At 31.9% G+C, this 61,332-nt stretch overlaps 3 protein-coding genes across 6 annotated transcripts; 2 read left to right on the plus strand and 1 right to left on the minus strand.

Moving 5' to 3' along the window:
- The first annotated feature begins 11,806 nt into the window (after nucleotides 1–11,806).
- On the plus strand, nucleotides 11,807–20,875 carry LOC130805160 (F-box protein SKIP23-like). Of its 4 annotated transcripts, XR_009040147.1 has the most exons (3): nucleotides 11,807–13,125; nucleotides 18,342–19,679; nucleotides 20,817–20,875. XR_009040147.1 is itself a non-coding variant. In XM_057669826.1 (2 exons), the coding sequence occupies exon 1, from the start codon at nucleotides 11,980–11,982 to the stop codon at nucleotides 13,120–13,122; it is 1,143 nt and encodes a 380-aa protein (XP_057525809.1). In that variant the 5' UTR covers nucleotides 11,807–11,979; the 3' UTR covers nucleotides 13,123–13,125; nucleotides 16,710–17,776. The 4 variants fall into 4 exon arrangements, 3 of the variants coding, with proteins under 3 accessions (XP_057525809.1, XP_057525811.1, XP_057525810.1); XM_057669826.1 differs by lacking the exons at nucleotides 18,342–19,679; nucleotides 20,817–20,875 and adding an exon at nucleotides 16,710–17,776; XM_057669828.1 differs by lacking the exons at nucleotides 18,342–19,679; nucleotides 20,817–20,875 and adding an exon at nucleotides 17,418–17,776.
- A 10,970-nt stretch (nucleotides 20,876–31,845) lies between these two features.
- On the plus strand, nucleotides 31,846–41,691 carry LOC130805720 (alpha-amylase-like). The gene is made up of 8 exons (XM_057670505.1): nucleotides 31,846–31,982; nucleotides 32,271–32,415; nucleotides 32,754–32,838; nucleotides 34,274–34,332; nucleotides 34,747–34,839; nucleotides 35,377–35,509; nucleotides 39,889–40,694; nucleotides 41,333–41,691. Exons 1-8 carry the CDS (start codon nucleotides 31,846–31,848, stop codon nucleotides 41,585–41,587), a joined length of 1,713 nt encoding a protein of 570 aa, XP_057526488.1. The 3' UTR covers nucleotides 41,588–41,691.
- A 2,847-nt stretch (nucleotides 41,692–44,538) lies between these two features.
- Nucleotides 44,539–49,156, minus strand: LOC130805153 (rop guanine nucleotide exchange factor 1-like). Its single transcript, XM_057669818.1, has 5 exons — nucleotides 48,626–49,156; nucleotides 47,869–47,985; nucleotides 47,198–47,721; nucleotides 46,090–46,443; nucleotides 44,539–45,263 (listed from the first exon to the last, which is right to left on the minus strand). Exons 1-5 carry the CDS (start codon nucleotides 48,924–48,926, stop codon nucleotides 44,838–44,840), a joined length of 1,722 nt encoding a protein of 573 aa, XP_057525801.1. The 5' UTR covers nucleotides 48,927–49,156; the 3' UTR covers nucleotides 44,539–44,837.
- Nucleotides 49,157–61,332: the final 12,176 nt, after the last annotated feature.

Here is a 61,332-nt window from a genome sequence, read left to right on the forward strand (position 1 = left end):
TTTATTATACAATAATAAACTTGAGTATACTTATAAAAAATATTTGTCACTTTAATTTAATGTCTCATTTTATAATATATTTAACAAAAGTCAATTAATACATTAATACTTATTGTTAGATGTATGTTTCTATATAGTATAGTTACATAGAACATTAAGAACTGTTTCATATAGAACAGCTGAAAACAATTGCACAGAATGTAAAAGAAGTGTTTGTATTATTTTCTGATTTTTTTAATTATTTTACAATGAATACAGAAGAGTCCTAAACAATTAATTAAACATAATAAAATTTCTTTCACACCCCCGTCAAGCATAGGACTGCAAAAAAGGTACCAAGCTTGTATAATAATTTCTTGAAATAAGCTTATAGGGGATCTTAGTAAAAAGTTCAGCAAGTTGGGACTTGGTGGGTAAGTAAGTTAGTAAGCTGGAAGTGCCTTTCTAGAACTTTGTCACGTGTAAAGTGGCAATCCACCTCTATATGTTTAGTTCTTTTATGAAAGACATGGTTATGAGCAATCTGAAGATCAGATTGATTGTCACAATGAAGAAAAATAAGCATAAGGTTAGAAAGCCCTAATCCAATAGTCTAACAATCCATGTGATTATTGAAAATATAATGCAAATACAAATAAAACAAACCGATTTGTATTTCTTTTGTGTGGATGGCAACGGAACTACTTACTTTGTAAATCACCAAACGGATACCATGAAGATAAGGTTGCGACAATCAAAGAACTCGCTCGGAAACTTGAAATGAGTCGAAGGCGTTCATTCACTTTCCTATTGTGATATTTCTAGCACAAAGGTGCTTGGAATGATAAATGAAATTTACAACGAGATACAATCTACACAATGAGATACAATCTATACAACAAAATCCTAGCCCAAGAAAATTACAATAGTAAATACAAGTGTTGTAGTGAATTATGAACTTTGATGATATTAAGAGTTAATTACTCTCTCAATATTATTTCATGAAAGTAAAAACAAGAATGAGAGTATTCTTAAAATAGAAATCATAAATGATATGAAATTCGGATTAAATGTCGGCATGCAAACTCTATTTATAGAGTTATCACTAATGGAAAAAACCTCATTTACTGCGGTTTTTTGGCCATAATATGCTATGGTTTTGGCCGCAAACATTAGTGATAGAAACAAATAGCCTATTTTAAATGCTACGATTGAACACCGCAGCAGAAAAGTGAACCATATATTGCGGGCCTCTCTAAAACAACAGCATAAAGTTTAATCTATATGCTGCGGGCCTCCCCAAAACCACAGCATATATATATATATATATATATATATATATATATATATATATATATATATATATATATATATATATATATATATATATATATATATACATATATATATATATATATACATATATATATATATATACATATATATATCTATATATACATATATATATCTATATATACATATATATATATATATACATATATATATATATATATACATATATATATATATATATACATATATATATATATATACATATATATATATATATATGTATATATATATATATATATATATGTATATATATACATATATATATATATATATATATATATATATATATATATATATATACATATATATATATATACATATATATATATGTATATATATATATATATGTATATATATATATATATATATATATATATATATATATATATATATATGTATATATATATATATATGTATGTATATATATATATGTATATATATATATATATATATATATATATTTATATATATATATATATATATATATATATATATATATATATATATATATATATATATATATATGTATGTGTGTGTGTGTGTGTGTGTGTATATATATATATGTGTGTGTGTGTGTGTGTGTGTGTGTATGTGTGTGTGTGTGTGTGTATATATATATATATGTATATATGTATATATATATATATATATATATATATATATATATATATGTATATATAAATATATATATATATATGTATGTATATATATATATATATATGTATATATATATATATATATGTATATATATATATATGTATATATATATATATATATATATATATGTATATATATATATATATATGTATATATATATATATATGTATATATATATATATATATGTATATATATATATATATATATGTATATATATATATATGTATATATATATATATATATATATATATGTATATATATATATATATGTATATATATATATATATATATATATATATATATATATATATATATATATATATATATATATATATATATATATATATATATATATATATACATATACATGTTGAGAACTAAGATTGCCAAATGGGTTCATTCTATCCGTATACAGTCCGAACTTTAAATTAAAAACCTCATCCGCAAAAGTCTTATGCAACCTATCAATACTCTTCCACTCCAGAGAATCAAATGGATGTGTGAGCAAATGACCTTTCTTCACCCTATCTGTATGCCACCTCAAATTTAACGCATCTTTCTTTATAGAAAACAAGCGCTTGAATCTAGATATTATTGGAAGATACCACAATACCTTAGCCGGGGGCTCTTTAGCATCCCAAGCCCCTTTCACGCTTGTAGCGCGATAACCCACACCTAGGACACTCTTCTATGTTCTCGTTTTCATTCCAATACAATACAAAATCATTCGGACACGCATGAATCTTCTAGTACTCTAAGCCGAAAGGACATATGAGCTTTTTGGCATAATATGTCGACTTTGGAAGTTCATTTCCCTCAGAAAGCATCTCATCTAATGCTTCTAATAACATTGTGAAACTAGCGTCACTCCAATTGATCTTTGACTTAATGTTGAAAATTGTCAACACTGCGGTTAGTTTGGTGAGCTTTGCACATCTAGGGTACAAAGGCTTTTGAGAAGACTCTGTCAACTAGTCAAATACACGAGGACGTTTTTCTAACTCATCCTCGACTTCCTCCATCATCTCATCAACACGATCCACATCCTCATCGATAATCTCTTCATCTGTCTCATACCATCAATATGATCTACTGCATCCTCATTGACATCAGCCACATTATTGACGTCTACAACAACACTTTTCTCTTTGTAAACTCCCTCCTCACCATGCCAAACCCAAACATGATATTGAGGCCTAAACCCACGTCGAAGTATGTGCTCACTAAGGATATCTACACTATCTACCTTTGATACATTGTCACAAAGTGACACATGGGCAATAAAAACCAACTCCCCCGTCATAACTTGATCTTCAACCGCAATACTACAAAATTCTAATACGCCATCAATAAATTCTGACGATTCAATGCTTCCATACATCCAAGAACGATCTTTTGTCATCCTAATTAGTGTGATTAATTAATTCAAAACAAAATTAATACACAATTTTTAACATATATACTTATTTATAACAAACATATTTAACCCTAAAAATATATACTTATTTATACCAAATCTTTTTAACCCTAAATATACATAATTCATATTCTAGTTCTATACTTCTTACTTCAATATTAAGCACTACATAGTAAATAAAATCATATTCTAATTCTATTAGTTAAAGACATAAGTATAACAACAAACCACATTTTTAACAAATTACACAAATATTTAATAAACTAATAACATAAACTTAAATAGTTGCCCTAATGTTATCTACAACGAAAAACAGAGAAACAATATTAGTATACAAATAGTTGCCCTAATTTTCGAGTGTTTTCATGAATTTCTTGCAAAACTTAAATGTTTAACAAATTAAAAAGAGAAAAAAATACCACGTGAGTTTTGATGATGAACAAGACCAAAGTCTTAAATTTCGAGTTTATGAACAGTTACAGCTGTGGGTTTATGAATAAGAAATAGCAGTGAACAAGAAGTAGCAGTGAACAAGAAAATTCCGTGGGTTTCAATGGGTTTTTCAAGTGTTTTTCGAGTGAACAAGAAGTAACAGTTATGTCGTGGGTTTATGAAACAAGAAGTAGGAGCGTGAAGAAGAAGATAAAATAGTTGCAGCCATTTTCGAGTGTTTTATGAAAATTCTTCGTGTGGGTTTAAGGGTATAACGTTAAAAGGCGGGATTTTTTAATGCTTATTTGCTGCGGGCTAAGAGGAAACCGCAGCATATACTAATTAATTGCTGCGGGCAAGAGGAAACCGCAACATATGCTTGTGAATCTTCAATTAATTGTTGCGGGCAACGGAAAAACCGCAGCATATATTTAATTTTTTTTTTCAAAACTAATTTTATGCTGCTTTTTTGTATAACTGCAGCATATGTTGCGCAAAAAATGTAATTTTTCCACTAGTGTACGGATTGAATTAACGCCGAGTATAAAACACTTCACAAGCGATCGAACTAGAATGATGTCTCTACGGATTGAATCAACTAGCCCATCCAACCACTTGAAGGTTAAATACACACAAAACCAATAACACATTGTCATTTACCTTGACACATTATATAAGGCCGTGTGCATATCTATTCATAAGTTTATCACAGTCGGATACACAAATCTTGACTACTTGAAGCGGCCATATAGATACGTTCTCACTATGTAAAACATATCCCCGTGATAGGATACCACTAAGAGCTCTTCAACCCTTGACCTTGAGAGCTTAAGCGACTACCTTGTCATCACGGTCTAAAGCAACTATGGGTCATTCATCCTTGTTGCTTTCAAAGACTTTAAAGGACTTTACCACATGAATTCAAGACACAATGCTACTTGTGTGTGAATTAGGACTTTCCCTTAAACTTTATTGACATAAACCGATCTCAATTGACGCTTGTTAAATTGAAATCTTACTCATGGCTTTAGTAAAAAAAATCAGCCAAATCGAACTTGGTGTTCACATAATAAGATCTTGCACTAGACTGTGTTTAAGAGCAATGTGTATCGGTTTACCATTATACACTTGACTATAAGTTCTTCCCAAAGCCGTTGTGCAATCTGTATGAATTGCCACCGGCGAAATTGGCTTTGGCAACAAAAGCATCTCAAACATGAGATTTCTTAACCACTCCGCATCATTTGCCGCCGAGGCGAGTGCAATGAATTCCGCAGACATAGTGAAATCTGCTATTACCGTTTGTTTCTGGGAAGCCCATGAAATGGAACTTTCACCATAAACAAACACCCAACCACTAGTTGAAGAATTATCCTCTTCAATAGTGATCCAACTAGTATCGGAATAACCTTCCAAAATAGGAGGTTGACCACTATAAGTTACCACTATAAGTTAAACCATAATTTATGGTTTCTTTCAAGTATTGTAATACTCTCCTTATCGCCAACCAATATTGGGGACCTCGGTTACTAGTAAATCTACTCAATTTACCAACCGTAAATGTTATGTCTGGCCTTGTACATGTCATTGCATACATCAAAGATCCAATGATCTTTGCATACTCTAATTGAGAAATTGGTTTTCCGGTATGCTTGGTAATTTCATACCTTGTTACATGGGGCTTGAGATTGGTGTCGAATCTTGCAATTTAAACCTATTAAGCACTTTCTCAATGTAATGAGATTGACTAAGCTAAATACGACCACCATCTCTTTTGATCTTTTTGCTTAAGATCACATCGGCCTCCCGCATATCCTTCATTTGGAAGGATTTTTACACAAAAAATCCCTTGTCTCTTGGATATGTACTAAACTAGTACCAAAGATGAGCATGTCATTCACGAATAAGCAAATGATAACTCCATTGCCATGGATATCAAATTTGCTATTAACGCATTTATCCGCTTGATTCAACTTATCCAAAAGACAAAAACCGTCTCAGCAAACTTTTGATGCCATGGTTTCGGTGCTTGTTTTAGTTTGTATAATGACTTTACAAGTTTGCACACCTTATTTTCATGTCCTTTCAGAACAAACCCTTTCGATTAATAAATTAATTTTTGAACATTATGGAATTTATTTATCATAATACACATTTTATACTTAAGGTATAAAATACATTATCATACCAATTGATGATTTAAATGTCTTAAAGGATAAAACTTTATAAGTAGATACTTATAAATTATAATCAGTTTATAGTTATCAAAATAAATCAACTTGTCACATATAATTTATTAATAAATTATATACCATCCATTTACTTATATGGATCAAATAAACATACAAAAAATAATAATAATTTGATCTATAAACATTATGGAATTTTAATCACCATAAAACATAATTTGCAAAATGTATGCAAATTAATTTATTCTCTTATATAGAACAACATTTATTTCATAACTATTTTCATAAGTAATGATAAAAACAACCACTTACTTATGATTTCAACATTGTTAAATTATACATAATAATTTAAATGTACTTATTATAATAATGGTCCAACGGTCCAACCATATTATTAGATTTAATATGTTTCATATACACAAATATGTATATCCATATGACATAAAAATTTTACCCCTTAATCTTAGTTATAATATAACTAGATTGACTTGGGATTATAAATAGTTATTACAAAATAACCACCATAACTAACCAAAAACATGGTTAATTACACCAAAAAAAGTTATCATGCAATTTAATCCAGTTTTATCACATAAGCACAAAAACACATTATATATTAGATAGTACCTTACGGCATACGCCTAATGCAAAACAATGTCTAATGTAATTTAATATGACAAATAACAAGAGTACTTATACGTAATAAAGATCATGCACATTGCTTAGATATCTTAATCAAATATCATAAAAATAAAGAAGAACAAAGTTACTTCATATAAGATAGGACCACCGAAAATGATAACTACTTCTACCATAAACATGAAATTATTTATTTATTTATTTATTTTTTATCATGAAATAAATAACCACCTTATCATCAATATATTACACTTTGCTCGGTCAACACATGATTAAGCATATATACCATGCATATTAGCAAATTTATAGTAAATCTTAAACATTCTCTTTTCTTAAGTAAATTATTAAGAATAATAACTTTTGATTTCCATCATAAACTTTCATCACCAAAGTTATAATAACACATACCCACTTCTCTAGATATTTATAAAATACTATTGCCCACATGCTGTACATCAAATTAAAATTTGAACACATGTATATGTTCATCCAAAAGAAGATTTAATTGTATGTAAATACTTTCTCATTATTTTAAACATAAAAATATCAAACATAATTTATGATTAATAAATCACAAGAAAAACTTATTTTTCATGATACTTCTTCTTACTAAAGATACCCATGAAAATGAGTATTTTATTTGCCATCATCAAAATTTCATATCGAAATAATTGTCCAACTTGATGAATAAACTTAACGAGATCCTTAATGCTTGCCATCTTTGAAAAAAATATCATAATAGATTATTGGAAATATAATGCAAATACAAATAAAACAAACCGATTTATATTTCCCTTGTGTGGATGGCAATGGAACTCCTTACTTTGTAAATCACCAAATGGACACCATGAATATAAGGTTGCGACAATCAAAGAAGTCGCTCGGAAACTTGATATGAATCGAAGGCGTTCATGCACTTTCCTATCGTGATATTTCTCGCACAAAGGTGCTTGGGATGATAAATGAAATTCAAAATGAGATACAATCTACACAAAAAAAATCCTAGGACAAGGAAATTGCAATAGTAAATACAAGTGTTGTACTGAATTATGAACTTTGATGATATTAAGAGTTAATTACTCTCTCAATATTATCTCATGAAAGGAAAAACAAGAATGAGAGTATTCTTAAGAGAGAAATCATAAATGATATGAAATTGGGATTGAATGTCCCTTGGCATGCAAACTCTATTTATAGAGCTATACATCATACAATACCTCCTTTTGAAACAAAAGTGTTTCACTAAGCAAAACTTATGAATCAAAGTAATGTTTCACCAAGCAAAGCTTACGAACCAAAGTAATGTTTTACCAAGCAAAGCTTATGAATCAAAGTAATGTTTCACCAAGCAAAGCTTATGAATCAAAGTAATGATTCATTAAACAAAACTTATGAATCAAAGTAATGATTCATCAAATTCTTTGAGGCATTTAATTAGACTTATAATATATTTATTTTAGTCCCAGTACTATACTAAGTATGTAGTATATACAAATCTAGGTCTATATACTCTAAATGTTCAATAGTGATTTATCATGATACAATGGTAAGAGCTCTATACTCAGCTTCAGAAGATAAGGATAAATAATAGCTTGTTGTTTAGACTTCCAACTGATAGGAGAATTTCCTGAAAGTAATAAGTAGCTTATTACAAATCTTCTTGAGTTGGGATAAGAACCCCAATTAGAATCAAAGAATGCTTGCGGAGAAAGTTGGTTAGATGCTCAAAGTAAAATTCCTTGTCCAGTTGTGAAATAGACATAATTGAAAGTATGCAAAAGAGCATTATAATGGTTAGACCTGTTCAGAAAAATTCAAACCATTTGACCCGACCCATTGACCCACCGTGTAACACCCCTGAATTTTCAACCTCTTAAACGAAACCGAAATCGTGAAGGACGGGAGGAAATTCGAGTGTTACATAAAAAGAAAAGAAAATACGTATACGTTAAAGACTAACTTTAAAAGGTGAGTGAGTGGAAATTTCAACGACATCTCTGCTAAAAACTGAGGATGTGACAAGTATATGCAGATAATTAACAAAATTAAACTTATCTGAGGCCTTCAATGCCTTTCAAAAATATGTCACGACGGAATTCTTAAAACTTTTTCCACAAAATAGCACTCAATTCTAGGAAAATTAACTAGAGTAACGTTATGGAGGCAAAAACGTTTAATTTCCGTTAAGTTTTGGCAAAAGTCATAAATGTCCTTAATGTTACCGAGTTAATTTTTCAAGGGTTGAGTGCTATTTTATGGAAAAAATTTTAGATTTATTAGGAGCATTTATGACTTTTACTAAAATTTAACGGAAACTAAACGTTTTTACCTCCCTAATGTTACTGTAGTTAATTTTCTAAAAGTTAAGTGCTATTTTGTAGAAAAAATTTTAATTGCTGCCAATTGCTTTTTAACATAGTTGGTACTTGCCATACAAAATATCCTTTTTATATCTTCGATCTCTAAACACATTCCAATTGTAATCAGCTTCTTCACTAACGTCGTGCAACCAAATCAAAGAAACTAAACACATCATTTTGAGTCCATCAAGAATGAATTAATGTAAAGTTGAAATATAAGGACGATAATCATTTTAGATGGACAATATTTTCTTTGTGGGTATGTATAATGTTCGTTAATGGACCAACTACATTACTACTAACTACAATCATATATAGACCTAATGGGCTAGTGCCTCGCTAAATCCTAATTACGCATTAAAACTTTAGTTGTCATTGTAGTAATAGATTATTAGTGAACTTTTGAATGGAAAACTTCTTAAAACTAATGGTTGTACTTGTTTAGATAAATAGTCGTGTAAAATACAGATGCTATAAATATTTACTGATATAAACAATGATATTATTTTATAAAATTAATTTACTTACAATATAAATTTAACTATTAAATATTTGTATTTATTATGATATTATCACTATCAAAGTGAATAAATAATTTATTATACAATAATATCAAAACATAAACTCATAGTAATTATTGATGATTGAGACATATAAAATTTGAAAAGTCTTCAGCTATGATAGATATGTAGGAGAATTTAGTTGAAAAAAATAGTCAAATTAGTTAGCCTATTCATTATCTGATGATGATTTATTATCTAAATTAAAATAAAGATTTATATTTATATTATTTTTTTTGTTTATATAAGGAAATATAGTATTTTAATATATCATCGCATCTATCTATCCATCTATACAACATACTAATGAAGAAACAATTAGGGCACATGTCGACTTCACAATAAAAATCTTTCCGCTCTTTTCATGTTCTTATTAGGCAAATATATCTTAGCATATCGTGTATTATCTTTCTGATTAGATTGTTTAGTAGATTAGTTACAAAAGATTTTAAAATTATATCTTATTTACTGATTTTTACCATATACAATCAATTAAGATAAGTAATATCTTTTAATTACAACGGATAATTATCAGATAACATATTAATTAATTATGTAAAAAATTTATTTTCATTAAAATATTTTATAATAAATTAAGAAAAGAAAACAATTTTAAAATAATTTTTTTTATAGATAATCATATACACTACTCACATGGCTATATTAAAAAAACTACACAAATCAAACATATTATACATTAATTATTTAAGTAAATAGTAAGCAAAAAATATTGGTGAAATAAATTTCAAATAATAATTCTATCACTTATGTTTGAAAAAGTTATAACACATAAATAAATAAATAAATTAGGTTATATGTTGATTATTATAGTAAAAAAATACTCCCTCCATTTCTTAATAAAGTTCCCACAAGTAATGTTCACGGGAATTAAAAATAATACTCCCTCCGATCTTATGAATTAGTCCCATTTTCTTATTTGGCAAAACCTTTGAATTAGTCCCATTTCTATTTTTGGCAATCCTTTTTTACTTAAATACCCTTAGTTCACACAAGTAATTACGAATATACCCCCATATACCTTACTTACCCAACTACCCTTCACTACTTATCCTTCACTACTTACCCTTTACTATTTACCCTTTTTAATGGACCCCACACAATCCTTAATATCCGTGCCCAAGCAAATGGGACTAATTCATAAGATCGGAGGGAGTAAAATATTTTAAATAATAGACATATTATTTTATTAAATAATAAATTTAATGGAGAAAAGTAGACATCATAAACATTGAAAAATATTAAATACTAAAAGTTAATGAAAAAAAATATAAGGACCACAACTAATAAAAATATTTTTATAAAGTTAGTGGAAAATATATAAGGGTATAAAGAATATAAAAATGTTAAAATAAAGTTAGTTTAAGATATGTGGGACTATAAGTATTATTAAAATATTAAATCGGGATGAATAAGGTTATTTTATTCAAAATTTGTGACATAAGCAAAAAGATTATTTATGAGAACAACAAATGTAGCATCCAAAAATGACAAATAGAAACTTCTTTAAGGAATGGTGGGAGTATGTTCTGTAGGCTGAAAACTTTTTTAAGGTTTTACAAAGATGTTTTATATATTATTATTATTTATATTATTTTTTATATATTGAAATATTCTATTATTTTAATTACTTATAATCTATATTGTTTAGTGCATGATTTTATGATTATGTTTTATATATATTACTAATATATATCTCAATCTAATAGTAATACTTTTGCAGCTTTTAAAACAAATAAATTTATAATTTCAATATGATTTATAATAACTTAATTACATATATAAAATTAATAATTTTTTATTTGAATAATTTATAAAACGTGCTTGGCACGGTAATCTATCTAGTATAGTTATAGTCAATCAACAAATATTACATGTTTTAATGAGTTTATTGTTGCCTAAATATCAAGTCAAATATCAAAAGTTTCCCTGTCAATAATAGAAAAAAGACGGAAAAATTTTTAATGACAGTGTGATACGTGTTTCAAGTCGTTTCTTCTTTAACATATTTTATTAAATTGATTATTGATTTTCAATTATTTTATTTTCTATAAAAATATTAATCTAATATATTATTATTTGAAAATATATTATTACCATATTAAATATAATGAACGATTGTAAACAATTTTCTAAAATCTATATGTAAATGGTACACACAAATTTTCATTAGAAAATAATTTCAATTTCGATATTGTAGTGTTAACAACAAAACGGACGATTAAGTAACAAACCCACGCGCCCACGCCCGATGAACTCGGCTAGCCAAGGCTGAAAACGGAAATCAATTTTCAGAGAAATATTGGTTCAAATTACTTCCATTTCTCTTCAAATTTGTTCAGTTTTCTCCCCATAATCACTAATTTGTGCATCAATGGCGGATTGGTCTGAATTACCCAGAGAACTCCTCGAAGAAATCCTAACCCATTTCAATTCCTCAATTGATGCTTCACGATTTACCTCTGTATGTTCATCATGGCGCCATTTATCACCTTCAGAATTCAATTTTAATGGAGAAAAAAACTTCCCTCTTTGTTTCAATGGCATCTCTGTCTGTAAGCGATCAATCTTGCTTCTATCTCCTCCCCAAATCCCCATTCCTGATTCACCTCACAATCCTACTTCATGGATTATCAAAGTTGAAGAAAAAGGACCCAAAAGATTTCGAATTTATTTCCCACTTTCATGGTCTCAGTTACCTTTACCCTTTAATTTTCCTAGAGTAATGGATCTTTCTAATATTCGAATTCGTGATATAGCTTCTGAGTATTTTCTTTGTTATACTGATAACACGTCTGAATTTCTCAATTTACTTATGGAAAAGGTTGCATACTTATCTAGGTCAAATAATAGTGATGATTTCTATCTTTTGACTATTTATGTTTCTGGAAAATTAGCTTTGTTTAACAATCTGCGTAATCGATGGCATGTTATTTCTGATAAAGTTGATTTACCTTATGATGATGTTATTGCCTTTAATGGGGAGTTCTATTCTGTTGATTATACTGGAAGAACCGTTTTAGTTGGAGTTGATGATGTTGATACATTAAAATTAGTGGCAAAACCTGTTTGCGGAGGCGATAAGAAACGTTTAGTCGAAATCGATGGTGAATTAATGTTGGTGGATGTATATTTTGGTCTTCCTCCATGGGAGAACTTTAGCAATAGACGTAAAATGGAAGATTTAGATGAATGTGTTGCTTCGAGGTCGTTTTGGTTTAAGGTTTATAGGTTGGAGTGGGAAGGAATGAATTGGGTCGAGGTTAAGGATTTGGGAAACTATGTTTTGTTTCTTGGAATGTATTCTTCATTTTCTGTTCTTGCTGCTGATATATTGATGGAGAAGGGAAATTGCATTTATTTTGCATTTACAGATAATTTTTACCCATCACATTTCAATGAAGCTAATGATGTCTTCAAGTTTCATTGTGGTGGTGTGTTTAATTTGGAGGATTCTAGCATCACTTATTCCAATTCATTTTGGCCTCCTCCCCATTGGATAAAGCCATGTTTTTAGGAGGTATGTGAATCATTTTCATCTCTTTTATTGAAAGTTGTTGTTTTTGTGGCTTTCTGCATCGTGTGATATGTTTGAATTACTATTACAGCTTTGAATTGATGCTAGTTTACAATCTTCAAGTTTTGCTTTTCATCCCTTGATAGTGAATAATGATGCAAGCGGAAACGTAAACTATGTGCATTTTGTTCGGTTTGGAATGTCACTTACTTTTGATGTAGCACCGGATTTGACAAATTGGGTAGTACACGTTATACTCCAATATCCACGTTAGGGCTTAGAAGTGGATGGTTCAGTTCGTGTGATCCCTTGAGAATAGGTTTGCAAATGTTTGTGCATTTGAACTTCATATGACTTAATTTGGCCGCTTATTTGGAAGATTTGGACGTCCAATATGGACTATTATTTTTGCTCCTACTTTCATGCCTTGCGGCCAGACCTTTCTTATTTGAGTTCAAACTTTTAAACTTGGGCCAACTTTAGGGTTTTCAGACTTAGGTTTAGGAAAGGAGAATTTCTCAAACCCATGGTGACATATTCGGTTCTTGCCATGTTGGACCCATCTTAGCTTCAATCTAGACGTAGACTTTCATTCTTTCAGACCTCCACTTATTTTCACATGGACAGATGGACTTAAGTTCTAGCTCAACATTTAAATCCTAGAAGTTTGGCCACCAAAAAACCTTTAACTCTAATGGCTTATGGCTATACAAAACTAGTAATGATTGACATTATATTTGAAGCTTGGCCAAACACCCCCTAACTCTTATGAAATCTCTATATTGTCTATCATTGTTTATGGGTATCTAGATAGATTCAAAGATTGGATTGTGAAGTTACCAGAAAACAAGACTTTGTAATATATACACTCGTAGAAGATCTATATTTAGTGCAATCGTTCAATGTCATCCTTTTCTTGCTCGTAAATGACTTTTTTATGTAATTACTGGCGCTTAGGTTTGAAGAAAGTTCAATTGTTCAATGTCATCCTAGTGAGTCTACGATTGGATCCTTGCTTGTGGGGGGGGTGGTTGGACTTAGGCTTGATGAAAGTTTTTGGATATGTTCTATTTACACAGAAAATTACTTCTTTATGTAAGCAAACGAGATCTTACTGGAACCTTTCTAGTAGATCTATAATTTAGTTCTTCTGGATTTAACTTCACTCATAACAATTTCGTCTTAGGTTTAGCGAAATTACTGGCTTAATATACTTCAGCTATGCTGGCTTTAGCAGAAGAGATATATTTAGATTGGAGAAGAACATCTCTCTTTGAATTTAAGAGAACAGGATCACTCCGATATTAACCTCCTGGCAGTTATTTATGTTAGAGACTTAAAGAATCTATTAGTCTAATCTTATGCATAAGAAATTTAAAATGCTGTAAAGAAATACTTGCAGTTATGATTTTCTGCCAAAGATTAGGTCGAGTGCTTCTTTTAGTTCTTTTTGATTCCTCTGTGTCTATGATGATCTTAAGCCTTCACATGCTGCAGTCGGCTTCCTATCTTTGTTTCTACCAATGCCACATTTCTGAAAAATGAATCTTCGTTGCTTGTTTAGGCAATACAAGTTTCTGACAGGTGACATTGCCCTTCCTCTCTCTAAATTCTGCCAAAGAGCAAGACATCCTGCAATTTAGTTGACGTCCTTAGGCAGACTAATTTCATGGATTTAGAGTTAATCCAGAATGCCTTTTGAAGATTCTATACCCCATCTTATAATCATCTCATGTCCTTTTTTCTTCATCCTTTAATCAGACTTAAACCACCTGCTGAAGCAAGGCTGAGCATTCATGTCACTTATGTGCCTTTGTTATGAATTGAGTTAGCTATTCATGTGTAATAGTAAGTAAAGCTAGCAGAACATGAAAATAAGTATATTAGTAGCAAAATGTAAAAAAAATGTATTACAAGCTATTCGAGAGGCTTGTTCTCTCATTAGTCTAAAACTCAGTACAGTATTTCTCAGATGCCTTTCGTCCCCCATTCCCCTTATATTTAGAGGCTTCTCTCCACTCTTCTTACAAACTCAAACAACCTATTTGACAATGCTAATCATCTGTTAGAACATCATTGCTCTATTTACAAAAATTCCCTAAGCCATTTGTGTAGACTCAGGGACATAGACTCGAATGGGTGGTTTTACGAGTTGGGTTATGATTGCTCCACAAAACAGCAAAGCTGTCTGTGGTTGGGCTCAAAAAATGATGTGACATAAAGTGATGGATATTGGGTTTAATAGAAAAGGTGGAATGAATTCGTGAATCAAAGTGGGTTATGATATACTAAGACTGGTCCATAAGTTGGAGTCTCATCAAGGAAAATGAATCACCACATTCGCCCTTTGAGAGAATACTGTCATTGGGCGTAAAAAGAAAAGAAAATTTAGAAGGGGTTAGTGGTCTTGGTTTGCTGATGACCCATTCTCATTGAAGTTTGTCTTGATAAAAGGATTTGGAGGCTGGTATAGGAATCACAAAGCGCCAAAATATGGGCTAACCTCATTCCCATAGGCTATTGCAGTGTTGGGCTTAGAGAAAACTCATGACTTTTCAGAAATTGAGGTGGGCTGTAAGTCCTTTTCACAGAGAGTCATTCTACAGCATCATTTTGTGTCCAGTTACTAAATGCCCTAAGCCGTTTGTGTAGACTCCAGGGAAGGCCTAATTTCATGCATAACAGGCGTTCCCTTGCTGAAATTCTCTTTTTTTGTTAGATGCGATTCCTTGTTTGAAAATTCATTCCCTTTCTCCTAAGCTTGAATGTGAGTGATTAATGCTCGAGGACCCTGCAAACGTATAAAAAACCCCTAATTTCTGCTACTACTTAGGCTCTTTTTCCTCATCGCCTTCAACAAAACCTGCGTAGAAATCAAGTAGATGTGTACTTCCCTCAAACTTGTTAACTAAAGATAGACTACATTTCAACTGTTTTTGGAAGTGATGCCATCTAGGAGATGCGTTCAGATGTACGGAATCATAAGCAAAAAAACAAAATACTGTCAAGGAACCAACTCAGTAAAAACTTAAGCTAATGGTTGAGGCCCCAGGATATGTTATATACTCTAACACGCCCCCTCACACGAAAGCCCTTTAAGCTAGAAGTGTGGATGTAGCATAGACCCTCCTCATACCTGGCGCTAAATGTTCTACTTTAAACGAGGGGTGCTTGAGATTCGAACCCGTAACCTCTTGTCAAGCTGGCTCTTGATACCATGTCAAGGAACCAACTCAACCAAAAGCTTAAGCTGATGGTTGCGGCCCCGGGATATGTTATGTATTCTAACAAATACTAATAACCAGGAATTGTGAAAACCATAACTAAAAATTGGAAATAAAATATCTGAAGCAATATGTTGTCACACAAAAAAATCCAAAAGTTGTCTGCTCCCAAACTAGGTGGATTTCTTTTGTCATAGAATCATTGTTGATAATTGATTTCTAGAGTAATATTGCCAAATTTTGGAGAAGTTTTATATACTGCAAAAGTAAACTTAATTTTTTTCCCTGGGAGTTGATGTGCATGCTAGTGTTTAACTAGGGTGTCTAGCAACTGAAAGAGAGGGAATTGAATTTTTTTTGCAGTTTTAGGGTTGGATGATACTATCTAGTTCTTGTCGCTTACCCTTATGGACATGTGACTGAAGCTGGGCATATCAAGTCAACAAACATCTACTTGGATGGCATATAGCTCATTCTGCAATTTATGTCGCAAACATTTGGAACCAAATCTTGTGTACCTTGCATTTCAAAAGAAAAATAAGCTTGTGTACCCTGTGGTGTGTCGCTGTAAGGAGCATATGGTAAACTGGCATTACCAACTTATTTAGGCATGTTAATTTGTGATAGTATAACAACGAACTTAAGTTGTTCCCGCTACCAGTATCAGACCTTAGTTACAGCTCGCGGGGGCCGGGCCACCCCAAATAATCTGTTAATGTTTTTAATATATATTCGGTCTCCCTTATCTTTTTATTCATTTGGTTTTATGTGGAGTTGGTCACTGTATAAAAACTGTTCAAGATCTACCACTGCGTGCTACCATTTTGCCTGCTATCTGCTGATAATGCCTGACACTTTGTTCTTGAATGATCGTTTGAATTTTTATTGAACTGCCTGCATCATATGAAGAATGTTCGGTGATACTACCACTTTTTTTGTATTAAATTCAAGCAACTAATAGCGAGTTGCGCACAAACAAAATCGTTAAGTGAATACTTCATGATCTTTCTTATTCCTTTTGATCCATTGATGAAAAATTTGAAGCATTGGAGTGTTATTTTTTCAACTCAGTAGAAATATCTGAAAGAGAGCTAGGATCCAATATGGTCATCTTCCGAAGGGCTTAAACATCTGTCGAGCAGGACATTGAAGTGCTATTCGTTTATATCGATAAACGATAAATGTTCTTCTTCAAGTTTCAAGTACAGGAAAAACTACTGCCCACCCGACGGAAGTATATTAACTAAGATCTAGTTTCATGTACAAAGCTCTTGTTTCCTTTTCTTTTTGGCCCTTTTAAGTGCATTTCTCTGTCAATTTTGGCTGGATAACTGCTGGGCTGTAGTAAATTTGTATTTTGATGTGTATAGATACTACTTGAATTACTGTTCAATAAAATTTCGGAAACATTTTTACCAGGCCTTTGTTAATACTGTCTACTAGATTTTATTTATTGGGCTTTTGGTGAATAATTCCTCTCTAAATCTTAGTAGACTATATTTGTTTGACTTTTTTCTCTACACTTTTGAGACTCAAATTTGAACTATAAACCCTTTTGCATTTATTTTATTCACAATTATTGTCCCATTTTCTTATTGGGTAATTTCACCTTAAATGTCCCATTTTAATTTTTAGTCATGATTTTTTTACCATTTTACCCTTAAAATTACAAAAATACCCTCATTTATTTTATTAACCCTCTAAACTAAAAATTAAAACCTTATAATCAAGGAAAAATTGTTTCCAAAAAGTCAACCTTTTGGCCATCTGTAAATAAAGGGCCGACGTTTTATTTATTCTTTAAAAATCTAACCTTTTACTTATTTTGCAAAGAAAAAGTTTTCAGATAATGCTTACCTACTGTAATCGTTTAACATTGGTAATTCAAAAAAGTAAAAGAAATTAATATTATAGCCTAAACTCTTCACTTTTCGTGAAAATCTTCATTTAATGTCTTTATCTATTTTTTCTCACACTCTTTATTCTCCCTGTTAGTTGAAGCTGCAAATGAGTGGGTGCAGATTTTCTTCTTGTGGACGCAGTGTAAACTCAGGTAATGTTAAGATGTTATCACAACTTAAAGGAGAAATTAAGAACTGTCCGTAGGGAAGCAAACATAGGAGAGAAATTATACTCTTGCCCAAATTGGCCAATAAGTTGATAAAGTTCCTTTGTATTTTAGTTATTATTGTATAACAGTGTTAATTTTGTTTTTATTTTTTTTTAAAGAATGGTGATTGTGTCCTTTGAGTGAAAAAAACAATTCAAATTTTCAGAAAATTTAGATGTAATATTTTGGAAAATTGATAGAGTTAGAGGCACAATGTAGTCTGTTGGATGAGAAGATAAGGCACAACCTAAAGAGTGAAATCTAATTTATAAGCAAAATTCAAACAATTATTAGTCAAACAATAAAGTATCAATTGAGAATTTAAAGTTAATAATCTACTTTTGTTGTGATGTTTTTCTCGAAATCTCCTTTGTAATACCCAAGAAATAAAAGTCACCTTAAAATTGTGCTTGAACCTCCACTACGGGAATGCTAAAGGTTAGATTATTTTTGGTTAAAGAAGGTAATAGCATGTGTGAAGAAGAAGAAGATGATAAATAAGTCAAACTAACATCTATGACTTGGTTGATATAGAAATTTAATAATTATACCGATGACTAGTAAAATTACTCTTTTTTTGCAAAAATAAAAAAGATTACATTTTTATAGAATAAATAAAACATTGACCTTTTATTTACAGATGACTAAAATATTGCCTTTTTAAAAATAATTTTTCCAATAATTAACCCCCCTAATACCCACCTAATTAACTACATCCTCCTTTTTATTATAGCCCCTCACCTTCTGATTTATCTAAACCTAAGTCCTTATTTGCCGTATGTTCTTCATTCCTGTTCTTCACTCCACTTGTGTTCTTCATCTTCTTCTTGTTGTCTGAGGCTTTGAATTTTCATCTTCTTCTTTCTCACTGAGGCTATGTTCTTCATCTTCTTCATTCCTCATCCTTCATCTACTCTCTCTATCTTCTCTTGATCTCATAAACCCTATATCTACAAAATATTATGTTCATCTTATATAAAAGCCCTAATTTTTTCCTAGATCTACTTTCTTTTCTGGCGATTTTGGTGTAAAAGCCCTAGTTTTTGGGTTTGAAGTAAAAGCCCTAATTTCTGACGAATTGCTGCGTTTTGTTACCTTTGCTGATGATGGTGTTGATGATTTGCTGCGGATGAAGATGAGGTAAATAAGGATACAAATACTGTGCATGTTGAAGAAAAAGGAAAAAAATGGGGAAAAAGATGAAGATGCCTATGAAGTTGCAGGTCCATTTTCTCGTATATGTGTTTACGGTTTTCTCTCTGACTTGTGATAATTTGCTGCGTTTTTTTTGTACATTTGGATGATTTTTTAATGGTCTATGATAATTTATTTTGAGACCATTTTAGACCACAAGATTTCCATATTGCCACCAAATTTATTTAGGAGGCATTAAATTGCCACCAAATTTATTTTAGGAGGCTATGAAAACCTTGTGAGTATTGATGATGAGAACAATTTCATGTTCCTGAAACTTGCACCACTTTGTATGAATGTATGTATGTGTGTTTGATTTGAAACTTATATTTTGGAAATTGAGGATTTAGAAATTGTTACTCTATTGATTTATGTAATTTGAAATCTACTCATTATATTTGTAGTATGAAAACGAAAGGGAGTTACTAAATTTCGCCACTCTTCTTCATTTTATCGTTATTCTTTCGAAATTACGTTTTTGTTCCTGAAGTTTAAAAAATTATAAAATTGCTAGTGGATTTAAAACTTAATTAATAAATGTAAATCATACCTAATAACACTATTTAACACTTTAATCCGAAAGATTTGTCTATATATATCAAATTCTTAGAAGTGTATGAAGTACAAATTCAAATATGGTACTATCTCTCAAAAAATTCTTAAACAAGCTCTTACCTGTAACCGGTTAACTATGGTTAACGAAAACAACTATGAATCGGATGCGAAACGTAAATTTTTCGATTTGAATCGTTGGAAATTTAAAAAAAAAAATTTAAATCGCACAAAACTGAGCGACTGGACCATGGTTCAGTCGCCCAGTTTTGTGCGATTTAATTTTTTTTTAAATTATTTATTTATTTATTTATGTAATTTATTATTATTATTATTATTATTGTTGTCGTCATTATTAATTTTACTTTTCGTAATTTTTTTATTATTCTTATTATTATTATTATTATTATTATTATTATTATTATTATTATTATTATTATTATTGTTGTTGTTGTTATTATTATTATTATTAGTATTGTTATTATTATTATTATTATTATTATTATTATTAATTTTTTTTAGTATTAGTATTTTTATTAATTTTTGTTATAATTATTATTTATATTTTCGTTATTAATGTAATTAATTAATATTATTTTTATTTAAATTTGCAGGAGTTTAAAAATTTGGAGACTACGTAGACTACTCCGGTAGCTTTGTTACGGATAGAGAATATATTTTCGTAGATGAGTTACATAGTTGGACTGATGCGATAGCAATAACAATTGGTTTTCAATTTACACATACTTCTTATAAAAAGAAAGAAGGACGTTCTAGAGTTAGTGTCTATTTAAGATGTCACCGCTATGGTAATATTAAGGGTGATGTGCATAATCTAGATAATACTGCCCGACCTGGTTCTAAAAGTAGAAGTTGCGGGTGTAAATTTTTGATTGTAGAAAGTAGTCATAAATCAGAAAAAAGATCTTGGACGGTAAGAGTGTGTCCTGGTGAAAAAGGAAAAAACATAATCACTCGTTCTTAGTGTACAGTGATGGTCATATAAGGGCGAATAGGATCAATGTAAATATTCGGAAGCACATACGACAGTTTAGTGTAACCGGAATGCAATCGAGCTTTATTATGAATTCTGTTAGAGATAATTTTTCTGGTCTTTATGCTAGTATAAATCAGATATATAATATTATACAATCAATAAGGAGAGAAGAGATGGAGGGTAGGACTCCCCTTCAACACTGTCTTCATATGATCACAGAACTAATTACGTGGTCTGGACAAACATGGATAGCGAAGGACAATTGAGTAGACTATTAGTTGCAAATCCTACCTCTATCCAAATAATACGTACGTGGCCGTATGTTGTGCTGATAGATACAACGTACAAAACGAACAAACAAAAGTGGCCACTATGTGAAGTGATCGGAATGACGCCAACCAATCACAACTTTTTGGTTGTGTTTTGTTTGATGCGAGATGAGGCGGCTGTGTCGTATTTGTGGGTCTTGCAGGGATCTAGGTAGCATTAAAGCGGACACGAATACAGACAAGACACGGGTACGGGAAAACGCCAACTTAAAAATGGCGGACACAGGGACACGAAAATGGTAATATAATAAAAATATTAAATTAAAGATAATTTTACAATCTTTCATTTGATATATGTAAATAAACACTTTAAAAACATAAAAACTCACATAAAATACAAATAAGTACCAAATAAACAAAATGAGTATTTAAAAATAGTCATACAAACCAAATCAAAGAAAACCAAATAAATAGGTAAAAATAAGTTTGATCATCACACATCATCCATATGACATCCATCATCATTCTACGCTATAAAAGCAGTTTCCAACTCGGGCTCATCGAGAGAAAAATCCGCTACAAAAGTATTTTTTTTTAAAAAAAAAGTGTCCTTGACTCCTTGTCGCGTCCCTTGCCGTGTCCGCGTGTCTGAAAAAATCTTAAAATATTGGACACTTCATTTGACGTGTCGGACACGGATTTTCGTGTGTCCGTCGCGTATCCGTGTTCGACACGCGACATGCAGGTTCAGTGGCGTGTCCGTGTATTCCAGGCAGGGATTGAGAGATTTTTTGGCACTGCTCAGACTCTTAGCGTCATTTTAACCGATCGAGACGAAGGTTTATCTGCAGCTATTCGTGACGTTTTTCCTGATAAAAAGGTTTTTTCTGATTAATTAATGTTGTTCTATCAATTGGATATGTCTTAATAACGTTCAATGTTTTGTTTAATGTAGATGTGCGGCATTTGTTATGCATCTGGCATAATGCCAACGACGTTGAGAACATGGTGGACAAGTTGTGTGGCGGAAAAAAAAAATCAACAAGGGCAGGTATTCAGGAAAAGTAGATGGAATCCCTTGGTTGAAAGTTCTACAATCGGGGAATTTGAATAGAGATGGCAAGCGATCGTGAGTACGTGATCGATTAGGAACAAAAAGGTCGTTCTGTATTTGGCTGGAACATGGATTTCACTTAGAGAGAAATTTGTCCGTGCGTGGACAAATGATTGTTTCCACTTGGGTAACCAGACTACCAGCAGAATTGAAAGCCAACACTCGTCTTTCAAGTATTACCTTGGTAGCGGTAATAGCTCATTCGATACCCTTTTTAAAAGGGCACACGAACAGATTATAAATCAGCAAGCCAGGATCCGACAATCGCTACAGGAATCCATGAATTCTGTAGTAAGGTCATTGCGACAGCATTTTTTAGACCTTTATATTGCCACGTATCTATTTATGCCTTGGAGCAACTCCAGTTTGAGTATAACCGCATGTTAGAACTGGGTGATTTTGTATTAAACAAATGCAGTTGTGTACTTCAACAAACCCATGGAACAGATGCCCGACGAAGTCCCTGCTCAACAAGGCGGGCACTAAAGGGGAACCTACTCTATGCCTCCAAATAAACAACAAAAGAAGCAAAGATCACGGAGTAGGTTCCGTGTGCCGGTCGAAGAGCCTTGGCTGGTCTCATAGGAACAGGGGGAATAGCCTGCATGAACCCGATCTGTCGCAATGTCCGCTCCGGCAAATACAACTCGACGATATTAAAGCACGTGATACTCCCGATGATGGTGGTGCGTGGGTGCTGATTCAGCAACGCATTAGAAGCAGAATTGTACGGAGTCCATTCCACCTGCATGCAGGCCAAGTTAACAAATATGAATAATGTAAAATTTAACACACATGCATAACAAAATGTCATGTAATGTACAATACCTGAGTCTCCGTTATTGAGTCAAGAACCCTGCGGCAATCTCTCAGCCTGTCCACCTCACGACATGGTTTCTTCGTTGACCACATCTACGCCCTAGTCATGTTTGACACATCTTTTCGGCGAGGAAGAGGGCGGAAAGCGGGAAAGTACTCATAGATCCATGTCTGGAGCAATGTGAGGTAGCCCGAAATGGTCTTGTAACCAACCCTAGATGCCATTCCGAGCTGCCTATACAAGTAAGCCAAGGTCACCGCACCTCAGGCCACCTCCTGTTGATCGACGTTCACGGCAAGTATCGGGTGAGGTCGCATGCCAATTCTGGTCTTATCCGCCAGCAAGGTGAAGCCGACGATAGCCATGTGGTACGCTGTCGTCTGGGTATCCATGGCCTGGGACCTATGACACAGCCGCATCAGTTCAGCAACGTTCATGCAGCCACTGGTGAATGCACCTCTACGCCGAAGCTCATACATAGGCTCCCTGAACAAATTGGTGATACTAATCTGACACTCCGCCTCAGAAGGCTCAGCCGGCAGAGAACAAATATGCCAACAACGTTTATTCGGATAAGTTTTGGTTATGCCATTTAGGGTAACAAATATGTCAACAACATTTATGGTTTTGATCTAGAGATACCTTTGTCTTTATTCGGATAAGTTTATAGTTTTTCTATTCATTTATGAAATTTTGGTATATTCGAGAAACATGGAGGAACATAAGAAACATTTGAGGATTATTCTAAGATTTTTGAGAAAAAAAGGTTTAGGGAATTTATTAATGCGAGTTTTGGCTTGAGGAAATTGTTTTTTTGGGTTATATTGTATTTAAGGATGAAATTTCTAAGGATCCGGAGAAGATTAAGACGATAACCAATTGTCGATTCCATGAAGTTCGGAGCTTTTTGGGTTTTATTGGTTACTATATGAAATATGTTGAGAATTTCTCTAAGGTTGCTCGTCCCATGTTTGAGTCGTTGAAGAAAATGATTTGATTTTAATAGAGTGAGAGGTACACGATTGCCTTTGAGGAATTAAAGAACAGACTTACTACCGCTCATGTATTAATAGTGCATGATTGTAACAAACCATTAAAGGTCTATTGCGATGCTTCATTTAAAAGTTTGGGCTGTGTACTTATGCAAGAAGGAAATGTCATAGCTTATGCATTGAGGTAGTTGAGGCCACATAAGGTGAATTACCCAGTGCACGACATTAAACTTGTTGTAGTAATCCTTACTCTGAAGTTGTGGAGACATTATTTGTATGGGTTACCGTGTAAGATCTGCAGCGATCATCAAAACTTAAGGTATGTCTTCAACCAAAAGAAATTTAACATGCGCCAAAGGCGATGGCTTGAGGTTATTAGGATTATGTCTTGAAATTTTATACCACCCTAGAAAGGCTAACAAGTTGTCTTATGTTTTGAGGAGGAGACCGAGAGTGTCAAATCTATACCTTGGGAGTTTTACTATGATATGCATAGTTTGGGATTAGAGATTTGTAGCCAACACGAGGTTAGACGGTATTTGGGAGCAATGACCATACAAACAAACTTTGTTTGATCATATCAATGAAGCACACTATCACATTTTCAATATCAAACCTTAATCAAATTCACACATTATTCTAAAGCATATCCAATTGTATAAAATAGAACAAAAATTTGACGCTAGTGGAAAAAACCTTATTTGCTGCGGTTTTTTGGCCATAATATGCTGCGGTTTTGGCCCCAAGCATTAGTGATAGCAGCAGATGACCTATTTTAAATGCTGCGGTTTAAAACCGCAGTAGAAAAGTGCACTATATGCTGCGGGCATCCCAAAAATCACAGCATATAGTCATACACTATATGCTGCAGGCCTCCTTAAAACCGCAACATATAGTGTATGACTATATGCTGCGGTTTTGAGAGGGCCCGCAGCATTTACATATTTTTTTTTGCTTTTTTCGTTTAATACTACTAAATAATCTAATAATGTACAATGTAATAAACAATCATTAACCCAATGATAATCACCAATTAACACCAATAATCTCTTTGTAAACTCTCGATCGTGTATATAATATAATAATATGTATAATACAAATTAAAGTCCTAAATCTAAACTAATTACATTATTTACCAGGAACAAAAATTAGCAAGATACGCGGCAATTTTGTCTTTCAATTTGCGTTTTTCCCCATCTCTCAAAGGGCGTGTTTCCCTTGTAATGTCGTATAAAACCTATAGTACAATATAAAATTAAAAGATACATAAACATTAGATTTTACCAATAATCGTTAACATATATTATCATTTATGAACGTAACAAATACTTACGTCATTTATGTTTTCGACTCCAACCCCCTTCACGGATTGTAAGATATCGTCCATGTATTTGAGAGTGTAGTAGCCGCAATCAACGGAATTATAAGCTTGTCGAAAGCACTAAGAGAAAATAGATGTTAGTTGCAAAAACGCTTAAAACCCCTTAAAATCGCAACTTAGTACGTAATTTTCAGCATATGACTGTGATTTACAATTCTAACCACTTCAACACAATAACATATACCAAATAGTGTTGTGTGCCAAGTTTCGTGCAAAACAAACCAAGTTTGAGCTACTTTATGCGCGAAAGTGCCAAAAACACTTAAAAACCCATAAAATCGCAACTTAACACGTAATTTCTAGCATATGACTAAGATTTTCAATTCTAACCACTTCAACACAATAATATATACCAAATAGTGTTGTGTGCAAAGTTTCGTGCAAAACAAACCAAGTTTGAGCTACCTTATGCGCGAAAGTGCCAAAATAGCTTAAAAACCCATAAAATCGCAACTTACCAAGTAATATTAAGTATATGACTATGATTTACAATTCTAACCACTTCAACACAATAATATATACCAAATAGTGTTGTGTGCCAAGTTTCGTCCAAAAGAGAAAAAAATACCTTAATTTCGTGGGTTTTGAAGATGAACAAGACCAAAGTATTAAATTTCGAGTTTATGAACAGTTAACAGCCGTGGGTTTATGAATAAGAAGTAGTAGCAGTGAACAAGAAAATATCGTGGATTTCAATGGGTTTTTCGAGTAAACAAGAAGTAACAGTTATGCCGTGGGTTTAGGAAACAAAAAGTATCAACGTGAAGAAGAACTGGGTTTTTTGAAGAAGATGAACGTATGTATGTTTAATGAAACAAAAGGGGGTTTTGCATTTTAACTTTAAAAGGCGCATTTTTGAAAGTATTAAATGCTGCGGGTATGCTAAAAACCGCAGCATTTCGGTTGTCCAAGTAATTATCTGTTGCATTAAATGCTGCGGGCATGCTAAAAACCACAGCATTTAAGTTGTCCAAGTGATTATCTGCTGCGGGCAAGATGAAAATCGCAGCATTTGATTGTTTTTTTTTCTAATTCTTTTTACTATTTATTGTTGCGTATATAAAAAACCGCAACAAATGATTAGCAGCAGATACGTTTTTTTCCACTAGTGTGATGAACTAAAATCCATTTTATTTAACCCCATGATGTTTATCAATTATACAAGGTACTACGATTTTCTTACACAAGTTTACTTTATTCTACACTTCAATCTCTTATACATCCACTTACACACTCCAACTCTTACAAGTTTACTTCCACACTACAACTCTTACACATATACTTACATAATCCAAATCACTTACACATGTTAACCTTTTTCCATACTCCTAACACTCTACAACTTAACTAGAAGTTTCCAAAACCCATTATAAATACCCCTTTGCCATGAGATCACTTTCACCTCCATTATCAAATCTTTTTAACATTCTTTCTTATATCTTCTTTTCATTAAAATCTTACTAATTTAATACCTTTATTATTAGTTGAAGAAATTCAAGAAGATAGAAATTTGAACACTCTTTATTTAGCTTAAATCATCATCATTTTGGAGCATATTGGGTTATTATTTTGGGTACTTAATGTATCATTATTTTTGGAGTTTAAATTTATTTATTTTGTGAGCTTAGAAGATCATCATTATTTGGGAGTTTGGATTAATTATCTTTGGAGCATTATTATCTATCTTAAAGTGTCTTATTTTTAATTATTTTTTTAATTAGTACTTAGTTCTAATCCTTGGTGTTAGTATGGTATAACTTCTTACCCTACTCTTTTTGTGAAATTTTACATAATATATATACTTTATAATATGCAAAGTATGAAATATGTTGATATGTTTTAGTAAAAGTTAGTTTAATGGAATTATGATCAAGATTATATTAAGTACGTTTATGCTAAAAGTATTTTTAGTATGTCAATGTAATAAGTTTGGGGCAAAATTATATTCTAATGATATTAAGTATAATTTATGTTTAAATTAATGTGAGTATGTTTAAGAGTTATTTGTTACATTAGGAATGTTATTACACTTAAGAATCTTTACATTAGAATTTTTGTTAATATGTTTATGATAGCCTTCAAACTAGTTTATAAGGTAGCAAGTTATTTTATGAGTATATTTTTTTTATTAAGTATGGTTATACTAAGAATGTTGTTATTATACTTTATTTTGAGATTAAAGTTTATCCTTAAAGTAATAGTAATTTTCTACGTTATTGCGTAAAATTTTTTATTTTTTTAACTGGTTATGTTAATTATTTAAATATATGATTCAGTACGATCAATTAAATTAAGTCGTTCTTTTATGTGAAAAGACCTCAAAACACTCATAGGCCATTCGACCACTATCATATAAAAAAAAGAGTTTAATTTACTATTTTAAATTATTACAGGCTATTTTTGTGATAATAATAAAATAACAATTTAAAAAGATATTTTTGAGAAATTTTTATAAGTTATTAATTGTTAAAGTGCTTTTCTTGAACATATGAGATTTCATAATAAAAAGTAACTTTTAATCACTATCTAGTACAAAATATTTTATTTGCTAATTATTTGACCAAAATTTATGTAAAATGATGTAAAAGTATTTTAGTAAACTTGCCACTCAAACTATGTGTGAAATATTAATTTTGTGAAATTACAAGTTTTACTTGTTTTATAGTTAGAAATACTGACTTTTGTGAGACTTGTTTTAAAACTAGAAATATTGATTTTGTGAAATTATAAGTTTTATTTGTTTTACAACTAGAATGTTGATTTTTTGCAATAATCCTAATAAGTTTACAAATTTTTCTAAACTTAAAATATTGATTTTTGGTGAACTTGTATAATTTTCAAAATTTATCCAAATAATGCAGTTTTAACTTGAATTTTAATTAGAATATTTGATTTTGAGAAGAGAATAAAGTTTATTAGTTTAAAGTTGGAAATGTTGATTTTGGGAACTAATTTCAAAAGAAATAGATTTTAGTAACTATTTGTGGAAAATACTAATTTGGAGGCTATTAATAGAATATTAAGTTATTAGTGTGAATTTAGTGAGCTATTAAAATAATATTATAAATAAAATTTAATGTGTAATAATTATGTAATGAACATATAAGGACATAAAGGTAAATTGAACGTTATGATTAAAAAATTATATTAAATAAATGAAGTTACTACCTAGGTTGGTCAAAGTGAAATCAAAGTCAACTTGTAGTAATAAAAATGTGATGTACTTTTGTGAATGAATATTGATTGAATGACCCTGATAGTAAGGTAATGTCGAACCATGGACCGACATGTAAAATCCGGTGACGTGTTGGCCGACACTTAAAATGCGGTGTAAGACAAGGGATTCGCTACCTATCCTGTAGAGCTCGAGCATAATTGTATTGGAGGGGTGATGACTCCCACCACGGTTTGGGTTTAGGACTATGGTCCTCACCTAACCAGAGCATTACATGTATCAGATGTCATATTGTTGTGCTTGTTGATCAGTGATAAACTTGATTAGTATTGATGCTATGATGCATGGTACGATTATGAGTATTAAACAAATGAACTTGCTGAAGTATTAAGATTACCGAATTGTATAAATGGCAGTAACGTACTTCTGTCAGGATTGAGAATGGTATCTTAATGACTTAAAAGTATGGAATAGTAAAAGAATATAATAAAAGTATACAGTGGTGTCAATTAATTAAAAGCTTGTACTTAAATTATTATTTTGTAAATGTAGCGTATAACTTTCGTATTTTGAGCTGGATAGGAAGTTATGCTCGGCGTTAAGCGCTGACCGATTCAATCGGCTGTCACCCGTATCATGGATGGCAGCATTTTGCAGGATTTAATTTCAGGTTCCGATCCAGGCTGTAGCAATTACTATTTATCGAGAACTTAGCCTTTTTTTCTACCTTTATTGATGACTTGATGATGATGTATCTTTTTTTTCATTTTGAGCAAACAATACTTCTTATCAGATGTAATATTTTACTTTTATTTTAAACAGTTTCAGTTTCTATGATTTAAAGTTTTTAACAATTCGACATTTTGAGACTTCCACAATATTTTTGTATTAAACATTATTATTAAATGTTAATTATGTATCGAGATTGCCGCTCCTGCTATAGGACTTATTTACTAAAATCAAGTAACTATCATGAACAATTTTGTAGTTTAGCGGTAGCATGTGCAGCATGTAAATGAAAGGTCCCGCCTTTGATTCCTAGGAGGAGCATAATTTTTGAGTCATTATATACACAAGGCCAAGGGGCGTATTTAAGGGGTATCCGAGTAGGCACTGAAAAGAATATAAAAATTATAACAAGCACAGAACAGGAGTATCATGTGGATCAGGTGGTAAATGTACTTTTAACATTAAGCTGGATATCACAGGTTCGATTCCTCCTTGAAGCAATTTGTATTTTCAGTTTTTATTTTTGAATTTCCAATAATAACCTGATTCCTCCTTGCCTTTCCTCACTCCTCTGTTTTCAGAAAACCCTACCCCATTTTTTCCCTCACACTCTCAACTCTTTTGTTAACTGATGCGCCTCCTCCTCTTCGTTGTTCCGCCTCCTCGGTTCCTCCTCTCTTCTTCATCCTTCTGCTGCGCCTGCCGCCTCTAGAGTCTAGCCTATTCTTGTCTTCAGTTACGGTTCCGCAAAGCATCTGGAGTCTGTACCGCCTCTTATAGTCTTATTCTATTCAGTATTCACCGATTCACTATATGTCTATACATTAGTCTACAAGGTATTGAATTAATCAATCAGATTAGGTTATTTAAAGTTTAATTAGTAAATTCAATCATTCATTATCGTTTTCTACTTCTCTTAGTTACTTGGCTTACTTAGGCTTAATTAGTTACTTTGTTTTCTTTGAATATAAATCATTAAATACTAATGTTATTTTGAATACTAAATTACTAATATACTATAGCTTTGAAATTGAATACGATTTAGACTTAGTTCCAAGTTTTCTTTAGTTTTTTGTTTTAGGTTGTAATTCATAGTGAATTAATGATTGATATTTGTTTATTACAATTTAAAAATGATAAATATTTCAAAAAAGTAGCCTCTGGAGCACCTATTGAATCAATCGTTGTTCAATGAATTTTTTAACGCATGTGATTGTATTGTTTAAATTATGGATGTTTTTTGTTTATTTTTCTGGTTCTACCCTCCACAAGGATGATGGTAATTAAAGTTTGCTTCAATGGCAATCAACAAACTATTTTGCAGAACTTAGCGGTTAGTAGGTGGGCTAATGTTATGTTTATGTTTTTACTATTGGTTTATTCAAGTCATTTTATTGAGGATATTAGTATAAGATGGATCAAACATTCCCATGTATATAAATGTAATGGCGGATCCAGAATTGAAACTTAGTGGGATCACAATTAATAAATAAAATTCAATAAAAAAATAATCATAAATATAAATTGTTTTCAATTGGATGTATTTTAAAACTGTAAAAAAAAAGATATTTAAGAAAGATTAATTAAGTTTTAAATAGGTATTAAAAGTTGTAATTGCATCTAATTGAACTTTTTTTGGGAAATAAAGTAAAATATTATAAAGCTAAAAATAGTTAGGGTACATCAAAAGCGAAATAACAATTTTCATTATCCTTAGTAGTAGGTGGAGGAGGAGAGAACACTGAAGCAAATAAACTATCTAAAGATACATCATGACACAGATACATCTAACTGAAATCAAAAATAGTAGCAACGTCTCTTACGATCGGGGAGGCGGTGAGCCTAAGCTACTGCGGAATCTTCGTTCACACTTGCTGGAAAAGACATTCCGCAATGCGAACTTCCTGTCTGCGAACATGACACTCTTTCTTCTTCAGATTCCAGCTCGCGAGATCCCTACAAAATGTGCCAAATAAGGAATATTTGTCCTTAATAGGAGAAAACCTATCAAATTGTCCACTGCTACTTTGGAGTTTGAAATGATAAAAAACTCAGTCCAAGAGAGAAAATCAGCCACTATAAAACCAGAAATAATAGCAAGATTTCCGCTATGTTAGCATCAAGAGCCCTAGCAGAGAGGACAAAAAAAGAGTGCTAAGACCCTATATGAGAGAAGTAGACAACCCCAATGATGCAAAGGTTGGAGGTTGGAAGGAAGGAAGCATCTATTTGAATAAGCAAACCCTAGGTAGGGGCAGAGTCAAGAGGTGCGAGAGGGTTAGAGTCAGGGTGCCCCTGAAAAGGTTGGAAAAAGAAGAAGCTTAGAGCAGAGGCTTTTGTGTGGTTGAAAGAAAGGGAAATTGGGGGATTAGATTTGGAAAAAACCATGCTATTCTGTCGAGTCCACAAGGTCCAAATGGCAAAGTTGAACCAAGTTGGCCAAGGAATAGAGTTGAAGTAAAAAGAGGACCTGAGGTTTAAATCTAACCAAGCAGAAAGCTCAAGGGTGAAAAAATTTTCAGCTAAGGCGGAAAAGCAAAGTATCCAAAACTCTTTAGCTACTAAGCAGTACCTGAGGCAATGGATTGAAGTTTCAACCGGAGAAGGGCAAGAGGGGAAGTCGGAAGTATGGAGGATGGAGCGGTGGTAGAGAGTGCATCTTGTAGGGAGAGCATCCCATGCTATTTGCCAAAGGAAGATAGAAATTTTAGGGGGACATTGTATTTTCCAAATCAGGTTCCAACTAAAGGTTGTGGGCAGTGGTGTTTTAGATTGATGGAGGAAGGAGTAGAGATCATGGGAGTTGAAAAACTTCCCTAAGGAAAGGTTACAAACTATAAGGTCAGGACTTGATTTAGAAATGGGTAAAGCCGAGATATGATTAATAAGCCAGGGTGAAAGGGGTAGGAAATGCAAGCTTTGTTGGACAACTAAACACATATTAAATGCAATTCAAATCCCTAATTTGAAAAGAAAATTAAATAGCATAGTTGGTTTGAGAATTGCCTCACAACCCACGGGTTGTAGGTTCAAATCCTATTGTAGTTAGGTGCTTATTCATTTTTTAAATGCAGTGCCCTCACAACCCACAGGTTGTTGGACACGTGGATCCACCCATGTATATGAGGAAGACATGCATTGCATACCCAATAATTCTAAGTAAGTTATTTTTTTTAGTTTTTACGGTTAGTTGTTAGTGATGTTAGTAAATATGTTGATGGGTCAAATTGTGTTAGTAGATTATATATACTTTCCATTTTATAATTAGTACCTACGATTACTAATACCCCGTTGGTTGAGAAGCAAAAGGACACTACAAGGAAATGCTCAAATAGTAACGACACAACTGCAATAGAATATATGTTCATCGTGGTTATTAAAAATTGCGACGGATTTTGCGATGACAAATGAGTTATTGTGCTTTTTTGACTTCTGATATGGATTGGTCGACAAAACTGAAGTTCATCACGGGCTTTATATTTTCCGACCTAGTTCCTTTATTTATCTTAAACCATCACTAGCCCAATCTACTTAACCCTAGTTAACTCCTTTCTATCACCTTCTCATCTTCATTCTTTTTCCAATACATTCAAGCTTCAACAATAACCACTTCACTCTCCTCATTCTCTCTTCAATTTCATCAATCTCCCTCCTCATTTTTTCTTTCCATTTTTTCTCATCAGTAGAATCAATCTTTATCTTTATCTCCACACATTTTTCTTATGTTCTCTCACTTTTAATTTTATCCACGCAATTTAGTGGTTCCTACCAATTCTTAATACTTGTATCAATTTTTAATATTACTTAGAAATGGAGGGAGTACGTTAATCAAAGGTTTTCAACAATTAACTTTTATTTAAGATTGTGACATATATGTTCCCTTGCATAGTTAAAATACTTAATTAGTCAATGCTTATGAGAAGCCTATTCATAATCATGTACCAAAATCTCGGGGTAGAGAAAAGTTAATTGAGATTCTGTTTATTTTTAATGAATTTTAGAAATTAATTTTTTTATTAATTAAAAAGAGCGATTTTCTTAAACTCATCTTAATTTTGATTTTAAGTATTGTAATTAAATAAAAAAAACTCAATACAATTTCTAATTACATAAAATTAGTTTTATAAATAAACATTGAAAATTGATTTTTGTCACAGTTGGAGTAAGTATCACTTTTTTCAGATAAGGTTCTAGATTTAATTCTCATTCACCCCTTTATTTTCCTCAGCCTACTATATAATAAAAAAAAGTTATTTAAGAATTACATTCACCTCCATAATATTATGAAGGGAGAAAAAATTGATGAATTAGTAGCTAATAATATCAAGTATAAACGTTTGAAGGATCGAAAAATTAAAAATTAAGATGTTGATTATTTTTAGAAATTAAGATATTGATTTTTTATTCTTTTGAGATGATAAGATGGTGATTGTTGATGATTCATAAATAGGTGAAACTTAAATGACATAAGAGAAGATACTTGGGAATACAAAATAAAAGAAAAAAACAAGAAAAAAAATACAAACAATAGCATTTGATTATATGGCAATTGATATGTTAAATAAAACTGTAACAACTTGCTTTATCTTATTAGTATGTTATTCTAATATGATTTTTCATATATGGCTGAAGCCCTTTAATTTGAAGGGCTCTGTACATGTGGCACTCTATACCCTAAAATCGCACCTGCTATATCTGCACCCTATCGCTCCTTAAAAAGGAAAAACTTTTCTCTCTACTAAAAAAGAAAAGAACCGTACTCAAGAACAAGGTCCTTTGAAGTACCTTTGGCTAGCCTATATTGCATTTCTTGACAAAAACACTTAAGTGATAATCATAAATTTAATGGATGAAAAACTTTTGAGTGAAGGAAACTACTTTAATTTGGCTCATCATGCAACTCGTCAATTAATGTGGCTGCCCAAAGATTATCCATTTTGATTTTGTTTGCACCGATGTACGTTCTCCATTCTTATCTTCACATTTTTCGCCTCTATATATATAATTCTTCATGCAAAAATAATAATAATAGAATCAACATAAATTTCTATATTTTAAACTCTAAAGATTATGAAGTGCTTCAATTTTCCCAATTTCTTCTATCTTTTTCTGTCCCTTTCTCTCCTATATAATCTTGCTACTCCTGCTTTGTTGTTTCAGGTGTGTCCATTATCATTTACCAATACTATTATGACCTTGTTACGATTTTAATGTGATTTGTTAGTTATAGGTGTCTTCCTAAGTGAGATATATTTCATTCATCTTTCTCTCTTTGCAGGGCTAATCCTTTTAGGGATTATTTGCATTGAGTAGGTGCGCACATTCCTCTTTGCCCTTTCCTTGGAGGGGTAAGGGTATGGTTTGTCCGCTACTTTCTTTCTCCGGAGTACAATATATGCGAGATACTGAGTTGATGACTATAGCTATGACTAATACATACAGAATAAACTTCCATGAATCATTATCATACTTTATCTTTTACGAACATATATTATCTCATAGAATATACGTAGATATTAGCTAGTTCAAAGGTTCGTGTATTTCTAAGGTTCGAGATCAAATTAATTTGTCTACGTACATCTTATCCATTGTAACACTATTCACTAATAAAACATTCCAAGTCAATGCTCAGAATGGGCCAATAAAATAATTATATGATAAATTGTTACGGCCTAACATTAATATCTTTGTTATCAGGGATTCAACTGGGATTCATGGAATATGAAAGGAGGATTGTACAACCATTTACGTAGTTTAGTTGATGATTTGGCTAGAGCTGGTGTAACTCATGTGTGGCTTCCTCCACCAAGTCATTCAGTTTCACCGCAAGGTATAATTTCTTTTGCACCGAAGTTTTTGATGATCAAGTAAAAATTTCATTGTAAGAAATATTTACTTTTTTGATATTTTAGGTGGTTATCCTGAAATTTTTAGCTTTTTTTATAAATATTTTTTTAAATTTACATAGTGATTTTGTGTTTTCAACTTTCCTATGTGGTAAATAAAATGTTTAGTTTTTGTTAAATTAAGTACTTATTTTGACTGAATTTCGAAATATGTGGTCAATTAGGGTAATCACAACGTTTATCTTTGAAAAAAAACCATTATGTAAGGTAAAAATAGCTAGCGTAAAGTTAACAAAAAAACTTCTCTTTTTGTCTAACACGTAGAAAAATTCAAAGGTCAAGGTCACCACATGGATTAAAAAAATATTTGTCTACCACGTGGAAAAACCTAAAATTCAGGATTACCATATAGAGTTTTTCTAATTTTTTTAATTACATGATAAGCTAAGAATATGACATGATTAGATGAAAATCGAACTTAGAAAGTTTTATAAAAAGTAACACTTGCTCTGTAGATGAGACAAGATCCAAGATCCAATTCAAATAAGAATTAGTTTTACAAAACTTTTTTCAATTAAAACATTGAGTAACAATTAGTTTATTTCTTTATTATTTATTACTCCATTAAACTAACAATGAAAATTTCCTTTGAATAATTAGAAAAAAAATATTTGCTCCAAATTAATATATATATATATATATATATATATATATATATATATATATATATATATATATATATATATATATATATATGTGTGTGTGTATGTACATATATATATGTGTATGTACATATATATATATGTGTATGTGTATATATATATATATATATATATATATATATATATATATATATATATATATATATATATATATATATATATATATATATATATATATATATATATATATATATAAATAAGTGAATTGGGTCTTTGTCTTTATTGAAACAAGTTTTTTTTTGATAAAATCTTGAATTCCATATTTACCATTTTGTTTCCTTGAGCCTGTGATTAAAAAAAAAGCTATATAAGATTTTTATTTAGTGATTGCTCACATGTCTTTTTTCTCATTAAAAACATTAAAACTTTTCTTTTAACGCATCAAACATGTGACATGTTACCCTGAAATTATAGATAAGTTGTAACAAAACCATGGTTGACCTCACATTTCAACTTATTAAATATATATCTCCTTCTCGGTAAGCGGATGAATGCACTTCAAAGACTTTTTACATAAGGATAAAGGCAATATGCATTAATATAAAGAAAAACAAAGAAAAACCATTTTTTTCCCTATAGTATTTTTATTTATTTATTTATTTATTTTTTTACATTGAAACATCAACTGTTAGGATCCTCGTCTAGTCATTATTAAGTCATGTAAACACACGTATCATTGTCCATGGAAAGATTCTGCATGCAGTAATGACGGATAGCGTTACGTAGCTTCCAGTTATTAATACCCGTAAGGGTTGACTAGTGCTTTAGATGAGAGGGGTAAATTATATATACAATATACTAATGTAGAAACAATTAGGATATGTATCGACTTTACAGTAAAAATTTTTTTGCTGTTTTCAAGTTCTAATTAGGAAATTTTTTTAGCATACCATGTAATATCTTTCTGATTAGATTAGTTTAATTAATTAGTTATAAAAAATTTTAAAAATGTACCTTATTTACTAATCTTTTACCAAATACAATCAATTAAGATATTTAATATCTTTTAATTACAATGGATGATTATCGGATGAAATATTAGTTATTCATGTAAAAAATAGACTTTCAATAAAATAATTTTGTACATTTATAGTTTCAACATAATTAAGGAGTTATATAATTGATTATAAATTTTAAATTAAATAATTTATAAAGGCACGGGAATCTATCTAGTTATTGTATGTATCACAAACATATTTTTACGTAGCGATAAAGAAGTTGTGTCTCGTAATTTTTCACAAAATGGGTTTGGCGATAATTTTGACAATAAAACGTATTGTTGCTAATTTTATCGTCGCTAAAAAAATATTTTTTCGACGTAATTGTTACTAGCCTGGTCACAAAAACAAAAACTTGTCGCCTAATTTGTCCCTAGCAAATTTTCGGGTTGTAAAAAAATACATAAATAATATTAAATAATAATAGTAATTATTATTATTATTATTATTATTTAACAATAATAACAAATATTCAATTATTTTTGGTAAATAATAGTCAAAACCTATATATAATTAACAAAAATAATTAAACAGAAATTTAATATATAATTAAATTAATCATTGATCAAAAATACACAATACAAAATTCCAAAAAGTAGATATATATTACAAAAATTATTGTTTAAATTAATATATATACAAAAATCAATGGCGTCTAAACAAAATACTTAGTAATAACCACCATGAGTAGATCAAATACTACCACCATTAGAACTATGTAATCCACGAATCCACCGGATCCACCATGGCTTCCTCCATATCACCACCCCTACCATGATGATCACCTCCCTAGTTCACCCACATAACTTAAAAATTAATTACAAAATTCTGCCAAAATCAAAAACATTGCATGTTAAAAACAGAAACTATATATTCTACAAAAAAAAAGCCATAAAAATTCAAAAAAAAAAAATTAACTATGAAATTTATTTAAAAAAAAAAAAACAAAACCAGCCATGAAATAAACATAAATTTACAATCAGGGCCGACCTTGGAGGTGGGCGAGTAGGGCCACTGCCCAGGGTCCCGAAATCTAGCGTAGGAGTATGAAAGTCTGCCGCCATTAACGAGGGCTAGTTATTTGACAGGGATGAAGAGGAGGATGAAAGTGCGTGTTCATTCACTTGTTTATGGGCTCAATTTCTTTGGGCCGTTTTGTATAAAATATCAAGACCAATTGGACTAATTTAATTAACACCTATTTTAGTATTATAAATTACACTAATTTCCTATTGATGTCGTTTTTCTGTGAGACGATTTTAATTGAGTCAGCTCAAACTAATTAAAAAATAGCTTCCTGTACAAATGAGAATTCAATTTTGATTGTTTTTTCATATGTTTTTCTACTAATATACTTGTCTCACCGTAAGACGGTCTTATACAACATCGGCTAAACAAATTATTGTGTTAAACGATCCTAACATGAGACATTCTTTATGCATGGGTTGAATTACTCAACTAATACAATTATTAGCATATTTGTTCCGTATTTTGAAGTCCTCTCATCGAGTTTTTTAACGATTAGAATTTTATTAATCTAAACTTAAATTTTAAAAGACAAAGTTGATTTCTTTTGATAATAAATTCCATTATTTTAAAATTTTAAAGAGAAAATGTATTCTATATTAATAAAATTTTATATAATTATTGAATTTCACGATAAACTATAGTTGTTGGAGAGGTCTATGTCAATAAATTGTTATATAAATATTAAATTTCTTATTTGTGTTAAAAAAAAATATTAAGGGCCTTATTATATATATATTTCGCCCCGGGCCCTTTAAATGTTAGGGTCAGCCCTACTTATAATGTATGAAAATTTCGGCAGCCATAAAAGTAAACATAAATTAAAAAAAGCCCATGAATATGAGCATGAAAATGAACAAAATGAGACAAAAAAAAGTCATGTACTTGAACATAAAACATTAACATGAACGATGAATAAAATTAGCCATGAAATTCGACAACAACAATAAAAAATAGTTAAAGTATGAGATTACATGTGGAAAGGTAAGGAGAAATCACCGGGGAATCGCCTGAAAGACGCCGAATTGAATGGTGAGACATAAAGAGGAGGAGAAAATTTTAGTAAGTAGAGAAAAGTTGGAGAAGAAAATGAATAGGTTTGAAGAATGAAATGAGAAAGGGGATAGAAGTCCAAATTTAAAATTTGGATAAAAGTTTAGCAACAAAAAGATTGTGGCCTTATTTGTAACTAACTAGCGACAAAGCATTTTTGTCGCTAACAAGTTTAAACAGAAATCGATTTTGTCTCTAAAATGAGTTATTTTTGTAGTGGGTCATTGTTATTGTATTCAGTGTATCCCACCCATTAAAAATTATTATCAGTGTCTGAAGAGGGAAAAAAGGCGACAACGCATACCCATCAAAATATACGGACAAAGATTGTTCACTCAGCTTGAGCAAACATGTAATTATGTTGACAAGGAATGGTGATTGATGACTTCTTTTTATTTTCATTTAATTCTCTTACACTTATTATTTTAAAAGATTCCTTTAAAAACTTATTGAATTAAAAAAAATGAAGAGACATATTGAAAATGACTTATACATCAATTACTCTCACATTAATTAGTTTAAAAAGTTCTTTTGAATAAAGTAAATTTGCACGTCAATTTTCAGGATATTTGCCGGGAAGATTATACGATCTGAATGCATCAAAATACGGAAATCAAATTGAACTAAAGAGCCTAATAAATACATTCCGTCAAAAAGGGATCAAAAGTGTGGCTGATATCGTAATAAATCACAGAACAGCAGAGAACAAAGATGAAAGAGGTATATACTGCATTTTCGAAGGAGGAACTTCAGATAATCGTTTAGATTGGGGTCCATGGGCTATTTGCCGAGACGATAACCAATTTTCAGACGGGTCGGGGAATTTGGACACCGGAGACGGATACGAACCCGCCCCGGACATCGATCACCTAAACCCGCGGGTCCAAAAAGACTTAATCGATTGGATGTATTGGCTTAAAACCAAATTAGGGTTTGATGGTTGGCGATTGGATTTTGTAAAGGGATATTCGGCTAACATAACAAAATTGTATGTGCAAAAAACTAAGCCAAAATTTGTGGTCGGAGAATTATGGGATTCATTTAGTTATGTTAATGGTGCTCCGGATTATAATCAAGATGCGCATAGAAATGAGGTAGCGAAGTGGATACGAGATTCCGGTGGAGGGGTTGTTTCGGCTTTTGATTTTACTACTAAAGGGATTCTTCATTTTGCTGTTGAAGATCAATGGTGGAGGATGAAGGATTCTAATGGAAGGCCTAGCGGACTTATTGGAATTGCTCCTAGAAATGGAGTTACTTTTATTGATAATCATGATACTGGGTCGAGTCAAAATCTTTGGTCTTTTCCGGCGAATAAAGTTATGCTTGGATATGCTTATATTCTTACTCATCCCGGAACTCCATCAATAGTAAGTAATCCATAAAAATTTGTTTTAGTAAAAATTAATTATAATAAGTCAGTAACAATCAGAAAAAAATCAGTTTTAATCAATAAAAATCAGTTACAATCAGTAAATATAAGTTTCAATTAATATAAATCAGTTACAATCGGTACTCAATCATTAAATTAAATATTTAAAATTATTGTTGTCTTTTATTACAACCAAACAAAATAGTAAAAAGGTCGTTAGAAGTGTCGTTCCTAGCAATTAGTGCGTCCTATGCAAAATGAGATCATAAATACACTTATAGATGGTTGATTTTCGTCTTTAATGAGTGCTTTTTGAAAATTTTAAAAGATTTATTTGAAAAAAATTTGATAGATATATGTCACTTAAACTTTTCTAAGAGTACTAAGTAAGTTAAAATTACACCTAATGAAATATGCATGATGAGTTGAGGTGTTAGTGTAACTAAAGTTACAATTTTAGTACTTGACAACATTGCTGAGTTGAGGTATATGATCCTTTTTTAACTCTGGGCAGTAGCCTATTAGGCAAATGTCTATTTTGCCTTGGGTTTGGAATGACTGTGGTGGTCAGAACATAATGCTTTTGCTAATTAACGTTATTACAATTAGTATGATGATTATATTGCATTGTTGCAGTTTCATGACCACTTCATTGATTGGGGATTGAAGGAAGAAATAATAAATTTAACAAAAATAAGAACAAGAAATAGGGTGCATGAAACAAGTAATGTCAATATAATGGCCAGTGATCCAGATTTGTATGTAGCGATGATTGATCAGAAAATGATAGTGAAGATTGGAACAAAATTTGATACAGCTCAACATATTCCATCAAATTACAAGATTGTAACCTATGGAAAGGACTACTGTGTGTGGGAGAAGCAAGCCTAAGATCTTAACCTTCCTTTATTTATGATGAATTTTAATGTACCCTTTTTTTTTTTTATAACATCTTGCAAATCTATTAATAAATAATCAATATGTTGTCAAATAAGATTGTCACGGTCTGTTTGATTATTGGAAATAAATGGTTATAATAATCACATTATCACAATCTAGTTAGAAAATTACTTGATAATGTTTATTAGTTGTGATCATGCTTACTCTACTCTTTTGAATATAAAATTGAAAAATAGATATTAATAATTTAACTTTTCATTCATCCGCTGCGAATAATTTTACTTTTCTAATAATCCAACCTTTGTGATAAATTTGCCCATAACATACCGTATTATTAGCTAACAATAGGTAATAATAGGATATGCTGTTAGCAAACTAAAATAAAGGTTAGATTATTCACAGTGAACTAAAAACAAATGTTAAATTATTAGAAAATAATATAATTAAAATTGGATTATTCACAGCAGATAAGCAAAAAATTAAATTATTAATATCAATTTATTTATTCTCATCCAATATCACTAGAAAATGTGATGATGAAAATTTTGAAGAAAATTGCATGTTATGAAACCTTCACAATCTTAATGTACTCTTTCCCTTTTTTTAACATGATGCAAATCTTTTAAAAAACATTAATTAATTGATTTGTTGTCAATCGAAATTGTCATAGTCTGCTTGATTATTGATAACGAATGATTGCAATTAGTATGATCACAATCTAACTAGAATATTACTTGACAATGTTTATGTATTGTGATCATGTTTATTATATTATTTTTTATATAAAATTTGTTCTCATCCAATACCGCTAGGAAGTGTACATATTTGGTAAAAAAAAAAAAAAATTTGTTAAGAAAATTGCATGCATGTTATGAAATCTTCTTTACTACGAAAAATATTGAAAATAACAAACTTTATAAAAACAAAAATATACTCTCTCAATCCTAACTAGAGTTGTTCAAACATGATCCAAACTGAAATCCCAAACCACACCTAAAAGTTATCCGAACCAAAAGTGTGTTTCTTTTTGAGTTTTATCAAACTAACATTACACTAACCAAAGTTGCACCGAAATCAGTTGACAATCGAAAATGAGAAAACTGAAGCCTAACTGCAACCGATTTTTACAACCGACATATAACCGTTAACCGTATTTACCCGAACCTAATAGTGATCAAACCGCGTCATATCTGACCCGAATCATGTACGAAACTGAACTGATCCGGCTAACTCCGACTTAACCCAAACCGATTTTTAATCAAACTGGTGTAAACACGAACTATTTTTTTAACGAACTGTTGTAAATCCAAACCAATTTTTAATCGAAAACAAGTTGAAACTCCAAAAAATTTATGATAATATTTAGTTTATCAAATGATTTAAGCAAATTTTAATTAATTTGAATGTTTAAATACCGTTTTCCAGTATTACAACAATGTAAACAATTTTATTAATAATTTAAGAAAATTCCTCATGAAATTGAGCAATGAAGTGCTAGTCTTCATGAGGTAATATATATTTGCACTCATAATTATTGATTAATTGATTAGATTTATTGTCTAACATAACATTATTTGAAAGTTTAGTGCAATTTATGAGGATTTGTAAAATAGTAAGCCTGTTTTTAAAAGTTAGATGGTCATGTTTGGAAATGATTTGTGGAACAAACCCGGCCGGGTTGAAGAAATATTTTGAGCAAAGTTTGAAAAAGTCAATTAGAGTTGGACACTAGTTTATTTTGGCTCTATAATTTGAAGATATGTTTTAATCCTAACATGCGATGTCTTTTGTTATTTTATCTAAGTTCTCATGTTTTCCTTTATTGACTTGAATTCATTTTTATAGTACGCATTATTGGTCGCTCCTATTTATATTTTCTTTGACGCATATTGTATATCAATTTGATTTTTTGTGTCAACTCCGACCTTGCCAGATACTTCTCAAATCCACGTTAAAAAGGTATTTTAAAGTTGACCAATTGCATTTTAGTGCTATATTTCCTAATTTTTTTTGATGTTATATGCATTAATAAGATTTATATTTTTCTTAATGGTGTGCAATACAATGAAAAAATGGCGTGGGAGCATGAGATCAAGTTCAAGCCCCACATGAGAAATCCTAAGGGTTGGAGAGATATCCAAAGGTGGAGACGTAAATACTTTTGAGGATTGAATTCATCGCATACATTGCTTTATCACAATTTATTTCAGTCTTTTTTTTTTTTTGCATTAACTTTGTTTATATCTTAATTTTTAAAGACAAGCACAAAAACTGCAAAATAGTTTTTAAGATTACTTCATTTTAAGCTTTGTTAAGTATTGTAGAACTGATAGTGATAGTGTTACTATTATTAGAGTTACTTTTTTAGTTACTTGGTGAGTGCTTTGGTACTTTGCCCGGCCAAGGGTATTCAGCATAGAGGATTACAGACTTTCTTTCAGCTAGTGCCTAACCTACAAGAAGGCCAATCAGTGATAAAGAAGAGTAAGCATTGGAAATCCAAGGGTTTGAGAGAAACTCGAAGTCGAAGGTGAAGACGTAAATCCTATTTAGGATTGGAGTCCTTACATATGTTATTTTGTCCCAATTTTTTATTTCTGCATTAACTTTGTTCATTTCTTAGTTTCTTATAGACAAACAAAAAAACCCGAAAAAGTAGTTCTTAAGTGTGTAGTCAAAAATACATGAAGAATTTCATCATGACCTTGAAATGCAATTTGCAAAAACCTATTATACTTATTCAACCTTTCATCTAGAATATAGTTACTTAGGATTCTTAAAGCGATCCTTTCAATGTCGATCCCAGAAAGAGTTGCTTAAATGCATAAAAATAGGAGGATAAATTTGTGTTAGCAGAGATATTGACATAGATGTTGCCCAACATAAAGCGGAGAAATGATATGTTATTGTCATTTATTTACCACTATCGATGGATTGAAATCTGAATCAATGAACAGAGTGCTCAATAATCAAGTCATAGTTCTTATAAACTCCGTATTCCTACCAAAAATAGAAAGTACTCCTACTAAACAACTAAACCTTAACATTCTATTTTTAGTAATAGACAAATACTAAAAGGAAAACATTTCAAGGTGCAAACTGCAAAAATAGATGCCTTAATATAACTTTGCACATAAAAGAAACTTGCTACACAAATGAGCTACTGCTAGAATTTTTACAAGATATGAAAGTTACGACTTGGCTATTATCCGAGTGTATCTGAGGGCCATTTTTTAGGTTGTCAGTCTCTCTCGGGAGCATCTCCGGATGCCTTCCTTGAACTCAGGTTCCCTGGATGCGCCCAAATCTTCTCAAACTCTTGCGAGAGTGCCTTTTCGGTTTTCACATTTTCGGCTGCTTTAAGGTTCATTTTACGAAGAGTCGTAAGTGATCTTCCAGGACTGCCGAGAGTAGGGGTCACACAGAAGCTCGGGGTAGCAAAAGGTGAACCGTAAGGGGAGTGTCGGATGGAGAAAGGACTAGGTGACATTTGCTTTTGGAGAGGAAGACCACCCAATCCTCCTCTACAGAAAACAGATTTGGATTCCGAAGCTGATTGTTTAGCAGCATCATCCACAAATAATAAGTCGTCGATTCTAGCCACAATGTTAAATGCCAAACTCTCCGTTACTCTTGAATAGCTTTCGAGGATTGCTTTTCCAACATCCTGCACAACAGAGTAAACGACCTTCAGCTGCGTCGCCATTGATCCACATAACATAGACTCACACGGAAGTATTAACATGGTTTCTTAATCTCTGAACTCGAGTATACGACGACTCTTGTACGCATCCAACTCAAAACTATCTACAGAGTCATTTATCCGTTTTAAAAAACTAAAGCGTGTGGCTAGGGGTGTTCAATGGGCCGGATACAAGCCGGGCCGAGCCTAAGTAAATATGGGCCAGACCGGACAAGGGCTTTTAAATTTTAATATGGGCTTTATTTGGTCCAGACTTGAAAAGGCCGGCCCGACTCATGTTCATAAATAAAAATTATTATTATCCCCATTGATCAATTTATAATAATTAAATTATTGTTTATGATTATTAAATTGTAGAAACGTTGATAATCCCCATTGGCATTGTCATTTATAATAATTGTAGTAGAGCTCGTTTTTTCTATTTATAAAGACCCGTTTCCGGCCTTATTAGACCCTATTATAGCTCACTCCATTTTATTTGTATTAGAGCCTGTTTTTGGCTTGACCTATTTTTAACCCGGACATTACAAAGCCCTTATAAAAATGGGCCGGATAAGGGCTCAAAATGGGGGCCCAACCCGTTGAACAACCCTACATGTGGCCAACAAATAACCAAATTTCTACCATTTTTAAAGCGCATTTTGCAGCCATTTTAAGCAGTATACACTATACACATAAAAACCTGTTACTAATTTAAGAGGCACCTTCAATAGCAAAGAGAAGCAACAAGTTACTAACCCAGAAATCCTAATCAGTACTAACAAAAGAATAAATGGAGCCTTATAAGTACCTTGTTATACTGAATCTTGCTCATATCTAATGCTGTCTGTGGCAACACAGGAAACCGAATCTTCAGACACCTTAAAAGAGTCTCAGCTCGTCGAGCACGAACCTGATTTTTGTCATTGTCGGTGACAATCCCTTTAACCTTGCCACCCCATGATGGTCGTTTACTTTTGGAGCGACCTGCATGTTTCCTTTGATCTTTAAGTCTCCAAACATGAACAGCTGCCTCAATTCTATTCGCGATTTCCAGAATATGATGTTCTGAAGATAAATCTAGGCAATCAAGGAGACATTCTGGTGTGAAGATCTCTGCAGTTACGTAACGGTAAATGATCTCTCCTAGACAATCTTTACCATTCTGCCAACGTAAAGTGTACTTAGCGTGATAAAAATTTCCAAACAAATAGCTCTTCAACAATAGAAAAAAGGAATCCATGTAGGCGGTGTTTGGTTGTTGCATTTATATTAGCTTTTTGGTTGACTTTTGGCATTTAGCTTGTTGGTTGGTCAAACAGCCAAAAAAAAATTTTAGTAAAGAGCTTTAAGCTAAAATAAAAAAGCTACTCAAGTTAGCTTTTTATATTGGCTTTTGGCTTTTGGCTTGTGGACCACTTTTTCTCTAATAAATAGCCAACAACCAATACCTAATTTACCAAACATCTTCATAAATAACTGCTTTTTTCGGCTAGCTTAAAAGCCAACAAAAACAGCAACATTTTCAAATAGTCAAACATGCCAACTAAAAGAGCCAACAAACAATTGCCAAACACCCCCACAATATAATCCATAGCAAGACAGCTGACCAACAAAACATCAGTTACTCGACTCTATAGAATAGATAAAACAACATTACATCACCTCACGCCATTAAATGGCTCCCACCTAGGCGGGATTCGAAGGAGTCGGATGTACGCAACTTTAACTTTGTAAATGGTAACAAAAAGGTAGTTTCCGATTACCCTTAGTAACAAACATTGCTTCAGCTTCACATAAATAAAAAATGCACATTATTTTTAAATTTTTACCAAGACTCTAAAATAAACACAAGGAATAAGCCATTCATAACAGCTAAATGATTATCATGAAACATGGTAAACTATAAGCCATTTTACCTTAGGCAAGGACTCTAAATAAGCACAAGGAATCTCCATCTCCGAGATGACACTAGTATTAATAGCCATAGCTGCCTTAAGAATCTGGTTCGTACAATCCCTACACTGTTGCAACCTCTTCCTCGCATCCTCGGATAACCCATGAGGCGGAACTTTCGGACATGGCAACCACCATTTATCCTCCTGTCGAACAGATAGCCGACCATTACATGCTACAGTCTTAAGTGGATCTCGATCATCACTCTCACGGTCAGCATACCAAAACTCGGTCTCCTTAAACCCTTCAAGGATACTAAGCAACATAGCATCTAATTTCTTGAGAGCAGGCAAATTTACATACAAATCGGATCTCGGTCTCGTTGCCATGACCTCAAATGAGCCTCCACCCGGAAATTCTTGCATTGAAGGGACTAATTCAACAATGAAGTCACTCACACATAACAACCAATCCATTTCTCGACGCCACATTTTCTTCCTTTGAGTTGATAAAGGCTCTAGTCTCCATAATTCCCCAAAAACAGTAGCTACCAGTTTCAACAACACACCAAAATCAGACATTATTAACTAAATTTTTAATTTAAGCCCAGATTTAGAAAAGCAAAAAGATATTTCTAGATTGTTTCTGACGATTTTCCCTTTGAAAAATTGAAAATTTAAAGTTAGTAATTTACCAGCAAGATTAGTAATAGCATTTGATACAGCAAGTGCAGTACAAACACCCTTACCACCACCAGACATATCCTCACCAACTAACAATTTTGCAAACCTTTCCTTCATCATCTCTACTTCTGTTGACATCACCAAGAACATAATCAAAACCCAGAAAAAAGTTTACTATTTTAGCCAAGACCCAAACTTTTCTTTTTAAATTATCTAAGACCCAAACGTTACAATAACTAATTTTTAAAATACAAAGTAGACAAACAGTAATTAGAATTGTAATAAATAATAAATTTAATCAATTCCTCATTTTAATAATTTTACATAAATTTTGCAGCGTAATTTCTAAAGACATGAAAATTACATTATCATCACAGCTGATAAATAGTTGAATTTTATTAATTGCTAATTTACCAATATTAACATTTAATGGTTAAATAACCCTCTATATGAAAATAAGAAAAAAATATCCAATAAGCTAGTTTTGCCAAAACACACCCTAAATCTTTTTTAGTAACGCTTCATGTTTACAAAATTCTTCAAAAATCCAAACAAAACAAACTGCATCCAAAATTAGAAATACTTACATAAAAAAATTAGAAAATACCATTAGAAAATCAAATCTTATACTAATAATTTATTATCCTAGAAAATACAACCTTGTATATTGCGTAAATCCGTTAAAATGAGTCAACAACATTTCTAAGAAATTAAACAAAAATAGTTAAAAAAAAAAATTAAAAATAAAAATGAGAGAGGAATAAGTACCAGATAAATCAGAGTCTTCAGATTTAGAAGGATTAGAATCATCCCAACGGACAACATCTTTCCCAGAAAATTCCGGAAAAACAAAATGGGTTGTTGGAAAATTAAAGTTTCCAATATTATGACGTTGAAAAACAGCAGGAGAAGATGTAGAAGTAGAAGGAACATCAGCATCAGCATCAGGGTCAAATCTTAGAAGAGAGAAGCTACTAGAACTTTCTGATTCACTTATATCAGCACTTAAACAGTAACTTCCTGTGCCATCTCTGTGATCATACCCATCTTCAGATGAAGCACTCATCATATGGTTAAAATTGTGATTTAATGATGTAGAAAAGTTGAGTATCAGGGGTGCATTGTAAATTGAGTGAGGATGAATGTAGAGGATAAAAGGTGTGGACTGTGGAGTTTTATTGGTGTAGCGGAAGAGTGAAGAAGGGGACAAGAGCAGGAATGATGATAATGGAGGAAGACAGAAAAGGAAAAGGAAAAGGAAAAGGGAATGTGAAGTGGGTCCCACTTTAAGGTACTGAATTCAGTGAATTGCTTTGGCTTTAATTTGTCAGTGTTGTGGGGTTTATCTTGTACCCCTTTTTTCTGGCCAGATTCTTATTTTTCACCATTCTTTTTATTTTATTGTCATTCTTATTTTAAATTAATTTAAAAAATTGTTGAAAATGTCTTTGGACTTAAAAATTTTAAAACTTCTATCAAACACTTCAAACTCACTCAATAACACTTTATTACTTCAAAAAACACAAAATGTACACATAAAATTAATCGGAGCTAAATTGCGATTGAACCTAAGAGGAGTCGTTAACAAAAACTCGAGGTAATTTCTATTTTAATGTAATTAAAAATTATAAAAAAAAAATTTACGAGTCGCACAAAAAGTGCGACTCCACCTAGGTTCAGACGTATTTTTTGTGCGACTCGTAATTTTCCTTTTTTTTAAATTTTGAAATTTCTTTCTGTTAAAACTTAGAGAGATAAGGAGGAAATAGAATGAGTAAAAGTTAGAAGATAGCGATATTTTTACTCATTGGAGTGATTTTTACATTGGTGAACTTCCATATTTATAGGCAAGTTCATCTACAATTACATTGAATGCATTCACATTAGGTTATATTCATTAATTACCTTTCACACTATATTCATTAATTATCTTTTACACTGTATTTCAACACTTCCCCTTGAATGCATTCTAATTATGTAAAAAAAATATTATTACAATATTTCTATTTAATACTGCCTCGTTAAAAACCTTGTCACGAAAAACCCAATGGAATAAAAACTTGGACGAAAGGAAAAAGAGTGCAGTGAGTATGATTCTTCCCCTAAGTTCAACAGATATCTCGTAGATGACACATTTCAATTTTATATACAAGTTGCTCGAATCTCTTTGATGGGAGGGACTTTGTGAATAGATCTGCAAGATTTTCACTTAATTGAATTTGTTTGACTTTTATTATTTTATACTTCTGGAGGTCATGTGCAAAGAAAAGTTTTGGTGCTATGTCTTTGGTTCTATCCCCTTTTATGAAGCGTTCACTAACTTGTTCAATACAACTGGTATTATCTTCAAAAATTACAGTTAGAGAATTTATTATCGAGTTTATCCCACATTCTTCTTAAACGTGACCAATTACTGACCTTAACCAAACGCATTCTCTACTTGTTTCATAAAGGGCGATCAATTCTACATGATTTGATGATGTAACTGTCAGTCTCTGTTTCGTGGATCTCCAAGATATTGCGGTACCTCCATATGTGAATACATATCCATTTTGTGATTTAGCCTTATGGAGATCTGATAAGTATCCAGCATCTGCATATCCAACAAGAGTAGCATCTTGCTTTGATCGATAAAATAGTCCAAGATCTTTAGTTCCTCGAAGGTAGCGCAACAAATGTTTTATCCCACTCCAATGTCTCTTTGTTGGTGAATTGCTATATCTAGCTAATAAATTAACAGCGAAAGCAATATCAGGTCTTGTATTATTAGCTAGATACATCAGAGCGCAGCGGATGAGCTTTGTCCATATGAAATCTTTTTAGAACCTTTTCTGTATAGTTGGATTGGTGCACAAAGATTCCACCCCTTAAGTGCTCTATTTGTAATCCAAGGCAAAACTTTGTTTTCCCAAGATCTTTCATTTCAAATTCTTTCATCAAATATTTTGCAGTTTGTTCAAGCTCTTTGGGAGTTCTAATGATATTTAAATCATCAACATAAACTGCAATTATAGAAAATCCTGATGGAGTCCGTTTAATAAATACACAAGGACTGATTTGATCATTTTTGAATCCTTCTTTCAGGAGATATTCACTAAGATCGTTGTACCACATTCTTCAGATTGTTTTAGTCCATAAAGTGACCTTTTCAGCTTTATGGAAAATATTTCTCGTGATTGGTGGTTTTCTGGCAACTTAAGTCCTTTAGGGGCTTTCATATAAATGTCTGTATCAAGTGAAATATATAAATATGCGGTCACAACATCCATAAGTCACATTTGCAAACTGTTTGAGACAGTTAGACTTATCAAGAATCTTAGTGTAGTCGCATCTACTACTGGAGAATACGTTTCTTCATAATCAATCCTTGGTCTTTGGGAAAAACCTTGTGCTACAAGTCGTGCCTTATATCTAACCACTTTATCTTCCTCATTTCTTTTTCTTACAAACACCCATTTATAGCCGACCGGTTTTATACCATTCGGTGTTTGGGTAATTTGTCCAAAAACTTCTCGTTTCTCAAGTGACTTTAATTCCGCTTGAATAGCATCTTTCCATTTTTTCCAATCATTCCTACGCCGACATTCTTGTATCGTTCTTGGTTCTATATCATTTTCATCAAGTGTTATTTCGGTGGCGATTGAATGAGCAAGTGCATCATTAACAATAACATTCTTTCGATTTATTTTCCTTTTAGTTGAATTGTAATTAATCGAAATTTCATTGTTATCTTTGATATCATTATTTTCTTCTTCTCTGAGATTTTCATCCTCATCTTCAAAACTTGTTTCTTTACAATTCATTGAAGAAGTAATATTGATAACATTTGCCATTTCATTCAACCTTTTGGATTTTCTTTGTTTCAAATCCTTTGAACCAAGTGGTCTTCCACGCTTTCAGCGTGCAATAGATTCATTTTCAGTGGCTTTGTTATAAGTGGGAATTTCAATTCGTGCCAGAACATTTGCAGCTTGAATATATGATTTTGTCACTTGCTTTGTTTCTACAAATGCATCAGGTAATCTGTTTGCAATATATTGATTATGGACAATTTTTCTAACTTCTTGTTCAGAAGCATTCGTTTTTGGATCATATATTTTCAAATGCATTGCATTCCATGTGAGATCTATTTCCTTCTTATTTGGGTCCACTTTCTCTCCCCCTAAGGATGGGAATATTGTCTCATTAAAATGACAATCTGCAAATCTAGCATTAAATAAATCACCAATCGTTGGTTCTAAATATTTGATAATTGATGGGCATTCAAATCCAAAATAAATTCTCATCCTTCTTTGTGGACCCATTTTTGTACGTTGGGGTGGCGCAATAGGGACATATACTACACATTTAAATATTTTCAAGTGTCATATGTATTTGGTTCTCGACCATGCACTAATTGCTGTGGTGAATATTTATGATAAGCACTTGGTCTTAATCTTATCAATGACGATGCATGTATTATTGCATGGCCCCACGCAGATGATGGAAATTTCGACCTCATTAATAATGGTCTTGCTATTAATTGGAGTCTTTTAATCAATGATTCAGCCAGACCCTTTTGAGTATGAACATGAGCTACTGGATGTTCTTCGTCAATTCCAATTGACGTACAATAATCATTAAAAGTTTGAGATGTAAATTCTCCGGCATTGTTAAGCCTTATTTGCTTAATTGTATAATCTGGAAATTGATTTCTCAATCGAATGATTTGAGCAAGTAATTTCGTAAATGCCACATTTCTAGTTTGTAGGAGACTTACATGTGACCATCGTGTTGAGGCATCAATCAATACCATAAAATATCTAAATGACCCAGAAGCAAGATTAATTGGCCCACATATATCTCCATGAATTCTTTCTAGAAACTTAGGAGTTTCAGTAGCAATTTTATTTAAAGATGGTCTAATTATCAATTTTCCTTGTGAGCATGCAGAACATGATAATTCATTTGGTTGAGGAATTCTCTTTTTCTTCATTGGATGTCCAATTGAATTTTCAATAATTTTTCGCATCATTCCCACACCAGGATGACCCAATCAGTCATGCCATAAATTCATCATTTCTTTATTATCTAACTTTTGGTTAGACACCATGTTTATCTAAACCGGTTTTATATTAATGCGATATAATCCCAATGAGTATGCTGGTAATTTTTCATGAATGCTTTTCTTGCCGCATTTTTCAAATGTGATGCATAAATACTCAGTATGATTTTTCGGTCATTGTTTCTAAATGATAACCATTTTGGCGTACGTCTTTGAACTTATGATAATTCGTCGAGATTTCTTCGAATATCAAGCATCATTAATTACTAGTTTTGTCCCATTAAGAAGTATTATTTGAGCTTTTCCATATCCTTCTATTAGTGTAGTAGTTCCTGAGATTGTGGTGACATCTGCTTTCATCATCTTCAACTCAGAAAAGTTTTCTTTGTGCTTTAGGATAGTGTGAGTTGTTCCACTATCTAGGAGGCATTGATATTTGAATCCATTTTCAAACTGATCCATATCTTCATATTAAATAAATAGATAGTTAAAATAAAATTTCATTAACGTTAGATGATATCAATACATAAAAAGGAGATTGCATATAAAAAGGAAATACAACTAAATAAGCACCACAACATTGTTAATAAAAATTCAAATATCTTCGTCATATTCTTTATCATTTTCATCGCCATCTAAATAAAAGTCTTAAAGGTCAAGATTAGGCATTGACGTGCTTGCTTTATTATAAGGATCGACATTAGGCATTGAGGTGCTTGCTTCATTAAAGTTTGCTTCCACACCTTTTCCCTTTTTCTTTTGGGAAGCTAGATACAACTCCACCAAATGTTTGGCAGTACGACATGTACGTGCCTAATGCCCTGTCATGCCATATTTGTAACAAATACTTTCTTTTCTTTCTTGATGGCTATTTTTATTGTGATATCCAACTTGTTTTCCCCTTCGAGAATTATTATTATAATGACCATTTTGATAATTTTGGGGAAAGTATTCTCTACTGAATCCTTGAAACTTTCTACCATGTCTATTAAAATTTCCACGACCTTGTCCTCGTCCTCGTCCTCTTCCTCTGAAATTTCTGTGTCCTCTACCACGATTATTATAATTTCCACAACCTTTATTTTCAACAGCATGTGCTTCAGGCACATGTGTTTTAATAGAGTGTGTCTCACGGATAGTTTGAGATCCAATAGGTCTCATATTATGATTTTGCCAGACAAGATCATTATGTTGTTCAGCCAGTGAGAGTACTACACTCAGATCTGAATATCTTTTGAAATTTCTTTCCCTATATTGTTGTTGCAGAATAATGTTTGATGGATGAAAAGTAGATAATGTGAGTTCAATCATTTCTGCATCAGTCACCGGGTGCTCACAATATTTCAACATTGATGCAATTCGGTATAATGTTGAATTGTACTCACTGAGAGTCTTAAAATTAGAAAATCTTAAATTCTTACACTCATGGCTAGCTTGTGGAAGAAGCACCCTTTTGTGGTGATCAAATCTTTCAACAAGAGAGTCCCACAATGTTTTGGGATCTTTTATGAATAAATATTCAGATTTAAGGCTATCGTGAATATGATGCCTCAAGAGGACTAAGGCTTTGGCCTTTTCTTGATCTGTAGCTACCTTTATTTTGGTAGCTTGAGTTCCATCTATTGGATCCTTTTCTTTTACTTCCAATACAGTATGTTCAAGTCCTTGAGCTTCTAAGTTCATGATGGCATCTTTTTTCCATTCTAAGAATTTTTGTCCAATTAAGTCTAATATGTTGAATAGTCTTTTGGTAATTTCTGCCATACTTGCTACATAATATATAATTGTTTTGTAAGTATATGACAATGCAATAATTCTTATATTTTCATAATAATAAACCATTAGAAAAAATTATGATGTTTTAATTTCATAATCTTCTCCCCCTTGGTTTATTATTATGAATTTATTGTAGATAATAAATTTAGGAATAAATCAAGAACAAGAGAAATAATAATAATAATAATAATAATAATTATAATAATAATAATAATAATAATAATAATAATAATAATAATAATAACAACAACAAGGAGAAGAACAAAAAAAATTAAAGACAATAAATGCTAAAGAGAGTAAAAAAGAATAGCATTTACATAATATATTAGTATAATTTATTATACAAAATGCACTAACAAACAAAAGAAAATATGACAAAGAAAATCATATGCATTTTGTTTCTTCTTCTTCAAATTAAATTACTTCTTAATAATTATTATAATTCCTAATGCTACAAGAAGGACCACCAAACCCATAATTAAGGAAATATATAAATTGAGTTTGGCAAAATTTTCTTCAAATCTAAAAGTATGGGAAGAGGAAGAAGATGGATTGTTTTTGTAATGGTGGTACATTGTCGGTGGAAGGAAGAAGGAGAAGGAGGGTTTTTGATGTAAAGAGTAAAGTTGAAAGGATAAAGGGTATGTGGTAAAAAAAAAATTTGGGTAATCCAATTTTAAAGAGGGTTATCCCTAATTGTACAATATACCGTATTGTTTATGTATATTTAAAAGAAATACGTAAAGTAAAAGGTAAATAAAAAAATGCACATGGATATAAATGCAAATACTGCAAATAAAAAAATGCACATATAAATATACGAGAACGAAAAAATAATGCTAACCGTCCATTTAGGCAGTAAAAGAAAAACAATTAGCCAGCCATATAGGCGGTTTAAAGAGTAACAAAAGAAATAAATAATACTAAATGGATGGTAAAAAAAATTAACCAGCCATATAGGCGGTATAAAATAAAATAATAACAAAAGCAATAAAGTGTCTTTGTCATCCGTAAAGGTGACGTATTTGTCCAATAAATTATTTTATGGGTCATTTAAATTTATCTTGCAACATTTAGTACTTGTTTCTCCCTCATCATCTTTGGTTCTTTTATTACTTGGTGAGGGTTTATTTGCAGTTGATGTTGTTGGCGCATTATTAGTTGGTTGTGTTGATGAATTATTTGTTAGTCGTACTGGTGGAATATTAATCGGTGGAACTAGTGGATTATTAGTTGGTCGTACATGTGAATTACGAGTTGGTGGTACTGGTGGACCATTAGTATTATTGGGATTATTATGTCGGAGCTGATTTAAATCAGTCCTTGCTGGGTTTGTAGTGAAAGGTATGGAATTATGCGAAATATAAAAATGTGTTAGAAACACCTTGGATGACGATGTTGATACCATTTGATTGTTGGTCCATTTGTGGGTACCGATGAAGAAAAATGCTTAATTAGGTTTTAAAAATATTACCTTCTTGATTATTAAGGGTAGAGCTGGTGCTGATAACGTGTTAAAACTTAGAGAGATAAGGAGAAAATAGAATGAGTAAAAGTTAGAAGATAGAGATATTTTTACTCATTGGTGTGATTTTTACATTGGTGAACTTCCATATTTATAGGCAAATTCATCTACAATTACATTGATTGCATTCACATTAAGGTAAATTTATTAATTATCTTTCACACTATATTCATTAATTATCTTTCACACTATATTTCAACACTTTCGTTTAATTAATTTATTTTTTAAGTTATTCTTATTTAATAAATGTTGTAATAAATTATTTTATTTTAATATATTATTATATTATGATAATATTATTATAATAATTAGTTTTGAATTTTAAATAATTTATTTAAATGTTTAATTATTTTTTAATATAATAATAACATATTAATTAAAATTTAGTTGTTAATTAATTTATAATATAATAATTGTTAATAAAATTTTATTTTAGTTGTTAATTACATTTTAATTGTTTAAAAATTTATTAATATAATAATTGTTTATTTGTTTATATGTGTGAATTATTTTAGTTGTTAATAATTTATATGATTGTAAGTGTTTATTAAATTTACTTAAATGTTTATTAAATTAATATTGTAAGTGTAATTAAAATGAATATAACTTAATGTATTTTTTTATGCTTTTAATTTTTTATTAATAGTTTATTAAAATATGAAAATTGTAGTAAATGGCTGGAAATCAGGGAAAAGGAAAAGGCCTTTTTTGAGGGTTACTGAGTAGCAATAATTCTAGGCCGAGTTTACTGAGAGGGGGGTTACGGGTTCTACAAGGCGAGCCAGGTAGGAACAGGCGGCCAGACATAGTCAGGCCCAACGTTTGAGTACTCCGGACCATGTGCGTAGTCGCTTTGAGCGCCAGACTAGCCTGCGTAGTAATACGATCGGCTCAGGTGATGATGATACTGATTACGATGAGTCTGTCAGTCGGGAAGAGTCTATCGGTCAGGATGAGTCTGTTGGTCATCCTGTTGATTTGACGCTCGACAGAGGGCATGCCGGTCAATTTAAGGTTATATTTGAGGCACTCACATTCTACGAACATGGACTGGTTGATCACATCACCCCAGCCCGAGGTCCCTACTGACACCAGTTTAATACCCAGCTACGGTGGGCACGTAGCGAAGGTTATATTTGAGGCATCGGAGCGCACGCCACCAATTTTGGATTGTCGCCCTAGGAAGAGGACATTGGTGGCGATCATCAGACTGCAGGACATGTCTGATGAGCTGTACGGGATGTTACATGCCACTCCTCTAGGTCGTCTGTCGTACATAGTGCACCATCACATTGATAGTGCTCTTATTACGGCCTTTGTGAAGAGGTGGCAGCCTGATACCAACACCTTCCACATGCCATGGGGGAGATGACCATAATGTTGCACGACGTGCAACGCATTTTAGGAGTTGGCATTGACGGTTCACTTCCCGCTGAACCTGCTGTTAGCTACATTTTATCTTTATTTTTACCCCTATAAGTGGCTTGTTTAGCGTGAGGAAACTACATGTTATTGCATTGGTGTATTGGATTTTACGCTTGTTTTATTGCTTTGGTATTTTATTTCATTTCAGGATCTAATCATATACACTGAGCACAAACTAGCCCCTTTAGTTGCATACATTGCTCACCTAAACACCGAGGGCTCAAAGAAGCGAAACATCATGAACCAAGCCACAAGAACAAGCCAAAAAGAAGCCAAAATAGATCCGCTCGACCTGTCGAGCAAGTTGGCTTGGGTCGAGCGAAGTGCATTCACATTTCCAGAGCTTCTGATCATCAGTAGGATTTAATTCAGGAGCACAGTACATCTGCCTCGACTGGTCGAGCACAATGGCTCGGGTCGAGCGGAGTTGATTTTTACATTCTGTCCCATTCTTGAAGTTTCTGATGTTGAACTTGGAGGTGGCTCGACTGCTCGAGCGGGATTCGCTCGGGTCCAGCGAAATGGGCGGCAGCAACATGTGCGATCTTTTTAAAGCATCATTCGAGGTCCAATTATATTTGTTGCTTCTAATTGCTTCCGCCAAGACTGCCAGCCACCCTAGCCTATCCACTAGGGGTGGCACCCCCCCTTCCTATAACCTAGGGGTGGTGCAGCAATCATGAAACAACCACCCCCCACTTATTTTTGAAGCCTATAAATAGAGAAGAGGAAGGAGGAGCTTGCATATGAGTTTTTCACCTTTCATCTTGAGTAATTTATGTATTATTCATAGCCTTGTTTTCATTTCAATTAAGAATTAGTGTTAGCATAATTTCTCTTTCAATTCAATCTAGTATTTTCACTTTCCAAATACAATCTTTACTTCATCCTTTATCGTAATGTTTTGCGATTTGGGATTCTTCAACCATTGATGTACTGTTATTGAAGCTTTTGGAAGGTATTACTTTGAATCATCAATTCATCTTGTTCATCCTTAGATTGAGCTCAAAAGAGCAACTTCTATCCTTGCTTATATTGTTTTCAATTCATGTCGCTTAATCCCGTTGATTGTTTGCTTTAGTTTCATTAGTTATACTTTTCCCATGTTTTTCAGCACAATGAAGAAAGTGTGTGGAGAAAGGGGATCTATATCCAGAGCCACATTTCCGAAATGGACAACAGTAAAGGTATACAACACTATTCGATTTTATGGGTTTTAAAGCTTTTTTTGGACTTTCGCGCATAAAGTAGCTCAAACTTAGTTTGTTTTGCATGAAACTTGGCACACAACACTATTTGGTATATATTATTGTGTTTAAGTGGTTAGAATTGAAAATAATAGTCATATGCTAGAAATTACGTGCTAACTTGCGATTTTATGGGGTTTCTATGCTTTTTTGGACTTTCGCGCATAAAGTAGCTCAAACTTGGTTTGTTTTGCACGAAACCTGGCACACAACACTATTTGGTATATATTATTGTGTTGAAATGGTTAGAAATGAAAATAATAGTCATATGCTAGAAATTACGTGCTAAGTTGCGATTTTATGGGTTTTTAAGCTTTTTTTGGACTTTCGCGCGTAAAGTAGCTCAAACTTGATTTGTTTTGCACGAAACTTGGCACACAATACTATTTGGTATATATTATTGTGTTGAAGTGGTTATAATTAAAAATAATAGTCATATGTTAGAAATTACGTGCTAAGTTGCGGTTTTATGGGTTTTTAAGCTTTTTTTGGACTTTCGCGCATAAAGTAGCTCAAACTTGGTTTGTTTTGCACGAAACTTGGCACACAACACTATGTGGTATATTTTATTGCGTTGAAGTGTTTAGAATTGAAAATAATAGTCATATGCTAGAAATTACGAGCTAGGTTGCGATTTTATGGGTTTTTAAACTTTTTTGGCACTAACATCTATTTTCTCTTAGTGCTTTCGACAAGCTGATAATACCGTTGATTGCGGCTACTATCCTCTCAAATACATGGACGATATCTTACAATCCATAAAGGAGGTTGGAGTCGAAAACATTGACGCCGTAACTATTTGTTACGTTTTTAAATTATAATATTATATATTTACTATTGGTAAAATCTAATAATGTTTATGTATCATTTAATTTAATATTATATTATAGGTTTTATACGACATTCCAAGGGAAACACGCCCTTTGAGAGATGGAGAAATGCGCCAATTGAAAGACAAGATTGCCGCGTATCTTGCTAATTTTTGTTCTTGCTAAATAATGTAATTAGTTTAGATTTAGGACTTTAATTTGTATATGTACATATTATTATATATACGAACGAGAGTTTACAAAGAGATTATTGATGATAATTGGTAATTATCATTGGATTATTGGATTAATCATTATTTACATTGTACATTATTGGATTATTTATTAATATTAAACGAAAAAAGCAATATATATATATATATATATATATATATATATATATATATATATATATATATATATATATATATTTATATATATATATATATATATATATATATATATATGTTGCGGGCTTCCAAACTATATGCTGCGATTTTGTGGAGGCCCGCAGCATATAGTCTTGCACTATATGCTGCGGTTTTAGGGAGGCCTGCATCATATAATGCACTTTTCTGCTGCGGTTTGAAACCGCAGCATTTATAATAGGTAATCTGCTGCTATCACTAATGCTTGGGGCCAAAACTGCAGCATATTATGGCTAAAAAACCGCAAATGAGATTTTTTCCACTAGTGATAGCTGCAAACAAACCCTTTTCTCGATCCGTTACTATTACGTTAGGCGTCTGAAATCTGCCGTAAATATCCCTCAACCTCTCCAACACCCAAGAATAAGACACAGCCGCCTCATCTCGCATAAAACAGAACTCAACCAAGAAGTTGTGATTGGTTGGCGTCATTCCAATTATTTTGCAAAGGGGCCACTTTTGCTTATTAGTTTTGTACGTTGTGTCTATCAACACAACATGGGGCCATGAACGTATCATCTGCATAGACGTAGGATTTGCAATCAATAATCTACTCAACTGCCTCTCACTATCCAAGTCTGTCCAAACTACATAATTATGCTATGTGGCCATATAAAGACAGTGTTGAAGAGGAGTCCTACCATCCATCTCTTCTCTCCTTATTGACAGTCTTACAATATAAATTTGATTCATACTAGCAAAACAACCAGGAAAATTCCTTCTAATTGAAGTCATTATAAACGCTGGTTGCATGCCAGTTGCACTAAGATCTCATATGTGCTGCCTAATATGGATAGTCATCCTATTTACTCTTATTTGACCATCTATGTACACCAAGAACGGGTGGTTATGTCTTCCTTTTTCACCAGGAAACACTCTTACCGTCCAAGGTCTTTCCCCTGGTTTACGACTACTTCCTAAAATCATAAATTTACACCCACAAGCCCTACTTTTAGAACCAGGTCGGACAACATTGTCTAAGTTATGCAAATCACCCCTTATATTACCATAGCGGTGACATCTTAAGTACAAACTCACTCTAGAACATCCTTCCTTTTGTTTATATGAAGCACGTGTAAATTAAAAACTAATTCTTAGTGCTATCTCGTCAACCCAAGCATGTAAATCATCTACAGAATCAAATTCTCTATCGATAACAAATCTACCAGAGTAATCTACATTATCCTCGAAGTTTTCAAAATCCTGCAAATATAAATTTAT

This window comes from Amaranthus tricolor, chromosome 2, assembly GCF_026212465.1.
Source record: "Amaranthus tricolor cultivar Red isolate AtriRed21 chromosome 2, ASM2621246v1, whole genome shotgun sequence".
NCBI lineage: Eukaryota > Viridiplantae > Streptophyta > Magnoliopsida > Caryophyllales > Amaranthaceae > Amaranthus > Amaranthus tricolor.

Coding starts and splice junctions, on each gene's coding strand:
- LOC130805160 (XM_057669826.1), top strand. CDS start 11,980: ATGGCGGATTGGTCTGAATTACCCAGAGAACTCCTCGAAGAAATCCTA.
- LOC130805720 (XM_057670505.1), top strand. CDS start 31,846: ATGAGAGAAGTAGACAACCCCAATGATGCAAAGGTTGGAGGTTGGAAG. Junction 31,983..32,270: donor GTCAGGGTGCCCCTGAAAAG/GTTGGAAAAAGA, acceptor AATGGATTGAAG/TTTCAACCGGAGAAGGGCAA. Junction 34,333..34,746: donor CCTTTAATTTGAAGGGCTCT/GTACATGTGGCA, acceptor TAAACTCTAAAG/ATTATGAAGTGCTTCAATTT.
- LOC130805153 (XM_057669818.1), bottom strand. CDS start 48,926: ATGATGAGTGCTTCATCTGAAGATGGGTATGATCACAGAGATGGCACA. Junction 47,722..47,868: donor TGCTATTACTAATCTTGCTG/GTAAATTACTAA, acceptor TGAAACTGGTAG/CTACTGTTTTTGGGGAATTA. Junction 46,444..47,197: donor ATTTAGAGTCCTTGCCTAAG/GTAAAATGGCTT, acceptor TTACGTTGGCAG/AATGGTAAAGATTGTCTAGG.